Source organism: Hyperoodon ampullatus (assembly GCF_949752795.1).
Source record: "Hyperoodon ampullatus genome assembly, chromosome: 17".
Classification (NCBI taxonomy): Eukaryota; Metazoa; Chordata; class Mammalia; order Artiodactyla; family Ziphiidae; genus Hyperoodon; species Hyperoodon ampullatus.
Window position 1 is genome coordinate 56,909,470 of NC_136930.1, and position 72,089 is coordinate 56,981,558.

Below are 72,089 nucleotides of genomic sequence, written 5' to 3' on the forward strand. Positions count from 1 at the left end.
GAAATGATTATACTTGTTCCATATGATCACTGACAATTTTAAATGGTCATTCAACCTATTGGAATGAGCACTGTCCAGCCTGGATTCACTGTTGTAGTTCAGACCTGACTCAGTTTCACTTGCAATCCTAATACCAATTCCCCTGTATCTTTTAGATACACAGTACTATGATGCTCGCTAATGCGACGTTTAGAAACATGTCTCTACAGCAAGAACCCCATCACATCCCTTACGTGAGAGCAGAGATAACATTTATGAAGGGCCTACTCGGTTCAGGGCAGTCCTGTGTGCTTTAATCTACTCAGCAACTGAGTGATGAGGAAAAGATTATTTTCATTTTACTTGTGAACAAACTGACCCAGAGAGCTAACACAAAGTCAAATGGCCAGCAAGGAGTGAAGCTGGGATTTGAAACCAGCATTTTGACTCCAGAGTTCTGGCAAATTAAGCTAGAAAGACAATGACTGCATCTTGGACATTCCACAACCAAAAAGGACTTTTTGCCAACTATTAGCCAGAAAACAGAATGACCACGCTCCCCACAGACTCTCAAATGATTCAAATCACTAAGCTGTTCACTGAAAAAATTACAAATATTTATTTTAAGGTTTATAAGGAAAAATCTCCTTTCTCTGAAGCCTAGAGAAATATTTGTTTCTTTTTTGCACAGAACACTCGGGGACATTCCATGTGTTCCCACATGGAACCCATTGCTTAAAAGAATAATTGTTCAGAGTGGATGGTTGAAGAGGAAGCAAAGAAGTGGAATTAAAGCTAAGGTTCCCAAGGTACAGCTAAAGAACACATAAAAGAATTGGGATCCAGGTTTCCCAGGGAACAGTGAACAGGCAGGAAAAAAAAAAGTAGAAATGAGTTGCAACAAAGGTAGATATTAACTGATGAATTTATGTAAAGACATTTAGAGAGATTAGGATTCTGCGTGAGGAATTTCAGACTTTTGTTTTGCTGCTGTTCTGCATGAATTAGGAGTATGACATGTGCATTCAACCTCCTTCTGTTTTTCAAAAGGACTGAGAGAAGGTGTCCTTGCTAAACGTAAGGGTGGAAGCAGGATGACACTTAGGCTAGGGAAGAATTGGTTTAGGTAACTGGAATAAAAGAAATACAAAGTTTTAACCTTCTTTAGCTCATTTTTAATGATTCTGCAACTGTATACTGCCTGATACGGTATAAAGGAAAGAGCATAACCCTTGGAGACATATAGATCTGGAATCAACTCCTCTCTCAGCCATTTCCTTGTCTACTATATAACCTTAAGCAAGTCTCTTACTTTCTTTGAACTTCAGGTTCCCATATGAAAAACAGAACAAAACAAACTTAACACAGGAGTTTCGTGAAGATTAAGTAAATTGTATACAATTTATATCTGTATCTATATCTATACTTTTGTCTATATCTATATCTGCATCTATACTTGTGTCCATGTCTATATCTATAGCTATATAGTATTTAAGAGGTGTTCTATGAATGTTAATTGCCTTCTGCTTTGCTGTATTAATCAATTTATTAATGAATTTAACCAGTATTTGTTAAGTGTTTGTTTCATGCCAGCATGGAGGTGATGAAAAGGTGATGAAGACCCAGGTGCTGTCCTTAAGAAGGTAAAGAGAGAAACAGACATATAGACCACATGATTCCAGAAATCACATGGTTTCAGAAACTTAGCTGAGACTGCTGGGTTCAGGCACTGTCAGCTGGCTGGACTTGGGGTTGATGTCATGACCTGTCATTGCATCACGTGCACTTTGCACAAATGCATTGAAGAAATATGCTACAAAGACAGGAGTTATTTTTCTTTTCATTAGCAGATACTGTGCTCTTTTCAAGCAGGCCTGACTTATCATTTTGGAGTCACTCTGGAGAATTTCATAAACTGACATGATATTTCACGTTTGTTTCATCTGCCTGGCTGGTCTACTCAGCTCCTTCCTCCTTATCTCTCTCCCCTTCATCCTTCTCTTTGTCCTGATGCCTTCTGCTTCTTTCTCTCTCTTCTTTTCATTCATTTCACAAAGTTTTATGTACTGCCTACTGAATGCCAGATACCATTTTAGGCACTATTTTAGGGATATAGCAGTTAACAAAAGAAAGTACCTGTTCTCATGGAGATTATATTCTATTAGCAGACAACAGAAGATAGATGAGAAAACAAATAAATATACAGTATGACAGTTGGTGTAAGTATTAAGGAATAAAACGAAGGGCAAAAACACAGATGGGAGTGGAGGGGTGTATATATGCTAATTTAGATCTAGGGAGGTCTATCTGATGAAGTGACATTTGAGCAGAGACTTGAACACAGTAAGGGAACGAGCCACTCATGTATCTGGGAGAAGAGAGTCCTAGGAAAAAGGAATAACAAAGCAAAGGCCCTGAAATGAGAACAGTAAAGAGACCAGGGTGGCAAGATGGAGTAAGCAAAGGAGAGAGAGGAAGGAGATGAGATCAGAGAAATGGAGGGAATGCCATTTGGGATGAATTATAAAGGGCTTTGTAGGCTATGGTAGAACATTGGATTTTGTTCTACGTAAGGTGGGAACACACTGGAGGATCTTGAATGAAGAAATGACATGATCGGCCACAAGGAGAATAAAATAGGGAAGAAAAAGAGGGCAATTATAGAGTAGGGAGATGTGTTGGAGGCTATGACAATAGTCTAGGGGACAGGGAGTGGGAAGATTAGGATGATAGGAGTTAGATGCTCTTTGATTCTGGATATACTGCAAGGTAGAGCCTACAGGATATGCTGATGAATTGCATGTAGGGTGAAAGAGGGAGAAGAAAATTGTGGGTGATTCCAAGATTTATGGTTTGGGTAACTGACAGAATAGAATTTCCATTTACTGAATTGGGTGGGGGGTACTGAAAAAAGAATATATTAAGGGATGCAGGTAATCAGTGTTTAAGAATGAGATATATTAAGTTGAACATCCAAGTAGAGATAGAGTTAGAAGAGAGGTCTGACCTAAAGATAAGATTTTGAGATGTCAGCATTTCATATAGATCATAATAAAAACCATGGAAAAACAAGAATATAGATATATACATATATGTATAACCAAATCATTTTGCTGTATACTTGAAACTAACACAATATTGTAAATCAACTATACTTCAATAAAAAAGAAATAAAATACTTGAAAATCATAAACCTGATAAAGGGTTAATATTGAAAATATATAAAGAACTCAAACAACTCAGTAACCAAAAATAAAAAGCCATGGAACACGATGAAATCACTTTGCAATGAAGGGAGATAAAGTAGAGAAGTGGTCCAAGGACACAGCCTGAGACATTCTAAAGTCCTCAAGGATGAGAGGAATCAGTAAACACGACTGAGAAGGCTGTTTGACAAAAAGCTTTCAGGGGTCACTGTCTTTCATTGCCTGATGTCCAGTGTTTTGAAGTCAGTTCAATAATATATTTGGTGCTTCTTGGCTGTTTCAGATAGGAGGATAAATCCAGTTCATGTTACTCCATCTTTACAGGTCACAGAAGTCCTGTATTTGTATTTAAAGTATATCTCTTTTAGGAAGAATATATTTGGTTCTTGCTTTTGCTTAATCCAGTTCAACATCTCTGCCTTTTAATTGGAATATTTAGTACATTAAAGATTAATGTAATTTTTTTTTTTTTTTTTTTTTTGCGATACGCGGGCCTCTCACTGTTGTGGCCTCTCCTGTTGTGGAGCACAGGCTCCGGACACGCAGGCTCAGCGGCCATGGCTCACGGGCCCAGCTGCTGTGCAGCATGTGGGATCTTCCCGGACCGGGGCACGAACCCGTGTCCCCTGCATTGGCAGGCGGACTCTCAACCACTGCACCACCAGGGAAGCCCTTAATGTAATTTTTGATATGATCTAATTTAGGCCTACCATTTACCAAATGTTTTATATTCGCTCTCTCTGTGTTTTAATCTGTATCTCTTTTCCTGCTTCATTTTGGATTAATTTAATGTTTTTAGAGGCACATTTTAGTTTATCTACTGGCTTTAAAAGATAGACTTTATTTTTAGAGCAGTTTTAGGGTCACAGAAAAATTAAGCTGGAAGTACAGAGGGTTCCCATTACCCCCTGCCTCTCCCCAACCACATAACCTCTCCCACTATCAACATCTTACACCAGAGTGGTACATTTGTTATAATCGATGAACCTATATTGGCATATCATTATCACTCAAAGTCCATAGTTTACATTAGGGTTCATTTTTGGTGTTATACATTCCATGAGTTTTGACAAATGTATAATGACATGTTTCCACCATTTCAGTAACATACAGAATAGTTTTACTGCTCTAAAAATCCTGTGCTCTGGCTATTCATCCCTCCCCACCCCCCAATCCTGGTAACCACTGATCATTTTACTGTCACCATAGTTTTGCCTTTTCTAGAATGTCATATAATTGGAATTATACAGCATGAACCATTTTCAGATTGGCTTCTCTCAATTAGCAATATGCATTTAAGATTCCTCTATGTTTTTCCATGGCTTGATAGCACATTTATTTTTAGCTGAATAATATCCAACTGTCTGGATGTACCACAGTTTGTTTATGTATCCACCTACTAAAGGACATCTTGGCTGTTTCCAAGTTTTGGCAATTATGAAGAAATCTGCTATAAACATTTGTGTTCAGGTTTTCATGTCAACGTAAGTTTTCAACTCCTTTAGAGTTGAATACCAAGGACCGTGATTGTTGTGTCAGAAGGTAGGAGTATGTTTAGTTTTGTAAGAAACTGCCAAAGTGTCCTCCAAAGTAGCTATGCCATTTTACATTCCCACCAGCAAAGAATGAGAGTTCTTATTGCTCCACTTCCCTGTTAACATTTGGTGTTGTCAGTGTTTTAAATTTTGGCCACAGAATGCCCAAATACATTATTGTTTTAATTTGCATTTCCCTACTGACATGTGATGTTGAGCATCTTTTCATATGCTTATTTGTTTTTCATATATGTTGATGGTGTCTGGTGTCCAGGTCATTTGCTCACATTTTAATTGGGTTATTTTCTTATTGTTGAGTTTTAAGAGCAGTTTGTATATTTTGGATAACCGTCCTTTGTTAGATATGTCTTTGGCAAATATTTTCTCCTAGTCTGTGGCTTGTCTTCTCATTTACTTGACAGTGTATTTTGCAGAGCAGAAGTTTTCTATTTTAATGAAGTTCAAGTTATTATTTCTTTCATGGATCATGCCTTTGGTGTTGTATCTAAAATGTCATCAACATACCCAAAGTCATGTAAATTTTCTCTTACATTATCTTCCAGGAATTATAGTTATGCATTTTGGTCTATGATCTGTTTTGAATTAATTTTTGTGAAAGGTGTCTGTGTTTAGACTCATTTTTTATTTTGCATACAGATGTCCAGTCATTCCAACACCACTTGTCTGTATGTCTTTTCTCCATTGTGTTGCCTTTGCTCGTTTGTCAAAGATCAGTTATGTGGGTATATCTCTCGGCTATGGTCCATTGATCTACATGTCCATTCTTTGGCCAATACCACATTGCCTTGATTACTGTAGCTTTACAGTAAGCCTTGTAGTCAAGTACTGTCAGTCCTCAATGCTATTCTCCTTTAATATTATGTTGGCTATTCTGGGCATTTTGCCTCTCTACATAAACTTTAAAATCTCTTTGTGTATATCCACAAAAAACTTGCTGGGATTTTGATTGGCATTGCATTGAACCTATAGGTCAAGTTGGGAAGGACTGATATCTTGACAATACTGAGTCTTCCTATCTATGAACATGGAGTATCTCTCCATTTACTTAGTTAAGTTGTGAGTTCTTTCAGCAGAATTTTGTAGTTTTCCCCATATGGATATTTTGTTAGATTTATACCTAAGTGTTTTTCTTTTTTGGGTGCTAATGTAAAAGGTAATGTGTGTTTTAAATATCAAATTCCAGGGAATTCCCTGGCGGTCCAGTGGTTAGGACTCTGTGCTCTCACTGCTGAGGGCCTGGGTTCAAATCCTGGCCGGGGAACTAAGATCCCACAAGCCATGCAGTGTGGCCCCCCCCAAAAAAAATCAAATTCCACTTGCTTATTGCTGGCATATAGGAAAGTGATTAGCTTTTGTATATTCAGCTTGTATCCTGCAACTTTGATATAATTGTTTATTAGTACCAGAAGGGTGTTTTTTGTTAATTGTTTCAGATTTTCTACATAGACACTCATTCTAATGGCTTTTTAGCTATACCTCTTTGCACCATTGTTTTTAGTGATTGCTCTAGGCTTTAAAATATATATACCCTTAATCTTTTACAGTGTACTTAGGGTTAATACCTTACCACTTCATATAAAATGTATAATAGCTCCATTCATCCTCAAGATTACTTATTCTGTAGTTACTATATTATATTGATACATCTAAATTCATTATAAAGCACAGAAGACAATATTATAATTTTTTCATTTAACAGTCATATGTTTTTTTAAAAAAATTAAGAGGACTGTAAGTCATTTATATGTATATATCTAGGTATTTACAATTTCCCATACTCCTCATTCCTTCCTAAAGATTTGAGTTTCCCTCTATTACCATTTTACTTCAGCCTGAGGTGTTTCCTTTAGTATTTCTAACAGCATAGGTTGGCTGGTAACAAATTCTTCTAATTTTCTCTTATGTCATAACATGTTTATTTTGCCTTTGAAGGATATTTTTGCTGGATATAGAAATCTATGTTAATTATTTTCTTCCTGAATCTAAAAAAATACTGTTCTAATATCTTCTGGCCTTCATTTTTTTTTTTTTACTGACAGGAAGTCAGCAGTCATTTCATTGTTTCATGTATGTACCATATTTTTCCTGTGGCAGATTAAAAATCTGTCTGCAAATTTTTTGATACTCCTTACTTCAAAAGGCAGAGCCTAATTCCCCTCCACTTAAATGGGGTCCAGACTTAGATACTTGATTCTAATAAACAGAATGTGGTGATGCCATGTGACTTCCAAGACTAGATCATAAAAATATGGTTCAGAACACATATAAAGAGCTTCCATCTGGCTGTCTCTCTCTGTCTCTGTGTCTGTCTATGTCTTGTTCTGAGGTAGGCTGGCCACTACATCATGAGGGCACTCAAGCAGTCCTGGTGAACGGTCCACATGGAGAGAAACTAAGGCTTCCCACCAAACACCAGCACCAATTTGCCAGCTATGTGAATGGTCCACCTTGCAAGCAGACCCTCCAGCTCCAATCACATCCAGCTTCGGATAACATTTGACTACAACGTCATGAAAGTCCCAGATCATAATCTAAGCTGTTCCCAAACTCTTGTCCACAGAAACCATAAGAAATGATGTTTATTATTGTTCTAAGCCACTAAATTTGGGGATAATTTGTTATGCAGCAATGGATAACTAATACATATCCTAACACAAATGTCTCTGCATATTATATTCACTCTGATTCACCAATGCTTCCATTCATTTTACTTGTGTAAAAGAAAACAAAATTGTAAAATTCAAGATGCACCATGGCTGGAAAAATTGATCTATGGAAAAAAATTAATTTGTGATAAAACCAATCTATTCTAAAACACCATTTGTCTTACTGGTTTACTTTCACAGCCTGAGCACTCTGTATAATACCTGGTATATAAATAAGATATTAAATAACTACTGCTGAATGAATGAATTTGTTCTTTCAGGCTTTAAGCTTCTGGAGGACAAAAACTGTGCCTTATTCACCTTTTTATCTCCCTTACATGGGACAGTGGTTAAATGAACATGCACCGTTCACTGTTTGTTGAATTAAATCAAACTTAACTGAAATTCTTGTTGAAGAAAATGATCTGGAAACAGAAGTGAAAAATCACAGTATAAAACTAATTTTAAATATTTCTGGACTTCACTGGCGGTGCAGTGGTTAAGAATCTGCCTGCCAATGCAGGGGACATGGGTTCGAGCCCTGGTCCGGGAAGATCCCACATGCCGTGGAGCAACTAAGCCCGTGCACTACAACTGCTGAGCCTATGCTCTAGAGCCCGCGAGCCACAACTACTGAAGCCCGCACGCCTAGAGCCCATGCTCCGCAACAGAAGCCACCGCAATGAGAAGCCAACGCACCGCAACGAAGAGTAGCCCCCACTCGCCGCAACTAGAGAAAGCCTGTGCGCAGCAACAAAGACCCAATGCAGCCATAAATAAATAAATAAATAAATATAAAAATATTTCTACTGCACATTGATTGGTGCTGGTTTTCAAGCCCCACCACCTATCACATACAGGCATAAAACCCACAAATTTAAAAAACTTAAATATTTAAATTTATTTCAGTTAGTTCCTAGTAGACCATATGGATTTTCATAATTTCCACCAATAGAACACATCCTCAAATGTTTCTAGAGAATCTTTATGACAAATATACAATGATAGGTATATGACTGTGCTTAGGTTGTAAACTATTGTAAGGTGGCAGACTGAATTTGGCAGATTATCGGCAGAATTGGTAACCTGCACTGCTCCTTATCCAGTTGAGCCTTAAGCAATTTCTGTAGAGTTGAATTTTATGAGCACAGGGAATTTGAACATTCAGTCATACAACTGAGCAACTTCTTTTCCTCTTTGGGAGGTAGTGTGTATCCAAGGTGTGTCTCAGTGGTTCAGAGCACAAGCCAGACTTCCTAGGTGCAAATCCCAGGCCCACCATTTACCAGTTTTGTGATCTTTGCCTTACAGCTTAACATCTGCCTTAGTTTCCTCACCTGTAAAATACAGAAACTAATAGTACCGTCCTCACAGGGTTATTGTGAAGATAAAATGGGTTAATACAGTGCCCGACACACAGTAAACACTAATCACAATTAGCTCTTACTGCCCTCAATGCCAGTCACGGACTTGGAACATTGCAGGTGACTTGTAAATCTTTATTAGACGAATGATTAATTCTGGGAGTACTGTATGGACATCTCTGCCCCCTTTCTGGATGGGGGGGGGTAGGTATTTGCATTCTATGATCACACACAAATTTTGATTGTTTATTCCTTTTTAGAAATTCTCGATTAGATCCAAAAGAGGCAGCTGATTCTGTTCATTGATAAAGGATATACAAGTAATATTGGCACCTGATTACACTGAATTGGGAATTAGAAAGTAACACACTCTGGAGTAAGAGCAATTTTTATTTTTCATTTTAACCCCTTCACAATGTGAAAGTGGCAGAAAGGTGTCAACTTTGAAAAGAACACGGAGTTTCAGAATCGAAGTGTCTTCTGCATTGTTGGGCTTGTGGAAAGATCATTCTCTCTAAGTTTCAAACAGGGCCAAGCTTCTCCCACTTGACTGTGGGCAACGCCTGGGATTGGTACGAGGCCTAATCAGACTTTATATCCACAACACCTGTCACAGTGCCTCACAGTCGGTAGAAAGCCAGAGAAAAATATTTTACAGGGCTGAAATATTAATAGTCGAGGCAACCAGGGCCTCAAACTTTCCATCCGTACCTCAACTTCCACCTACCTGGATGGACCCAAGTCTTCCCTTAGAACGACATTCCAAGGAGCAAGAAAAAGGGAGCCAGTTGAAACCTCTTCTCGGAGTTATGGGAACCACTTCCTTGTCTGTTGCTAAGGAGGGAAGAAGGACAGAGATGAGGCTGGGGGAAACGAGCGCCTCTGCACGGCGGAGCAGTAGCCCCGTCCCACTTGGCAGTGGTCCCGCCGGTTCCATGAGTTACCCCGCCCCCAACCTCACCCGCCCTCATCTCGCACTTGGAAACAAACCCTTAGCAATACAAGCCTGGAAGCCTGGAACCCGGCGTCTCCGAGATGTCCCTGGGGGACTCCAGCCGCCGCAGAGAGGGAACTTCCCGGGGGCCCCACGGCATCCTAGTTGGCGCCGGGCTCAGGCCCTCAACCCTGCCTCCCTCACGAGGCTTCCCCGGAGGCGGCGAGAGCGTGGCCGGCCCGGAGGAGGCCCCAACCGCCAGCCCGCTGCTGGAAGACCTCAGGCGGCGGTTGGCGCGCGCCTTCCAGCGGGCAGAGCCGCCCGTCGTCTCGAGGCGCTCGCGGGAGGAGGAGGCGGCGGAGGCGGCGCGGAAGGAGCAGAGCCGGGCGCGCGTCGAGAGCGCCCTGGCCGGGCTGCGCGCCGAGCTGGTGAGCGCGCTGGCGGCCGGCTCTCGGGGCCGCCTCTCCTTCCTCCTCTCCCGGGGCCCCCGGCCGCGGGCCGCGCACGTGCCCCACCGAGGGCTATGGGGGGCCGAGCGCCGCTTTTCCCAGGGAGAGGGTGAGGCCGTGCCGCGCGGGCGAGCTGGGCACCGGCCGTCGATCTTCCCCGACCGTGCCGATGCTCCTGCCTCCCAGGCAGCATCCAGGAGGGAAGCGGGGGGAGGGGAGGGGTCCGGCAGGACCCGAGGTGCTGGCTGGCTGTCGAGGGCTGAGTCTACTAGTGACACACCCGAGACCTCCATCACCACCCCTCCCCAACTTGTTCTATATTTTCCTACCACATAGAAAGTTCCCTCTAGGGAACTCATAGTACGTGCACGTTATGGGGCTCGGAGGCGGAAGTTTCAATGAAATGAACTCACGGGATGGATGGAGCGAGTCCATCAGCAACTGTTTCTTTTATTCTGCAAGTTTTATCTTCCCCCTGGCTAAGAATTCAGAAAACAGGAAATGATAATAAGGTATTCTGTAAAATTGGAGCTTTTTAACAGTAGGCAGGGGGAACTGTAGGTAAATATTTTAGTTACTGTTTTGTGATTTAAACAATTTCCAAGTTAGGTACAATTTGAAAGGGACAAAATGAATAAGAGCAACTTAAGCTTTAAAACGGTGCTGCCTATGAATATGTGTAGTGGAGATTTGGAAAGTTCTAGTCTTTTGCATTGAATACTAATAAAATGTTAACCACTACTTTAGAACGGATTCAACCATCAGTCGTCTGATTTAAGAATCTTAACAGTTTATCTTGTTTCTGAGTTTAAGAAGGGCAAGAAGGTAGTCAATTTAATTTTACCTGTGTTAACAATTTGAATCTGACAAGGTATGTATTAATTCTGACCCAGCCATATCGGAGAAACACATGGTTTTCTTCAGATACCTGAGCAGTGGCTGGGCGAGAGCCCTCATTAGTAGAGATGGCCTGGAGGGGTGTGCTATGGATGAGGATGCCCACTGGAAGGCTGAGACCGGGCTTAGTCACCCTGTGCTGCTGACCTGGGTTGTCACCATCCCTCCTGTAACTCAACTGACTCTTTTTTTTTTTTTTTTTGCGGTACGCGGGCCACTGTTGTGGCCTCTCCCGTTGCGGAGCACAGGCTCCGGACGCGCAGGCTCAGCGGCCATGGCTCACGGGCCCAGCCACTCCGTGGCATGTGGGATCCCCCCGGACCGGGGCACGAACCCGTGTCCCCTGCATCGGCAGGCGGACTCTCAACCACTGAGCCACCAGGGCAGCCCTCAGCTGACTCATTTAAATCAAGTGAAGAAATTATATTCAGTAAGCTCCAAGGCACTTGAACCTTCACATTCTAACTAGTCGTTTTAAGTCGTAGGAGTTTTAAGCAAGTAATGTACTGGGGGTGGGGAGGAGGTGGAGAATAAAATTCCAAATAGATGAGGGTTCAAATCCCAGCATTAACATTTACAGGCTCTGCTCTCACTGTTCCTATTACTTTAGGAATGCTAATTAGCAAGTTTGGGTTTCATCTGTAAAATGGAAATAATAAGCTCATAGGATCACTGTAAGTATTGTATGAGATAACGTTATATAAAGTGCATAGAACATAGACACTACTCAGTGGCTCTTACTGTGTTTTGGTTGTGCCCCCAAAGTGACAGATACATAGGCATGGAAGATCAAGGGTTTTTCTGGTAAGGAGGCAAAGAATGTCACACATACACAGATGCTGTGTTGCTGAGATATAGATCACGGTCAACATCTTGGCCAACCATTTCACCATTGTGTGTGGCCAGTCATGAAGAAGCAAAAGAATGTGGATCCTCAACACCATCACCACTAGAAGAAGCCATTTTTGATAATGGGCCATTAGCCAGTTTTCTGTAGGAACTGGCACCCATCCATATGTGTATGTCCACACATCATCTGTTAGGGTGGTATTTGTGTAAGGAACAATGATGAACAGGTCCAGTTAATTTAGAGACATGTTGCTATTTATGAAGTGTTATTTATGCTATTATTTGTTGTTTGATTTGGTCTTCTTAGTGGCTTGCATTGAATTCCAGGGCCTGTGAGTGAATTCCAGGGGTTCTATATACCTAAAATTGTATGCCAAATTTTGTATGCACATAAAATGCACTTCTTTCCTCAGAGTGTGTTCATAGCTTTCATTAGATTCTCAGTGGTATCCATGAGGAAAGAAAATTAAGGAACCATTGGTGTTTGACTTTCCTAAACAGGTGTGAGTTACACATACTTTGTTTTTCTTAGATGGTGAGCCATTATCAATAATTTAACTGCTTGATTCTTGGCATGAAAGTATAGGATGGGTGTTCACCAGTTTCTCCATTTAGTCATTCCTTCACTCAGTCTTTTAACAAACACACAGAGAACCCACCATGTTGCGTGAGCAGGCAGTGCACCCCTAGTTGGGGATACAGTTATGAATAGGAACAAACTGTGCTCAAAATCATCAGTCTAGTGTAGGCTGTGTGCTAGGAGAGGCACATGTACAGAACGCTGTGGAAGCACAGATAAGGTGAGACAGAGAAGGCTTCTAAGAAGAGTTGGCATCTGGCTGAGCTCAACAGGAAGTGGGTGGCAAGGGGCAAAGCGGGCAGAAGATGTGGCTCAGTATGATGTGTTTATTCTGGGACAGGCAAAGTTTCTGACCAGCTGCAGTGGGAGCTGGTGTGGGAAGAGGGCCAGGAAATAAAGCTGGAAGAGTAGGGCAGGTTTATAGGGCGTCCGTGCCACACTGGAGAATGGAAGCTTCCTGTAGGCAAGGTGCCAGGGCTTCTTGTGCTAGTGGTTGTGTTGTTACTGTCTGTTGGCTGGATGCTCATTGACTTTATTCTTTGCAAATTCTTGCTATCAAAGAAATGGTTCCAGGTGCTGAAGAATGAAGAAAAATATGTCAGAGGAAAACTGAAAGAAATTTTATCCAGTGACTTTATTTTGCAAATTAGGAGGGGACCGCCCATATTTGCTTTTTACCAGCAGAATGTCCTGGTTCACCCTGGGGTGGTTTCTTTTGGTGAGTTGATGAGGGGTTTTCAGCAAAGAGAACAGGGTTCTCATGAACTGCATTAAACAAGACCCTAATTGAAGAAATATGCAAATAGTTGATTACTAGTTTTCAACTATAATGCAAAGATTATGTTGGACTAAGCTTTGTCAGACTGCCTCTTAGGTACATTGCCCGAGAGATCTATCTATTTCTTAATACATGAGGACCTTCACAAACTCCCACTGGAGGGAGGGTATAAATCAGCCTTGCTGTATAACAGATTTCACTCTACAGTGAAAATTGTTAGATTCTATAAGTACACATAAAGGGGTTATTAAATGTTTTGCTCAACAGGGTGACCATTTAAAATCCTAAAAACTTGAAATGACAAGTAATCAAGTAAATGGGCCCAGGTCCTGAAAGCTCAGGTGGCCCTGAGCAGTTATCCTGGAGCTCAGAAAGCTCATAAGGATAAATGATTTCCTCGCAGATCACATGCCATTGCTTGGAAACAGCCTTCTATGCACAGGAATTTTTCAAATGGACGGCTCTGTGCATGAGCTTTTTTTGTTTTCATTGCAAGGCCATTTCAAAAGCTATTTGTATATCTGGATTTTACCTTGTCGTATAGAAAGTCAGTTTTATAGTCAGGCCAAACAGTCAGAACTGGAGAATAAGATGAGAAATATATCTTTCTTGATATCTTATTTTCCTTTCCTACAAAGTCCTTATTTTTCCTGTGCAGAGAGCAGTTTCATTTGATCCATATCTCAGGCTAATGAAAATCCTTATTTTTTTCTAACTTTTAGCTGGAAATGCATTTCCAAAATTGCCAGCTGGCCAGAACTTTGCTGGATTTAAACATGAAAATGCAGCAACTGAAACAGTATGAACTGGAAATTGCATCAGAATTGCAAAGCTCGGAAGATAATGTCGTGAATTTGGAATGAGGAAACAGCACAGAAGAAGATCTGAACCCTAAAAATAACATAGACAGCTCCGAAACAATTCTGACAGTAACATCATGGATGCTTTGTGTAAGACTTTAGGGGCAATTTTTAGGCCAAAAACTTCTATGCCATGGGGAAGTGACAGAAAACATCTACAAGAGGGGAGAGAAAATGGTATGTTGTCAGGTTTTAAAGTTACGTATTCATTGTTTCGGCTGGGAAATAGAAGTAAAAAGAATGTACTGAAGAATGCCTTAATGCCGATTTCCAGCATTCTATATCTTGTGCCATCTTAACTTTCTGATGTTATCTGAACTTTCAGAATCTGTGTTTGTTCTTGTTCTACTTGATTATTCTTGGTTTGCCTGCCCAGTTAGCTGTTCAGTAGCCTTTCCTTCCCATCCTGTCCCCTTTTTGGAGAATTACTTCTTCCTAGATTCCAACCATACCCTTCAGGTGGAGTCTACCATTAAGGGTGTCTCACCTCATTGGATACAGTCATGCAGATGGAGGCAGTTTGATCAACTTGTCCTCAGGAGTTTTGAACTTGAACTAAGGGAGCGGATGAGTATTAGAAGCTGATGGTAGAAGCCGTGGAACGGAGGGGCTTGGAAGCTGCTGGTGGCCACCATGTGAGAGAATGGAATCTCTAATATAGGAGGTCGAAACAGCACCACTTAGAGCCCGAAAGGGGGGGAGAGAGCTGCTCTTCCTTGTCTCAAGGGTGCAGCTGCTTAAATCCCCAGCCCTTGCTGTCATTTGGATACATGAAAATCCTCTAACAGCCTCCTAATACCATCTCCTTTTGCCTAAGTCAATGGAGTTGGAGTTTTATGACTTGTACGCAAAAGGTTCCCAACTAACACAATTCCTTTGTTAAGCTTTTAGGAGTTAAAATGGTTCATGTTGAATTAGAATATCTATCTCTACCTTAAAAGTGGTTCCTTCTTAATGTAAAAAATAAAGTTCATAAAAAAATAGTTGCAGATCTCAGCGATATTCATAATGGTCATTGTCTGTAAAAATAAATATTGATTTATAAAATGTAAGTCATTTGCACATTTAATTAACAATAAAAATTAGTTCTGGAAGACAAAGGAGAACAGAATGGACATGGTCTTTCTCTCTCTCTTTTTTTTTTTGCGGTACGCGGGCCTCCCACTGCCGTGGCCTCTCCCGTCACGGAGCACAGGCTCCGGACGCACAGGCTCAGCGGCCATGGCTCACGGGCCCAGCCGCTCCGCAGCATGTGGGATCCTCCTGGACCGGGGCACGAACCTGTGTCCCCCGCATCAGAAGGTGGACTCCCAACCACTGTGCCACCAGGGAAGCCCTGGTCTTTCTCTTAAATACAAGTTGTTTTATGTGTGTGAGGGTTTGAGGATTATCTGAACCAAGTTTAGTTTGTCCTTAACTTTTTTTGATCACTCTAAGTGAATTATTTCAGCTCTTCAGTACTTAATTTCTTCCCTCTGTACAACTGAGGTATTACTATCTTCAACTTACAGGACACTGTCAATGAGCTATTGGCGATATCCTGATATCTAACCCCTGGATTTCTTGAGAAATTCTGCATATAAGCCCTTGGCTTATAAACATACAGACTGGTTTCTTAACTTATACTTGTAAAAGAGATTTCCTATAAGTCTCTTCCTCAGAGTTATAGAAATTCTGAGGAAAGAGGCAGTGGAATTTCTGTGATCTGTTCTTCGAAAAAGAGTCTACTCAAATGTTGGAGCAGTCATCCTAAAGTACATTTTACAATGTATTATTTACAAATTCTTGTGATTTTGTGTTTAGCAAATACTCAAGATGATTCATTTTATAAGCTCAATTCCTTACAGAATACAGAGTAGCTGACATTGGTTAGCATTCATGTGAATAATTCAATTCTACTAAAAATGTGCTCTCTTGGGAATCAAAAGAAAGAAACAAAAAGAGAACTTCTGAAAATGAATGCATTATTTTTCCCTGTTTTCAGACACAAAAAAAGTCCACCATTTATCGTAAAGTTTTTGTCACCAGTTTTTTGTCCTATCTTTCAGTGATAAACTTTGGATCACTGTAACTTTTAGGAGTGACAAATGGAGAAACACAATAAGAAAGTCTTTGTTTGGAAGCCCTCATCGGTGGAGGTGGCCTGTGATACTAGCTGTCGATAGAGAGATACAGTGAGAACTTGATACATGGGACACTATTGCTATTAAATGTTTTTGCCTTGTTTCCCCTCATAAAGTGAATTCTGCTCTCATACCATATCCCTCATCTTTTTTTTTTTTTTTTAAGTAGAAGCCAGACTGTGGGTTTTTTTTTTTTTTTTTTGCGACTGCAATCAGCTATTTTTGTTAGTTTGCTGGATCCTGGTCCTGTCTGCTGCACACGGAAAGACAACAGGGACTCCCTTCTGAGGGATGTGGGGATGCACTTCCAAAGGCTACACTTCTTCACTTTGCAGAGTGTTTAAATAAGCTAGAGCAACAGTGTGACATTTTAAAGAAATACGAGGTGGAAGGGACCGAACTACTGCCAGCTGGAGGGGAAAATGAGAAAACAATTATAACCTAAATTATGCAACAGGGAAGCAGTAACTGGATAAGTCGAAGAAAGTAAAATGTTCACCTCAGTAGTGGATAGGGAGGACCAAAGAAGAGAAAATGACAAAAACAGTTTAGCGAGGAAAATATGGCATTTAGGTTTTTCAAATGACGATTTCTCACAGCTTTAATTATGGGGGGTCTAACCATTTATCAGGGTATGGGCTTTCACTCTATGGTACTTGGGTAGCATCTACCACTGAAGAGGTGCCAAATTAATTATGACAGGAGCTTTGCACAGGTTGTTAGGCTTTACATCTCTTTACAGGTGGCCTGGATGAATCCACATCTAGTTTGGCTTGCCAAACTACTTCTGCTGTAACAGGTGATTCTGGAGCGCCCAGCCGGGGGACGGATCACAGTCTGATGTGGGTAAACCCGTGATGGCTGAGCCTACACCAGTGGGATGGGATGCACAAGAATCCCATCTCCCCTGGTCCCTTCCCAGGCAGGGTACGGGGTGCCCCACTCCAGCCATCAATTCTGTTTATTTACCACTGTCATCACTGCCGGAGTCCCTCCTGGCCGTGAGTCTGGCATGAGGCCCTCCGGTGCCAGCTGCTTCCTCTCTTTCATTTTTGCTGCTGCCATCACTGCTGCTGTCTCTCCTGCCTCTTTGGCTGTATTATTAATGAGGGTTATGGAAGGATTAGAAATATGGGGAGGTTTCGGGTTGAACCTATGCCACTCTGCCTACCTCTGGGTCTGGCAGCCTCTTGTTTCACCTGGACCGAGGGGGCCATGCACCATCAGTGCTTCTGGGTCCTGCCTCCAATAAATGCCGGGGCTTACGAGGCTCCACTTCTTCCTTAGGAATCACAGCGCCGCCATCCTTCTCTTCTGGGACCAGTGAAGGGGGGGACCCTTGGAATATAATGATAAACCAGCAATGACACGAGCCACCTCTCCTGTGCCCCGTGTTAGGCCAAGAATGCCACATGGATTAGCTTCTTTAATCCCATGATGATTTGTATGCATGTAGAACATGGTTTTGAAGTCATCTGGCCTTCGTATTTAGTCCTGGCTTGGCCACTTGCCAGCTTTATAACCTAAAGCAAACTGCTTCAGTCTCTTTAGATCTGTCTAAAGAAGCTAGTCAAAATGGTACCCGTCTTATTGAAATCTTGAGGAGCCCAAACTGAAGAACCTCGAAGCAGGTTTGGGAGACGGAGTTCGTGGTGAAGGCTCTTCTACTTTCTGTGTGTTTCTTTTACATCTTCAGTTCTATGTGGTCTCCCTAGCCTTTTGGACTCAGACCTTTCCTGTTTCTGCTTCTTTCTTCATCACGTCTTTATGTCTCTCTAACGTTCTGCCACCTGCTCTTTGTTGTGACGTTGACTCTTCTGCTGGTTGATAAACTGATTTACTAAACTTGAGAGGAGGCACCAGGGAGATATGAAATGGCCAATAACTGCTACTTACCAACCGCTGAATCTGCCTGGCACACAGTGCCATGTGCGTTTAAAACTCGATCATCCCAGCAACACCGTGAGGTTGGAACTATTGCTTTTTCCATTTTATCAAGGAGGAAATGATAATCAAAGGGGCCATGCAAGTGGAGCTGTCAATATTCTTGTCCAGAGCTGAGTGTAGTCTGGCTTTTGAGACCCTCCCAAGGTAATCAGGGAGACCCAGACATAAGTGAATAAATTTGATATTATAACAGAAAGTGTTAACAGAAGCCTGTATGAAGCACTAGGGATGCTTTCTACTAGGGTCAAACAAAGAGGGCTTCCTTGAGGACCTGACCCCAGGTTCTTTCTGTTTCACCTGGAAAAAAGCCCTCATTCTGTGCCTCACATACTACATAGACAAGTTGGGTGATTTGGAACACATTACTCCACTCTATTTGGGCCTCATTTCACTCATTTGAAAATGAGAGAGAGTGGAGCAGCCTCTAAAACACTCCTCTAACTTGGAAACTCTATTCTACTCCAATCCTGCCTGCTTGTAACTGGACTCTCCATCACTCACCTCTGACTTGCCCAGATGTCCTGACACCTGTGATGGCGAGTGGGCCGCTGACTGTTTATCACTGGCCCTTGGCCATGAGTTGTACTCTCCTGGTCCCAGCCCTGGCCCCGACCATGGCCCTGGCTGTTGCAGCCTTGATGATGATGAAAAGCAATTCTTGTCACTCTTGGATGCCTCTCTGCTCTTTCTCACCCACACCGTGACTGCAGCCAGGGGAAAATGTCACATTCGCACTTCACAGGGAGATAAGCATGGCTCAGACCTTTTATGTGTTAGACTTTTGGAAGCAGCCTGGCAGATTGCCTGCTGAGGTGGTCACTGCAGGCTGAGAGCAGTGTAATATGTAGTTAGCAGTGCAGCCTCTGGAGTCTGGCGATGGAGCTGGAATTGTGGCTCCTTCACTGCCTCACTATGTTATTATCGCTGAAGTTCAGTTTGCTTCTGTGTAAAGTAATATTATAATAATCACACCTACCCACCCCAGGGACTTGTTGTGAAGATCTAATGGATTAATGTTTGTTAAGTGTTGAGAATGCTCTCAAGTAGTGTTTAATATTATGACAGCCAGGGCTTCCCTGGTGGCGCAGTGGTTGAGAGTCCGCCTGCCGATGCAGGGGACGCGGGTTTGTGCCCCGATCCGGGAAGATCCCACATGCCGCAGAGCGGCTGGGCCTGTGAGCCATGGCCACTGAGCCTGTGTGTCTGGAGCCTGTGCTCCGCAACGGGAGAGGCCACAACAGTGAGAGGCCCGCGTACCACACACACACACACACACACACACACACAAAATTATGACAGCCCACCTAACAAACATTTTGTTCATCCTTCTTGTCTATTGGAAGCACCCGATTCCAGGAGAGATTGAGAATGACAGCTTCACTTTTCTCAGCCCTTCTGGGAGCTCAGAATGGCTACAGAATCCAGTTTTGTCCAATAAGACATAAGGGAAGTTTGCTGGGGGGTTTTCTGAGAAACATTTTCTTTTCCTACAAAAGGAGAAAGAGGAGGTAAGCTCTCTTCTTTCTTGCTTAGGAACACTGTCACATGAGGTTATAAAGCTTGCACCTGCTGCAGCCACCCTGTGACCAAGGTAGGAGATACACAGACACTTTGAGGATGGGAAGACAGAGAGATGAAGAGAAGTAATGTCGCTGATGGCAACACTGAGCTCCTGAGCCAACCCTGAGACTGCCTACCTATGGTTAGTCTTGTTCTCTAAGGAACAACAGTAATAAAACTCAATTGTTTAAGCCACTTTTATTTAAGTATTTAGTTCCATGCACCCAACGAAGCATCACTAACTGACACACTTGAACCCCGACAACCTCCTGGGATGAAGGCTCAGGATGATGCACTGTCTGATTGCGACTGTGGATATTAGAAACTATAGGCAAAGGACTCCAGAAACATCATTTGGTCACTTAGGACCCATCTAATGCAACAGGAGACCAATCAAAGCATATTGGAGGGAAATGTATCTGAGAGAAACCGTTTCCCTGTTGAACCCTGTGGAGACTCTGGAATTCCACAGTAAAGGTTCTGACTATTAAAAACATTTCCACACGCTCATACTTGTTAAGAGAAAGACAACACGTCCAAAATGGAGTCACTTACGCTAAGCCTCACGCCACCAAACTGAGATTTAACTTGATTACAGTTTTGGCTCTCCCAGAAATGGAATTTTAAACCAGTCAACCAGTAATCATGTGATCAGCACTCGTCAGGTAATCTGCCTGATAGACCCCCGCCATCCCCTAAAAGAAAGTGACCTTGCAATAACCAACCCATTTTTTTTTTTTTTTTTTGCGGTACGCTGGCCTCTCACTGTTGTGGCCTCTCCCGTTGTGGAGCACAGGCTCCGGACGCGCAGGCTCAGCGGCCATGGCTCACGGGCCCAGCCGCTCCGCGGCATGTGGGATCTTCCCGGACCGGGGCACGAACCCGTATCCCCCGCATCGGCAGGCAGACTCTTAACCACTGCGCCACCAGGGAAGCCCCGCTTTTAAATTTTTATATCAGGGAAGTTTAGGGAACTGTCAAAAAAACAGCCTAAAATCAAGTCTGTACAAAAATTGCTTCTGAATTAGTATGAAGGATGCTTGTTTCTCTAAACTTCCATAGGATTCAGTTAGGAATTGTCAAGCAAAGAAATTTCTCAAGATTTCTAGGTGAGATTGTCAGGTTACTGAGAGCACGACCAACGTCCTCTCAGTCTACTGTGACTTGATGGTTTACTGTTTACCCCCAACCCTACAGCTTACCCAGTGCTTTACAGTTTACAATATACCAGGTGCTGTCATAGCCAATAGCTCTTTAAACCCACAATAACCCTCTGGGGTAGGTGGTGCTTGTGGCTGTTGAAATTTTTTTTTTTTTATAAATTTATTTTATTTATTTATTTGGCTGCCTTGGGTCTTCGTTTCTGTGCGAGGGTTTTCTCTAGTTGCGGCGAGCGGGGGCCACTCTTCATCGCACTGCGCGGGCCTCTCACTGTCGCGGCCTCTCCTGTTGCGGAGCACAGGCTCCAGACGCACAGGCGCAGGCTCAGTAGTTGTGGCTCACGGGCCCAGTCACTCCGTGGCATGTGGGATCTTCCCAGACCAGGACTCGAACCCGTGTCCCCTGCATTGGCAGGCAGATTCTCAACCACTGCGCCACCAGGGAAGCCCCGGTGGCTGTTGAAATTTGAGGGGCAGCAAGAAAGCTTGCCTGCCTGACTTTGGGAACATCACCCTCATGCTGCTTCCCAGAACATCACTCTCCCTAAGTGGCTGGTGTTTCCTCCAGGAGGAAGTGCAGTTTAGGAAGTCCGAAGACCCAGCTGTGGGTGTCAGCTCTGAGCTGAACTTGCTGTGTGATATCTGGTGAGTCTCTGGGCTTCAATTTCCTCATTTATAAAGTGAGGGATTGAACTCAAAATGATCTTTAAGACTCCAACTAATGCTTTTGGAATCACCCTTTGAAACAATGCTGTCATCACTTCTTTAGTATGAATTATTTTAGGTTGTGATATGAAAACACGGACCTTTAGAGCAGTGGTCCCCAACCTTTTTGACAGCAGGGACTGATTTCGTGGAAGACAATTTTTCCACGGATGGGGGTGGGGGTGGGGTGATGGTTCAGGCAGTAACGCCAGCGATGGGGAGCGGTGGGGAGCGGCAGATGAAGCTTCGCTTGCTCCCCTGTCACTCACCTCCAGCTGTGTGGACCCGTACCGCTCTGCGGCCTGGAGGTTGGGGACCCCTGCTTTAGACTGTCTAGAGTGAATAATTAAACAATGGAAGGGAATAGAAAAAGAAAAAAAATACTAAATTTAAATACTTTGTACCTTATAATTTTGCCTTAAGTTCAATTAGCAGCATGAATCTAACAGTCCAAACATTCTTTGTCTCTCTCTTTCTCCCTCTCTCTGCCCCCTCTCCCCACACTTCCTCCTTCCCTTTTTTTCTTCCCTTTTTTATTCAGCTTTATTGTTGTGCCTCCTGGGTGTCAGGCACTATTCTAGGCATGTGTTGAGCATCAACTGTGAAATGAACATCTTGCAATGAATGTGAAAGATGGGGTTCTAGCTCTCATGGTGTTTATGCCCTGGATGGGAGGAGAGGCAGATAAGTCAATAAGATACTCTAGTATAATGTGATCAATGCTGCAGTGGGGGGAAATTCAGAGTGCTAAGGGGGCAAACGGGAGGCACATGAATGACAAAATCAACATCCATTCATGATAAAAACTCTCATCAAAGTGGGTATAGAGGGAACATATCTCAACATAATAAAGGCCATTTATGACAAACTCACAGCTTACATCATACTCAATGGTGAAAAGCTGAAAGCTTTTCCTCTAAAATCAGGAACAAGACAAGAATGCCCACTCTTGCCACTACTATTCAACATAGTATTGGAAGCCCTAGACACAGCAATCAGATAAGAGAAAGAAATGAAAGGCATCCAAGTTGGAAGGGAACAAGTAAAACTGTCACTATTTGCAGTGGACGTGATACTATATCAAGAAAACCCCCTAAACTCTCCACCAAAAAACTGTCAAAACTAATATATGAATTCAGTAAAGTTGCAGGATACAGGATTAATGTGCAGAAATCTGTTGCTTTTCTATGCACTAATAAATAAAGTAATAAATCCCATTTAATATCACATCAAAAAGAATAAAATATCTAGGAATAAAATTAACCAAGGAGGTGAAAGACCTCTACTCTGAAAACAATGAAACACTGATGAAGGAAACTGAAGATGATACAAAGAAATGGAAAGATATCTCATGTTCATGGATTGGAAGAATTAATATTGTTAAAATGTCCATACTACCCAAAGCAATCTACAGATTAAATGCAATCCTTATCAAAATACCTATGACATTTTCCACATAAATAGAACAAACAACCCTAAAATTTATATGGAACCACAAAAGACCCTGAATAGCCAAAGCAATCTTGAGAAAGAAAACAAAGCTGGAGGTATCATGCCCCCTGACTTCAGACTATACTACAAAGCTATAGTAATCAAATCAGTATGGCACTGGCAAAAAAAACAGACACATAGATCAATGGAACAGAAATAAACTCACACACTTATGGTCAATTAACCTATGACAAAGGAGGCAAGAATACACAATGGAGAAAAGATATTCTTCTCAATAAGTGGTGCTGGGAAAACTGGACAGTTATATGTAAAAGAATGAAATTTGAACATTTTCTCAAACTGAATACAAAAAGAAACTCAAATAAACAGCAGTATTTTTTTGGATCTGTCTCCCAAGGGAAAGGAAACAAAAGCAAAAATAAACAAATGCGGCTTAATTAAACTTAAAACTGTTTGCACTGTAAAGGAAACCATCAACAAAATGAAACGGCAGCCTATTGAATGAGAGAAAATATTTGCAATAATGGGTTAATATTCAAAATATATAATTAGCTATACAACTCAATATCAAAAAATAAACAACTTGATGAAGAAACGGGCAGAAGACCTAAAGAGACAGTTTTCCAAGAAGATACACAGATAACCAACAGGCACATGAAAAGATGCTCAACATTGCTAACCATCAGAGAAATGAAAATCAAAACCACAATGATATAACACCTCACACATGTCAGAATGGCTATCATCGAAAAGACCAGAAATAAGAAGTGTTGGTGAAGATGTGGAGAAAAAGGGACCCTCCTACGCTTTTGGTGGGAATATACATTGGTGTAGCCACTATGGAAAACAATATGGAGGCATACATAATGGCAGTCCCATCTTCCATTCCTACCAGCAATAGAGTAATTCAGTTTCATCATGCCCTCACCAACTCTGGTATTGTCACTATTTTTTATTTTAGCCATTCTGATAGGTATGTAGTGATATCTCACTGCAGTTCTAATTTGCATTTCCCTAATGGCTAGTGATGTTGAACATCTTCCATGCATTTATTTTCATGTGCATGTTCTTCAGAGAAATGTTCATATCTTTTGCCCATTTTCTAATTGGATTATTTGCTTTCTTCTTTAAAAAAAAAAGCTCTTGAGCTTGGAGGGCTGTTTATATGTTCTACATACAATCTTTGTCCTATATGTAATTTGCAAATGTTTTCTCCAAGTCTACTGCTAATCTTTTCATCTTCATTGGGTCTTTTACAGAGGATGTTTTTAATCTTGATATAAACCAATTTATCATTTTTTTCTTTTGTGAATCTTACTCTTGGTGTCATCTCTAAAAACTCTTCACCCAGACTTGGACAATACTTTTTAATTTTTTCTTCTTTGTATTAAAATTTAAAAATAAATGTAGGTGGTCAAATATGCTTATCTTTTCATTTATGGTTTGTGTGTTCCACTGGAAGGCCTCTCTACCCGAAAATTATAAAATTATTTGCATGTATTATTTTAGACACAAGTCTGTTTTTACTAACTTGTCTTTTTTTTTAACATCTTTATTGGAGTATAATTGCTTTACAATGGTGTGTTAGTTTCTGCTTTATAACAAAGTGAATCAGTTATACATATATATATGTTCCCATATCTCTCCCCTCTTGCATCTCCCTCCCTCCCACCCTCCCTATCCCACCCCTCTAGGTGGTCACAAAGCACCGAGCTGATCTCCCTGTGCTATGAGGCTGCTTCCCACTAGCTATCTATTTTATGTTTGGTAGTGTATATATGTCCATGCCACTCTCTCACTTTGTCACAGCTTACCCTTCCCCCTCCCCATATCCTCAAATGTATCTTTAGTAGGTCTGTGTCTTTATTCCGGTCTTGCCCCTAGGTTCTTCATGACCTTTTTTTTTTTTCTTAGATTCCATATATATGTGTTAGCATATGGTATTCATTTTTCTCTTTCTGACTTACTTACTCTGTATGACAGACTCTAGGTCCATCCACCTCACTACAAATAACTCAATTTCGTTTCTTTTTATGGCTGAGTAATATTCCATTGTATATATGTGCCACATCTTCTTTATCCATTCATCTGTCAATGGACACTTAGGTTGCTTCCATGTCCTGGCTATTGTAAATAGTGCTGCAATGAACATTTTGGTACATGACTCTTTTTGAATTATGGTTTTCTCAGGGTATATGCCCAGTAGTGGGATTGCTGGGTTGTATGGTAGTTCTATTTTTAGTTTTTTAAGGAGCATCCATACTGTTCTCCATAGTGGCTGTATCAATTTACATTCCCACCAACAGTGCAAGAGGGTTCCCTTTTCTCCACACCCTCTCCAGCATTATTGTTTGTAGATTTTTTGATGATGGCCATTCTGACCAGTGTGAGATGATATCTCATTGTAGTTTTGATTTGCATTTCTCTAATGATTAATGATGTTGAGCATCCTTTCATGTGTTTGTTGGCAATCTGTATATCTTCTTTGGAGAAATGTCTATTTAGGTCTTCTGCCCATTTTTGGATTGGGTTATTTGCTTTTTGATATTGAGCTACATGAGCTGCTTGTAAATTTGGCATAGAGGGAACTTTCCTCAACATAATAAAGGCCATATATGACAAACCCACAGCTACCATCATCCTCAATGGTGAAAAACTGAAACCATTTCTACTAAGATGAGGAACAAGACAAGATTGCCCACTCTCACCACTATTATTCAACATAGTTTTGGAAGTTTTACCACAGCAATCAGAGAAGAAAAAGAAATAAAAGGAATCCAAATTGGAAAAGAAGAAGTAAAGCTGTCACTGTTTGCAGATGACATGATACTATACATAGAGAATCTTAAAGATGCTACCAGAAAACTACTAGAGCTAATCAATGAATTTGGTAAAGTAGCAGGATACAAAATTAATGCACAGGGCTTCCCTGGTTGCGCAGTGGTTGAGAGTCCGTCTGTCAATGCAGGGGACATGGGTTTGTGCCCCGGTCTGGGAAGATCCCACATGCTGCGGAGCGGCTAGGCCCGTGAGCCATGGCCGCTGAGCCTGCGCGTCCGGAGCTTGTGCTCCGCAGCGGGAGAGGCCACGGCAGTTAGAGGCCCACGTAATGCAAAAAAAAAAAAAAAAAAAGGATTAGAGACCTAAATGTAAGACCACACAATGTAAGACCGGACACCATAAAACTCTTAGAGGAAAGCATAGGAAGAACACTCTTTGACATAAATCACAGCAAGATCTTTTTTGATCCACCTCCTAGAGTAATGGAAATAAAAACAAAAATAAACAAATGGGACCTAATGAAACTTAAAAGCTTTTGCACAGCAAAGGAAACTTCAAACAAGACGAAAAGACAGCCCTCAGAATGGGAGAATATATTTGCAAAAATGAATCAACGGACAAAGGATTAATCTCCAAAATACATAAACAGCTCATGCAGCTCAATATTAAAAAAACAAACAACCCAATCCAAAAATGGCCAGAAGACCTAAATAGACATTTCTCCAAAGAAGACATACAGATGGCCAAGAAGCACATGAAAAGCTGCTCAACATCACTAGTTATTAGAGAAATGCAAATCAAAACTACAATGAGGTATCTCCTCACACCAGTTAGAATGCGCATCATCAGAAAATCTACAAACAACAAATGCTGGAGAGGGTGTGGAGAAAAGGGAACCCTCTTGCACTGTTGGTGGGAACGTAAATTGATACAGCCACTATGGAGAACAGTATGGAGGTTCCTCAAAAAACTAAAAATAGAATTACCATATGACCCAGCAATCCCACTACTGGGCATATACCCAGAGAAATCCACAATTTAAAAAGACACATGCACCCTAATGTTCATTGCAGCACTATTTACAATAGCCAGGACATGGAAGCAACTTAAATGCACATTGACAGATGAATGGATAAAGAAGATGTGGTACATATATACAATGAAGTATTACTCAGCCATATAAAGGAACAAAATTGGGTCATTTTTAGAGACATGGATGGATCTAGAGACTGTCATACAGAGTGAAGTAAGTCAGAAAGAGAAAAACAAATATCGTATATTAATGCATATATGTGGAACCTAGAAAAATGGTACAGATGAACTGGTTTGCAGGGCAGAAATTGAGACATATAAGTAGAGAAGAAACGTATGGATACCAAGGGGGGAAGTGGCGGGAGGTGGTAGTGGTGGTGGTGGTGGGATGAACTGGGAGATTGGGATAGATATATATACACTCATATGTATAAAATGGGTAACTAATGAGAAACTGCTGTATAAAAAAATAAATAAAATTCAAAAACAAATTCTCCTTTTTGGATGTTTACCAGCATTTTTATATGTTTTTCTGAACTGCTTTAGTTTCTATTTTCTTCCAATTTACTTGCAAAACTCAGACACACTTTTATCACTCATGGCATCAGATGTGAATCTTAATCTTTAAACAAAATAAAAGATTTGGTGGGACAACAGATATGTAAATTCAGCCCTTTTATCCTTTATTTTCCTCCTGATATTAGTTGGTACAGATTCATAATATTGGAATTTAAATTACTTTCCCTGACTAGAAAATATATTCCCTCTGACTTGTAGTCTGAGAAATCATGCAAGGGTCTGCTGCTGATGTGGAAAAAGAAGAACACAAGGGCCACATTTGATGATGCTTATCAAAGTCTATTTAATTCCACAGTAAGTGTCCTGTGGCCCTTAAGACTGGCAGTGCAGGTCTACAGCCTAGAATAACATCCTGCTCTTCAACAGCTATAAAATTAATTCAAAATTTATGGTTCTGGCAAGTACTTCTGGCTTTTAATATGTTAGTTATTAGCTAAGAATATTTCACTGGGGAGATTTATTTGACTAAAATGCATTGAAATTACTTGCGTCAATGAACTATATTATAGGTAAAACTTGGTATAAATTATGTAGGAGGGGATTCAAAAATAACAAGACGACAAAGATTAGAAAAACCAGTCATGCCATCTCTTCCCTTGATTTGATTTTAGTTTATTTTAACTTCCAGGCCAGAACTAGAAAATGGTTCTGGTAGACAGTCAAAATGCAAATGGAAGTGAGGGATTTTTGCATTGACAGTAACTTGTATCAGACTAACTCCTCTGCTGAGAATAACTATGTAAGTTGAGCTAAAGCACAAAACAAAGGAAAAAGCAGATGTTTGAAAGTATTAGAAATCAACTAAGTTGACGAGAAGAAATATGGGGCCATGATTCAATAGGGAATGAACATACATTATACGCCCTAAGTTTATCATGGTCTTATCCTCTCATAAGAGCTTTTGCTTATATGTAATATGAGCTTTAGAAGCTAAGAAAAGTGGTGTCCTAGAACTTGTGGCAGTCTCATGGGTAGGGAAGACAAAAATTGGAGAACAAGCCTACCAAGGCAGTCACAAAAATGTGAGCCCCAAAATATGTATGCAGTCTCCTCATGAGGCATCTACTAGTTATAAAAGGATGCATGCATGGGGCAAGATGCTCAGAAACTAAAAGAGAGGCAGCTAAGAGGCTAATACCTAAGGAGAAGAGACATCTCTTATCTGGTATTGGACTCACCCTATTGTTATAAATGCATATGAGGTGGATAAAATATGTAAAATAACTATTTGCAGCCATTGGAGAGCAACCAACATAGGGCCTTAATCCTTGAGAGAAGGAAAGCATAAGAGGTAATCCCCATATTCCTGATGTTTTCTCCCTGACAGTAGTTTCCAATTTACAGAGCAAGAACATGGAGCCTGAATAGAGAATTGTGGTCTTGCTAAGTAAAAAAAGACAGAGATTGAAATTTTAGACTGCCAAGGTGACTGCGATTTGGGAACATGGTTCCAGAGTAAAGGCAGCCAAGTTGTTAGGGGGAAAGCACCCCAAATCTGAGTAAATAAACCTCTTGTATCTTTGGGTTGATGCTAAACTACAGGCACAGGGTACAACTCTGAGATGCTTAGCCAAGAATACTTGTTGTGAGGCTGACAGCCAAGCAAAGACTTTCAGAAGCTGTACAGTGCTATGGAGACAGAGTTTGGAGTCAAAACCGAGATAGAGTGGAGAGACCTTAGGAGCACCTTGGAACTTCAGTTTAGATAGCAGGAAGGTCAAATTTTAGAGTAAGGACAATGCCCTAAGAGTATGGGCAAAACTAAAACCTAAGGCCCACACTGATGAAGCCTAAAACTAAGCTTGATAAGATCTAGATGATTTGCTTGTCATTTAACTGTCTACCCCGAAAAAACTTAATACTCTTGAGAGGAAGAGAACATAATTCAAAGTATCTACAATGTCTAAAAAATTACTGACATGCAAAAAAAGCATGAAAAGTGATCAATAATCAAGAGAAAAGACAGAACTAGAACCAGAAATAATCCAGATGTTGTAGTTAGCATTTGAACATATCAAATGACTATAAATATTATGTTAAAAATAGAAGAAAAGATGGAAAATGCATGACAATATGGAGACTATAAACAAATAATCAGAATCTATAAAAAAGGAATCAAACTGACATTCTAGAACTGCAAAACATGATATCTGAAATTGAGAACTCATTGAATGAATTTAAAAGCAGAATGTGCAGCAACATGGATGGACCTAGGGATTATCATATTAAGTGAAGCAAGTCACAAAGAGAAAGACAAAATACCATATGATATCACTTATATGTGGAATCTAAAATATGCACAAATGAACTTATCTACAAAACAGAAGCAGACTCACAGACATAGAGAAGAGACTTGTGGTTGCCAAGGCAGAGGGGGGATGGGGGAGGGATGGATTGGGAGTTTGGGATTAGCAGATGCAAACTATTATATAGAGAATGGATAAACAACAAGGTCCCACTGTATAGCACAAGGAACTAAATTCAACATCTTGTGATAAACCATAATGGAAAAGAATATGAAAGATAATGTATATATATGTATAACTGAATCACTTTGCTGTACAGCAGAAGTTAACACAACATCGTAAATCAACTATACTTCAACAAAATAAAATTTTTAAAAAAGCAGAATGGACAAAACTCAAAGACATGTCAACAGATAATGCCCAATTTAAAAGATAGTATGTAAAAAAAGAATAACACATAAAATTAATGAGAATATAATCAAAAAGTTTACATAACTGTACTAATAGTCCCCAAAAGAGGAGAGAGAGAAAATAGAACAGAAACAATACTTGAAGAAATAATGACTAAGAATTTCCCAAATCTGATAAAAAGACTATCCCATTAATTTAAGAAGTGGAGTGAATACCAAGCAGAACAAATACAAAAAAACCCACACCTGGCAAACTATAGTCAAGATGTTAAAATCCAAAAACAAAAAGAAGATATTAAAAGCAGCCAGAGAGAAAAAATAGATTACAATTAATAGCTAAATTCCTAATGAAAATAACAGAAGACAGAAAACAATCAAATAACATTTGTAAAGTACTGGAAAAATCACCTACAATGCCATATGTGGGAAAATATTTCTGAAAAAATGAAAGCAAAATAAACATATTTTTAGGCAAAGTGAAACTGAAAACCTCATTAGCAGCAGATTCACACTGCAAGAAGCATTATGAGAATTCTTCTTGCTGAAGGAAAATGATCCCAGATGAAAGCACAAAAGTGCAGAAAGGAATAAAGTATATCATAAAAGGTAAAATGTGAGTATAAATGAATGTGTTTAAAACAATAAACTCTTCTGCAACTCATAACATCAATAAAAGTAAAATATGTGACAATAGCACAAAGGACATGAGAACAGAAAAATGGAGATAGTCTCTTTACATTTCTTGTGTTGTTTGGGCAGTGGTAAAGGTAACAATTTAAAGTATATTATAATAGAATAAGAAAGTATACTGTAATTTTAGTGTTACAACTATAATAATGCTACTAGAAGGTATAATAAAATAGCTAATAGATGAGACAATAGAATACGTAAAAGACTTGATTAATACTCAGAATGCAGAAAGGAGAACTAAAGGAACAAAGAACAGATGGAACAGAGAAAAAATAACAATATGATAGACATAAATTCAACTATATCAGTAACTACATTAAATGTATATGGACTAAGACACACCAATTAAAAGACAAAAATTGTCAGATTTGAGTAACAAAAAGAAAGAAAAAGACAAACTACATGTAGTTTACAAGAACCACATGTAAAATCAAGTCATAGATTGTGTTTAAAAGCATGGAAAAACATATACTACACTAAGCAGAAGAAAGGTAATATGTCTACATTTATATCACTCAAAGTAGACTTTAAGGCAGAGAAATGTAAGAAATAATAAAAGATATTTGATAATAATAGAGGGTTGACTCAATAGGAAGATGTAATAATGTTAAATGTGAATGCATCTAATGACACAGCTTCAAAATATATGAAGTTAAAAATTAACCAAATGAAAAAGTTTTAACTAAATGATGATGCAAACTCAATATATAAAAACTAGTAGTATGTAGCTAAAGCAGTGATGAAGAGAAATGAATAGCTTTAAATGTACATAGTATAAAAGAAGAAACATAAAACCAATAATCTATTATCCAACTTGAGAAATTAGAAAAAAATAAATTAAATGCAAATAAGTATAGACTATAATAAAAATAAGAGCAGAAATCAACGTACTAGAAAAAAGGCACACAACTGAGAATATCAATAAAGTAAAAATTTAATCAGAAAATCTTATTAAATTAATAATTGAGACTGATAAGAAAAAACTAATTAGAATAGCAGAAATAAGAAGGGACATTAGTAGAGAGCCTACAGATAATACCAAGATAATAAGAGGATATTGTGTAAAATGTAATACCAATACATTTAAAATTTAGAGTTAATGGAAAAACCTCTTGAAAACACAATGTGCCAAAACTGATAGAAGAAATAGAAAATCTTAACAGTCCCACATCTGTTAAATAAATTGAATCTGTAATTAAAAATCTTCCTCAAACAAAAAAGGAAAAATCCTCCAGGCCCAGATAGCTTCACTAGTGAATTCTTCAGAACTTTTAAAGAAGAAATAAAACTAACCTTACAGAAATTATTCAAGAGAACATAAAATAGAGGGAATATAGAGCAGCTAGACCTCTCATATACTGCTTGTGGTAATGTAAATTGATGCAATTGCTTTGGAAAACTATTTTGCACTATCTACCAAGTCAGAACTATGCAGCCCCCATTACCATTTTATAGGGACACTTGACCTAAATAAGCAAATGTTGCAAAGTGACAGATGCTTACTTTGTTTGACTTACACAGTATGCATTAAAAAAAAAATGGAAGTGGAAACCCATCAAGATGATGTAGTCAACTGATGCTCTGATGTACCCAAACATATAGCAATGAGAGATAAAATGTAAAAATAGAAAGCTTAGCAGGCATAACTGGGTTCAAAAACAATGCAAACATCTTTAAGAACTAGAAATGGAACAGACACATGAACAGGTGGTAGGGCTAGAGTGAAGATGCACTGTGCCCTCAACTGGCAGTGATGGCCAGGAATTTTGTTTCTTCAGGGGACTGAGGGTCTTCTACATGAGAGAAGACGTCCCTCCAACACCATTTTTATAATGCGGGAAAAAATACTGTAGATTACCGTCTGAGTCAAGGTACTTAGAAACAGCCTTGTGACTGGGAGCTGAATGAAACCATCCAATGGCTTGGTAACTGTGTCTTTGTTCTCTTCCATATAATCATAGGGTCTGTGACTTGCAGTGGGTTGAACAGACACCCCCCAACCCTGCAAAAATCCATGGCCATCCACAACCTCAGAATGTGACCTTATTTGGAAATAAGGTCTTTGCAGATGTAATTAGTTAAGAATCTGGACACTAAATCATCCTGCATTTAGGGTGGTCCCTAAACCCAATGACCGAGATGCCCTTATGAAATGAGCAGGACACATAGAGACAAACTGGGGAGAAGGCCACTTGAAGACAGAGGCAGAGATTGGAGTGATGCAGCTACTGCAAGCCAAGGAATGCCAGTAGCCACCAGAAGCTGGGAAGAGGCAAGGAAGGATTCTTTCCTATACTCTTCAGAAGGAGCATGGACTTGCTGACACCATGATTTCAGGCTTTTGGCCTCCAGAACTATGAGAGTGTAAATTTCTGTTGTTTGAGGGCATCAAGCTTGTGGTAATTTATTATGGCAGGCTTAGGAAACGAATATATACCCCAAACCTCCAAACCTTAAAAGACCTGGTTCTGGACTGTGGGCTGGGTGTTGGGGGCATATTGAGGCAACTGTAGAGGGAGGCACGTGGGGGGCATGTGGAGACATGCGCAAAGGAAGCAAGAGCAGGGGGTACAAACGGAAGGGGAGTGAGAGTGTGTTCACAGGCAGATGTCAGAGAATCGAAGCCCAAACCCAAACCCAAACCCAAACCCAAACCCAAAAGGCTTCCATTCAGAACGCGCCTGCAAGCCCAAATTCATACACACATGAAGAAAACTAGCTTTAAGGAAAACAGCAGCAGGGCTTCCCTGGTGGTGCAGTGGTTGGGAGTCTGCCTGCCGATGCAGGGGACACGGGTTCGTGCCCCGGTCCGGGAAGATCCCACATGCCGCGGAGTGGCTGGGCCCGTGAGCCATGGCCGCTGAGCCTGCGCGTCCGGAGCCTGTGCTCCGCAAGGGGAGAGGCCACAACAGTGAGAGGCCCGCGTACCACAAAAAAAAAAAAAAAAAGAAAGAAAAGAAAAACAGCAACAGAATCAACTATGGAGACATCAATGTACTCCAGATGCAATGAATTCTAGAGCTGTGTCTGACAAAGACATTACTTATTTATCTTGTTAACATACGAGGTTTTCTACATTTACACCATAAATTCTGGGATAGTTTATATTGATCTAGACTTTAAAATAATTATGTTTAGGATGCTTAAAGAGACAAACTAAGGTTTCATAGCCACGCAAAGGAGAAGAAATGATGAAACAAGCTTCCATTTAAAGCTTCTTGAACATGTTGCTGTATTTTAAGTGTCTGCCTCAGACCCAAGGAATGTTAGCTTTACTCTTGTGTTACAGATATCACTTGGCATTTCTTGAACTTAGCACTAGCCTTAGAGACAGGAGTGGGGCCGATGAGGTGGGGTGGGTAGCGTGAGGGAAACTGGCACAAATTAATTACCCTGATCCAGGGGTCTGGTCCTGGGTTCCAGCACCTATTCATATTTTGTGTAAAGATTTCTAGCCAGCCCATGCTTACAGTGGGCCCTGACCCCTGACAGTCCAGGTCAGGCTTATAGAAATTCTGACCAGGTTTGTTAGAAGGACAAAAGGAGCTAATGCAGGCCCTACGCCTTTGTCAACCCTGAAGAACTACGGAAGTATATACATTGTAAACTTAAAGTGAAGAGCAAGTATTTTATCTCCTTCAATGCACTTGGCTTTGTGCCTGGATCTAGGCATTTGGTGACCTGAAAAATGAAACTGATTGTGATGTAGTATATTAATCCAAATTCTTTGGCTGTATCTATATGACACTCTCATGTTAAAATAGAAAATGGAAAAATGGAATAAAAAGTCACCATATTTTAGAAAGTAAAAAAGCCTAGTGGTTATTATGAAAAGTGGATGTTGGTTGGGTAGTCTATGCCAGGAATTGTTCTAAATGGTTTAAAAAGTAGAATGGACTTTGGGGTCTGATGGCCTGGATTCAAATATTGACTCCTCACACAGTGTCTGTCTGAACTTTGGATAAGTTATTTAACCTCTCTAGGCCTCATTTATTTCATATAAAATGGAGATGATAATGGATACATTGTAAGAATTATATGTGATAATATGTAGTGTTTAGTCTCTACCTTTCAATTATATGAGCTAATAAATTTCCTTTACCGTTTGTTCTGAGTGGAGTTTTTCTCTTAATTGCAATTGAAAGCATCCTGATCCAAGTATTATTATTGCAACATGACATACAACTGACTCATTCTAAAATGATGATAATTATTGGCAAAATATTATTTCAGATTAGTATTGTTGGAAAAATATTCAGGTGACTAATTTTTCCTTTTTCATGTGAGCACTTAAATTTAATAATAAGGTCATATTTCTGAAATAATAAAACTGAGCTTTAGCCACATTGATTGGGAGTTGAAGAAGAATGAAAATCAAACTGTAAAGGTCAGATTTATCCAGACAAACTCCATTGCCATAGAAACAATAATATTATATCAGCCACTATTTATCAGTCACCTACTGTATTTCAGGAACCCTGCTAAGTACTTTGCTTATATTTTCTTTCATTCTTTCTTAGATTTAACATGAGAAAACAGAAGCTTAGAGAGTGGTTTCAGGGCCTAATACCTAAAATAGTACCCAGCACAAGCCAAGCTCTCAATAAATCACTGTGGCATGCTAATTAACTGTCCAAGTACACGTAAAGCCAGGGTGCAGACCCCTGTCTTCTTTCTTTCAAAGTCTTTGCTCCTGTCACTGTACCACGTTGCTTCCATGCATCAACAGTTCTGTCCTGTTATTAGTAAAAGTGTGTCCACTGGTCTAATTTACTGGATTGGTATCTAAGGCAAGTGTCTGTCAATCGAGAAAGTTCAGCTTCCTCAGGGTCAATTCCTAATTTGAACACATTTACCTCCTTTTCAGAAGCTAGACCCTTAGATCGTCACCAAGAGCAAGATAAGATATATAAACTCCAGGTTGCTAAGCTCAAGTAGTTTGTAGTCCTCAAAGGAATACTTTGTTACCAATTACATGTCTTAAATTGACATTCACACCTTGCCCCAAGGACTTTAACATCTTTATCGGAGTATAATTGCTTTACATTGTCGTGTTAGTTTCTGCTGTATAACAAAGTGAATCAGCTATACGTATACATATATACCCATATCTCTTCCCTCTTGCGTCTCCCTCCCACCCTCCCTATCCCACCCCTCTAGGTGGTCACAAAGCACTGAGCTGATCTCCCTGTGCTATACAGCAGCTTCCCACTAGCTAGCTATTTTACATTTGGTAGTGTATATATGTCAACGCTACTCTCTCACTTCGTCTCAGCTTACCCTTCCCCCTCCCCGTTTCCTCAAAAGAGCTGAAAACTTGTATTCCAGACCGAAGAGTGGTTATTCCAAATAAAGTTTTGGAATTCTTACCCAACTTTGCAATGACTATACAAATATAATTCTTCTTTCAATTTTTCTTAAAATAAAAAAAAATTATCTAGAATAAAAATGTTCAATTTATAATGTTTTAGTAAATGTTGGTGTTGATATATTCTATTTTTTAGCATCCATTAATTGTGAGATTGCAATATTTTGAAATATATTATCATGCTCAGATTAATCTACTTGGAACTCATACAGTAAATTATGGTCAAAAGTGTTCTGTGTCTACAGAGAGTGACCTTATTTTTGTCAAGAAAAAAAAAAAGAAATGGCATATATCAAATCTTGTTGAATTTTATAGCCTTTGATACTTTATGCTGTAGCTTTTGCTGCTCAGTGTAAAATTCAAGGTCCAGGTTGTCTACAGTAAATGAAAAACCCAGGCCCTCTGAGGCCACAGGGGTTAATGTGGTCTTTAAAACTTCCCATTAGGGCCTATATGGTCAATCAATAAACTGGTATTGTCAGCATGTATGTAATAAGAACTACTATTTGTTAAGTGCTTCCTAAGTAGTAGATGAAGTGAGAAAGGTAGGATAATGAAATGGAATATGCATATTTGTTGAAGCTTGAAGACTGGCTTATTAAATGTGCTGTGTCTTAAGTTATTTAACTATTCAGTTTCCTCAGCTTTACAGTGGAGAACAATCATAACCACATTGTAAGTTGTGGTGAGGATTAGAAATACTGTATTGCATACATTGTGCATGGTAAGGTTTCAATAAGTGTCATCATTGTTGTCATTATTAGATTTGAAAGGCAAACTTATTTGCCTCAAGTCACTTAGCTAGGAGTGGCAGAGCCAGGACTCAAACTCTGATGTAAAGTCTACTAAGATATCCTTTGTATTCAGCCAATTTTCTTATGTATGACAGAGAAAATTGGCACGGTGGATCTGGGGCAGGGGAAACCCATTCCTGGGCATGGACATTCAGGGCTTCATGGAAGGGATGATGTTTGATCTGGGTCTTAAAGGATGAGTAGGATTTTCATAAATGAAATCAATCAGCACTTTATCCTCCAGGCTCTTTAGAATTTCACTAGCATACAAAGTGATGACAAATGGGTTTCCCTATTAATTTATTTACAGTAATTCACTGGCAGAGTGCTGGTATCGATTAGTGGACCAGAAGGAAAATTTATGGCATCTCTGCCTTTGCTTACTCTTCTCTACAATTCTTTTTCCCCTCTTGTTAATCTTTGAGCCTTAGAAGAATGCCTCCATTAAAGCCAAAATTTCAGTTGTTGTATGTTAAAATACCCACTTTATCCAATATGACTTTACACAGATGTGTTTGAAGATACAACTATATATTTTGTTTAGGTCAAAGACCTAAACAAAACTGACATGTGTGATCTGAGCTCTAGCCAAACTCAGCAGCATAGCATTGTCAAATCCCTGTCTACATACCTCCCACCCTGGGTTTACACAGCTGTATCCAGTTCAGTGGGATATTCATGGTCACAAGGGCCCTTTAAATTGCTTTTTCAATCGTCACACATACTCATTTCTTTGTTCTTCAAGAGATTTCCTCATGACATTCCCATCACAGCTAAAGGATATGCGATTTAAAATGTCAAAAAGGTATTGTAGGATAAACCTAACTAGACAAGGAACTAGGAGATACATTTTGAATGGATCTTTTTCAGTCCTCTTCAAAATAGTTCCGTTGTAATGCCCAGTCTTTGAAGAAAGTCCTGGAAAATATATACTAAGCTGAGCACATATGACGCTTGGTAGAAAGTAATTCCTCTCGGGATCCTTGATTTCTCTGACATGAGACATCAAATGTAAAAGAGCTTTTGACAGCATCCACAAATATGACTCCATCTCAGTGGACAGAAACTCCTCCTTTCCCGAGGAAAACTGGTGCCAGAAAAGGAGCTCTAAAAGCAAATCTATTTCACAAGGTACCAATATTTGATGGTGAATAATCAATCATCAATCATCAAAAGGTTTGACTGAAATGTTATTTTTAAACAGAGATCAAAAATTATGTGAATAAAGGAGTGTTCTCTTACATCTAATACAGTGAAGGTTATGAATCTCTGTACTAATTCAAATAAGCATGTTGACTGCTTTTCATTTTCTTTTTGCTGTAATTTTTCCAGGTAAACTATATAATAATAAATAATAATAATAAATAAATAAATAAATAAAACTATATATAATAGCGCCAAATACCATCTTTCTCTGAACATTTGTCTTCAATAAGTTGTTGATTTTAGTGTTTTTTTTCAGCCAAACTAATGTATTTTCCTTCTAAACAGCCATGTGTTCACCTGGCAGATGGGCAAAATCTCATGGTAAGTCATTTTTAATGGCTTCCTTCAAATACAGGGTCATAATGTGAGAATTAAAGAGATAACAATAAGGGTTTTACATACCTTATCTCATTTGACCCTCACAGCAGCCTTACTGGATAGATCTCCATTTTACCCTTACTAAAACTGAGATGCAGAGAGATTAAGTAACTTGTGCAAGGCCATGCACTAGAAAATACTAGAACTGGGACTTGAATCAAAGACTATCTGGTTCCAAAACCCATGTTCTTAACCTTATGCTGTTTTCCCAGTACATCATAATACTTTCAAGCTCCATGTCTATCATTCCAAGATGAGAAAAGGTTAGTACTAGAATTGTGGCTAATGAATAGATAACTTAGTATAAATCTGGGGGGACTTGGATCAACTTTGTCTAAGCCCAGTGATACAAATGCAGCCCTGTTATACTTGGAGAACTAAAATTGTTGTACCTGGGAGTACATTTCCTACTTCAAACCCCTAAGAGTTGTTGGTATTGCAGGGAGAAGCACTGTGGACAATCTATAGCAGTAGATAATCCCAAAGAGAAGGCTGTTTTATTTGGGAATCAATCTGTAGCCTCACACAGAGAACTACATATATGGTACGTTCAGGTGACTCCCCTCTCTGCTTGTCTCCAAAAGGCCTGTCCAGAGCCACCTCACTCTATCTGAGCGTGGGCTGAGGAAACCGTTGGTCAGACTGATGTACCAAACAGCTAAGAAACTACAGTCCAGAGTGGACGTTCTCTGGCACCAAAGGTTTTAATGAGTTTACAAGATGCTCTTGGCCTTGTTTGCAGAGGAGGTGGCCCTTCTACTTCATGGGGACTATTCATCTATTTGTTGTGAAGGAGCCCTTTATCCCAGGGCCCCTGCAGGTTCATGTATTGCTTTGTGTAGCACCGTGTTACCTTAGGTCCCATGGCCTAGTGCGGTGATGATCGTGAGGCTGAGCACTTGTGTTTTAGTTCCTTTTTCCTCTTCATTCTTCACTTTTCTACCCTAATGACATGATCTTTTCCCCTGATGAGTCCAGTGTTTTTATTTATTTATTTATTCATTTATTTTTTTTGCGGTACACGGGCCTCTCACTGTTGCGGCCTCTCCCGTTGCGGAGTACAGGCTCCAGACGTGCAGGCTCAGCGGCCATGGCTCACGGGCCCAGCCGCTCCGCGGCATGTGGGATCTTCCTGGACCAGGGCACGAACCCGTGTCCTCTGCATCGGCAGGCGGACTCTCAACCACTGTGCCACCAAGGAAGCCCGAGTCCAGTGTTTTTAGAGGATAGTGCTGTTCCGTTGGGCAGGCCTACACATGGAGCCCATGTCTGGTACCATCTAGGTACATGATATTGGACAATCTACTTTTCTAAAACTCAGTTTCCTTACCAATAAAGGAGGAATAATACAGGGCTAATATAGGGTTAAATGAGCATCGAATGAGGTTGTACCTGTAAAGTGTCTTGAACAAATAATTGTTCTACCAGTGCTGGTTTCCTACCCCATCTAGCCACCCAACAACTTAGTCATCAGAACCACCTGCTTTCAAATGTTGTTGGCAAACTCAGTCATACTTATACTGAACTGCAGTGGACTGAAAAGGTTTAAGGCTTGCTATTGCCTTGGCCACCTTTGACTGATACTAGAGAAAGAATTTCTAATGGTGGAATTGCAAATATCCTCAAGTCAATGAGGGGGTGTATTTGGGAGAGCATGGGGGCCTCTCTGGAATTCCAGAAACTGTAACATGGGTGCCAGTCTTTCCTACTGAAAAACATTGAGAGAGAAGGAAAAAATATTACCATTTTCTAGAAGGACTAGATGAAGGTAAGGCATCCTTCAAGGATGGACAAAGTGGTCTTTGTTTCTTGTCTTTCTTACTGTGGTTTCTGTTGTAACTCAGATTGAAGTTGAGGATTGGTAACTTTGTGTCTATTTGATGCACCACAGGACTCAATGAATGTTAACAAATTCCCAGTGACCTAGGAGTGAAGGACTCCATGGTTGCTCCTCAAGGAAACAATTTGTATCTAAACCGTGTCTGACGTGCAAGCAAGCTCCACAGCTTTGTGGAGTTCTAAAACTCCACAAAGGAGAAACTGCTAAATGCAGGCTGTTCATCAAACAGTTTAATTTGCCAGGAAGACAGGAAAGAGTAAACCAATATGACGAAGGCCTTCTGCTCAGCTTTGTAATAGAGAACATGAAAAATTGTTGACTAGGTCCACAATTCACATAAAATTATGCTACCTTTGAGTATGTCATGGGAATATTTTTTGTTCCCTGTTTGGAAATTGCTCATCTTCAAAACTTCATGATTCATTTCACAATCTCTCTTTGGAGTTAAGCAGGCAAAGCCAACAAACTTGATATGAAGAGGTAGTTTATGATAAAGGTAAACAGCTCAGGCTTTGATCTTGTTTGAAACAGAACCTGAAATGGAGTTTTGTGCATGTGAGTTTTGCCATGGGTACACTTGGGAACAACACATGTAAGGAAGTGGGGGAAGTAAAATTGGGCAGAAGCTAAAGTTTAACTGTGACACAGTTGTAACAGAGGCATCTAACGATCCCGTGGGAAGTTCTTTGCAGTCTCCCAAATTGAGGCAAGGTGATTGTGTCTTGGTACCTTTTATCAAGGGGGCACAACCTTGGATGAAGCACCTCCCTTTCTTGAGGGAGCTCCCTTTCTGAAGGGAGATTTTGGGAGAGGACAGTTATGAGTCCCCAGCAGCCAACACTTTGGTTAATGTTCAGAGTGTCCTGCACAGGAGTCATATGTACTGACCTGGGTTTTCAAATATGGCAGCGCCATGGTTTAGTAGTTATGTGAATTTGGGCCAGTCCTTTAGATCTCTGAGACTCTCTCACAGAATTTTGAAGGTTCAATGAGGTTTATTGCTTAGTAAACTGCCTGGCATACAGGTGATGCTCATAAATGTTGCTACCATTAGTTCAGCTTTATGAAAATTATTAATTGAGCCCTTTGTCTTGAGCTCTGTACTCATATATCTGATCACTGACTGACTTCTTATATCTGGTTGTGCCACAGTTTCTTCAAACTCCACTCTCGTATACTCAACTCTTTGTCTACTCCATCCTCAGGCTACGGTCTAAGAGAATGTGGGTAATTCATATGGAGAAATAGCTATGAGAACAGGAGCAAGAAAGAGAGCCAGAGAGAGTGAGAGCCCAAAGTTTTGATGATCTGGAGACCCTGAAGCCAGATTCTCTCCTGGTCTTTTCAGTGACATGAACCAGTTCTCTTTCTGATTCAACAAGTTTCTTTCTTTTTTTTTTTTTTTCCTTACTCGCAATGTTTTTATTTTTTATACAAATAATTAAATATTTTTTCTGCAAGATTAAAAAGAAATAAAAGTTTTATGAAGGCTTGCTGTTTTATTTCCTTCTGTGATTAAACGAGTTTTAATTGGGTTTCTGTCACTTGAGATCAAGAGTCTTGACCAGTGTCTCATGTTTCAGATGCTGTCCCCCTGCCTGAATGAAACTAATCTTTTAAGTCTGCCCTCTTATTGGGAAGTTCCTTCAAGTGCCAAGCAGCTCAATATTTCTGAGACCCCCGAGGTAAACTTCCTAAGAAGTAGATAGCTTCCAAATTAAACACTTCCACCCTGCTCTACATTCCAAGCCTGGGACAGAGAAAAGCCTCAAGAGCTGACGGCAGAAGTCACTCCTTGCCAGCCTCAGGGCTTCAGACTTGTTGATTCAGAGTCTGGGGTGGACTCTGTGTAGCTTTGGGATGGACTGTGGATAACTTTGCACTATCCTTGGGCACTGGCAAAAAACAGTACGTAATTTTATTGAGGGGGAAGAAACTAGGGATGATGTTGATATTGGACTTCTTTGGGAGAAATAAAATACCCAATCCTCTAAAGCTTCTTAAAGAAGTTTTATGGCATTTTGTTGCATATTAATAATCATCTAATGGCAAATGATTTTTGAATATTCAATAAAACATAAACAGGATACTATTTGTAAATATATTTAAAGCTTCTAGCTTATGTACATTTATGGAAGTATTAAGATTGAATAATTTCAAAAGATTATGTACAATGTAGATTTCAATAAATCAGAAGGTTTTCTGGTTCCATAGTGGCTAAGTATGGAGTAAACAGTTTCATTCTCTGTAAAACATACAGAAATTGTATGTACTTAGCTTACTTTGGAGAGAATCCAGAATAATTCCCAGGCTGCTTTCTCTTCTGAACTTTTGTACTAGTTGCCTGTACACGTATCACTCATTTTACATTTAGCATATGCTTCTTACATTTTTAACTTATTTTTAAAAATCTGAAGGGTATATAGCAAAGAAAAATGGATATAAAATTAAAGGCAGTCAGAAAACACATAGAGTTCCTTTCCTATAAGTTCCTTTACTTCTTATTTTTAATTTGTACAGACTGTTTTGTTCTGTACTTTCTGTTAATATTATTTTTTAAATGATAGCCTATTGTAATATTTTACTAGTTAATCTTCCCAATCTAATTTTCTAATTCCAAATTTAATTTTCCCAATTATCATCATGTATACACACAATATATATCCCAATTATATAATTATATAATTAAATATAATATATAATCCCAAATTATATACATATATATGCTTATGTATACACACATATACACAAGATCCTCAAATAGACTGTAAACCTTTGATGGCAGAAATCACAGATTTCATGTAACCGTTTGACTCTCCAGTGCCAAAAAATGTACTTTGCACTTTGTAGGAACTCAGTAAGCAGTGTCTACACTGCATGATGCCTTCTCATTTCCACACCTGAAATCATTTTTGCAAACCACAAAGTATTTAGTAACAAAAACTGGGACACAAGGACTGAGCAGCAGAGGCATTAAGTAGGAAATATGACCAAATCATTTAGGTATCCCTTTTTGAACAGCCCCTAGTCTTGCTCTAGGTAGGATAAAAGAAGAAAATACACAAGTAAAGAAGGAAAATAATAATACTATTCACCCATCTTTTTCATTACATAAATATTTATCTGTTGCCCATAATGTGGTAGGCGTATTATATAGCACTTTACAGCTTGAAAATTACAACCATAAATATACCTAGAGTTGGAGCCAGACTTTTTGGTAAAACTGGAAATCCTTCTTAGGGGAGATTAAAAAGACATAAGAATTGTCTTAGGAGGGATAGAGGTGAGGAGACGAGAAGCGCTGCCTTTCAAACCAAGCTGAATCTTTTTTAAATTTTTCTTTCCTAATCTAGTTTCATTTAAAAAAGATTTTAGTTTTATATAGATGTGTAAAAAGAACAAATCCTCACTGTAGTTCACGTGAGAATTAGCTCATCATTATCCACCATTTTTCAATGACAGTAGATTGAAGCATAAATTGTTAGCAATTAAGTTAATGAAACCCTTGAGGCCTTCATAGCTACAGAACCTCTAGCTTAGAGTATTTTGGAAAAAAAGGATGGTACAGACTAGTGATATGTTTTCATTTGCCTCCTGGGGAACTCATGCACTGCTATTGTACCTGAGCTTGTGAGAGTGGAACATGCAGGGGCCAGGAATGATTCTGAAGAGGTGGTCAGACCGCTAGAATAAATTGATATCTACATTGATAACTTGGTGGGGTTCTTTTTGGAAGTGAATGTGTGTGATCATATTGACCTTTTGCTCCTGGCCAGTCCTTCTTAGCTCCCGGAGTGTGGGTGAGAGTAATGAGGGTGTGACAAATGAAGTCTTTAAACAGAATCGGCCTATCAGCTTTGAGGACATCCTCAGTGGGCTGGCCAAGGAAGGACAATGTTGGCCTCGCTCTACGGCTGGGAGCCCCTATGCCTTCACCCGACCCCCTCACCTGCCGTGATTTAGCTGTTTAAACATGACCACGTCACATAAATACGATGAGCCTATAAAATATGAGGATGGGAGGGTCTTTTAGGCCCTTTCAGACTTAGAGTAAAACACATGTCTATGAGAGGATGGGTTACAAAATAAATATTCAGTATCACAACCATACAGATACTGACGTGGAGCCAGACTTTGGGATGAAGCTACAAATTCTTGGGAGCAATTAAAGGGATCAGAAGTTAGCGAGGGGAGCTTAGGGGAGCTGCGAGCTGCATAAACAGGAGAAGTAAGGATCTCTCTATCACACATAAAACTTCTAAAACATTGCTCTGCATCTGACTTTCTTTATATGTCCTAGGCTGGATATGGATTCAGGACATATTACATCATTAATCCAATGAAAGGCCAATCACCTTACCATGAAACTAAGCAATCAGCTCATACTTATTTTTTACCTTCTACTCATAAACACAAACACACACATGTGTGCTTTGTTTACCTCTGTTTTGTGCTGTGCATCTTTCTCTCTGCACCATTCCAAGGTAAAGTTCCTTTGAAGGTGGAAAATATTTCTGGTTCATCTTTGTCTCCTTTTAGGAAAGCTGCATTTCCTAAAGTGGATTCAATGGGGACCTTATGGATGTTATTTTTAAAAATGGGTTTCCTGTGTCAAACCAGTAGTTGTGGCATGTGGGCTCAGTAGTTGTGGCTCACAGGCTCTAGAGCACAGTCTCAGTAGTTGTGGCGCATGGGCTTAGTTGCTCCGCGGCATGTGGGATCTTCTCGGACCAGGGCTCGAACCCGCGTCCCCTGCATTGGCAGGTGGATTCTCAACCACTGCGCCAGTAGGGTTCTGAAGGAGACTAGTCAGCATTGCCAAATTTATTTTTGAAATGACAATAATAGATTTCTCAATGAATTTCTTGAATGACTAATGTTCTTTGTGATACCCTTGCACGGTTAGGCATGTAATAAAATGTACTTTGAGTGAATGAATGAATGAATTGATAGTGAGTTAGGGACAATGGCATCACTATTCTCCCTCCAGAGGGTCAAAGGGAATAAGCAGCAGAAACTCAAATACCTACTTCCAGTTCCATTCACATTTTCTTGGCCCATATTTTTCTTCGATGCAGGGCTGATTGACCCTCTCTCTCTATGGCAGAAAATTTAGTTACCTTTTCACAAGAACCGCAGCCTTTGAAATCTGACTAGCTTTCCTAATAAGGCTTTAATAGCAAACCTGAACTTCTGGTGGCCTTACAGCCAATCATATTTCAGGGAAAGATGCTACTATGCTGAATGCCTGATGGATACCCTTCTTGGGAGAAGAAAGTGTCAGTGAATGGCCTCAAGCTTAAGGTTACAGAGATAGCACCAGGCTCTCTGCAGTCCCCGGGCTTTCCAAATGTCCCCTGGGCACGAGCCACTGAGAAGGTTTCCTTTCCTTCTCAGGCTTACAGCACATTTGTCCCCAGCATGGAGTTGCACTTTAGGAGTTATGTAGGCAAGGCAGAAGGGAGATGCAGAAAGGGAATGAGGAGAGAGATGTGCATTATCTCCTCCACAGCAAAGAACTAAGTGTTCATTCAGTGAATCTTGGTGACTGCAATCTTCTGGCTGACTTGTGTGTGCTTCAGTTATAATTAACTTCCATACATTTTGTTGGGATTAGTGTCTTGTCAGCATTTCTGGAACTTAGTACTGAGCACTGGATGTAATAACACTATTTATCTTCCATGTGGGCACATTTTACGGTGATGGATAAAGATAAGTCAAGAGTACCCACATGATTTCATCAAACTTCCATTTGTTTTTTCCTTTTAAGGAAGCACAGGGCAGGACGGTTTGTTTTTTTCCTTCTTCTTTTGCTTAGCAGAAATAGCAAAGAGAAACGTTTAATAGAAGTATGCCCTTAAGAAATTCTTGTGTGAGAGTTTTTAGATCAATGCTCAAACTAATCCCATGCTTCCAGAAATTGACCTTCCTCTCGCTGTACATGACACCCTCTCCCATAGGGTGGAAAAAGGTTTATTAACCTCCTTTCACTTTGCAGGGATTCACGGCAGTAGAGAGAAAAAAGCACTTAGATGAAGTATCCAGAGTTTTGGTTCTAGCATCTCCTAAATGTGCAAGCTTAGACAAGTCACCATCTGCAGATGGGGTGGGATGGAGTGGAAATATGTACAAGTATTGTGCACTGACTACCTGCCAGGCCCTATGCTATGCAATCTAGATACTTTATCTTGCTTATTCCTCACAGAATGAATGGTGCAAGATAGTTGTTTCCTTTTTGAAATGAGGAACCTGGGATCTAGAAAGGTGAGGTGACCTGTCTGAAGTCACACAGCTAGGAGGTAGCAGAACTTTGCTTTGTGCCCAGGTGTGACAGCCAGGCATGTGGCTACTACACTACACTAATATTCTGGTTGTCATGAGAAAGAAAAAAGGATGCCAGGAAGTTCACTGTAATTTACAAATCCCACAAAATGTGAGGCATTATCACTGAGTAGCATTCATAGTGGCTACTGGGGGCTTGATCCTACAGGAGGTATTAAGAATGAGAGTACACTGTGCTTCCTGACTGGGGGCATTGCACAAAATAGAGAGTTTTGTGCTTGGCTGTTGACAAAAGGGAGAAAGTAGAATATAGGGAGAGGAACAACACCCTTATCTTAGCCTGTAGGCCCTGCCTAGTCAGCACCCATCTTTCACTCCAGCACCATCTTGTATCACCCACCCTGGTGCTCACAAGGCTACATCAGTAGCCTGCTTTTCAGTTTCTTCTAAGTCAAGCTCTTTCCTGCCCCAGGGCTTTTGCATTTGCTCTTCTTTCTGCCTAGGAAATTCTACCTACAGCTGTTCCTTCCCAGTCTTCGGATCTCAAACCAAACGTCAACTTCATAGAGAAACCCAGATAACCCAATTATTTTGTTCATGGTTTTGTCTACCTGTTAATTGTTTGGGTATTCTGAACAGAGACTCTTGTTCACTGTGCTACACTGGTGACCTGCACAGTGTTAGGCTTTTATTAGGCACCCAATACACTAGTGTTGAGTGAAGAAATTAATGACTGCTTTAGAGGAGACCAGTGAAACCTGGGTCCTGGGGCACACTAGCCTATACTCTTCAGTCTCACTGGGATTCCTACTGATCATTTCTATTTGAAGAACAAGATAACGAATTCTCATTTCTTCACTTCTGAATAGATTTTCCTTCCATTCTAATGTTCACGTGCCACCCTGCTTCCTGCCACTGTCCTTGGAGAAGGTGTAAGTTATAGGAGAGAGTAGAAGGGTCTTTGAAGTTACATGGAACTGGGGTTAAATCCTAATTCTATCATTTACCGTGTGTGAACTTGAGTATGTCACTCAAGTTCTTTGAGCCTAAGTTTCTTCATGTATAAAATACTTCATAGGATTATTTTTGCTTAAATAAGATGTCTGCAAAGCATTCATAACGGTGTCTGGCAAACTGTTTTTTTTTCTTTTTCCCAAGGAATTTAACTTGCTTGAAAATAAATTTTGATCTTGAAGGATGCTGCCTGTTAGTTGGCTATTGCTTAGTTTGTTAATGTTGGAGGGGAACAAAAAGCAGAGGAAGAGCAGATGAATAATTTCAGATGATATCATGGTCTTCTGGATGGCAAGGTTTTTTGTCTGTCCTCATATTGACATCACCGATACCAGTTAGGCTATTAGTAGTCATGCAAAAATAGACAGTGAGAGATTTAGATAGTGATTTTTTAAAAAAAACCTTAAAATTTCAAATATTTTGTGTAAGGGACCACTTAAACTGCTGCCCTAAAATATGAATACAACAAAGATTTTACGAAATGGTTTCCAAAAAAAGCTTAAGAAGTACAAACACAGCATTACTGTTCCCAGTTTTTGGGGACAGTCTTTAGAGCCCAAAGGGTTGCTGTATAGTACTGGAAACCTTGGAATTAGGTATCACAGGTATATGCATATGTCCAAACTCATCAAGATACGTACATTACATGCATACAGTACTTTTTGTATATCAATTATACCTTGATAAAACTTAAACAAACAAAAAACTTGAGCCAGTTTTAATGCTTTCCTGGAGTTTTCTGACACGTATGGATCTCTGCATCTTCCTAACACACTCAGTTTGTTTTTCCTGTACATAGTACTAGATTAGGAAGACTATTAAAGAGAGAGATGTTCTTTTTGTTGAAGTAGAAAAATGATAATTCTTCCAACATTGAACCTATAAAAACCTCAAGTCTTTGAGCGTCTGAATCCTTTTCTCTTAGCTTAAATCAACAGGTGAAAGAATTATACATGATAGACATGTCTTTATATAGACATATATAAAGAAAAATGCATATGATATATGTGTTTATAAATAATAAAGAACAAATATAATTAATAGATAAAGGTTATAAATTACTGGTAACTTTGTCTAAGGTAACAGTAGAGGACATTGTTAAGGACAAGCTGACATAGTATCAACTTAGAAGCTAATCAGAGCTAGTTTTCATTTGCCACATTACTTCCTCTTGAGCAAATAATGTCAGTATTGTTTTATTTTATCCCCTATAACCTACTGGAAAAGAAATCAATGTTGATGGAAAAAGCACATTCATTTCAAGGAATACCAGATAGCAAGGCCAAGTAAGGGCAAAACTGCTATTTCCAACATTTTTAAATGGGGTGGGTGTCCTTTGCCCATGGTGTTGAGCTTATTCATTTTTCTAAGGTAAATTGCATTGGCTCTGCCAGAATTACTCACTGTTTTCTCCATTTATTTACAGGTAGCAACATCCAATGATTTAATTATCTTAATTATAAGATGTGAACCTTTATAAGATAGATAAGAATTATAGATAAGACATGAATGTTTTTATCAGCTAAAATGTGGACATATTACTGATTTTTGATACTCAGGCCCTTGCAATTATCATAGGAAATTTAACACTGTATTCTGGTAATCTATTCACCTTTCAGTTGTGAGATTTCAGTGCGTCTAGCGCATAGACTATTTTAGTTTTTTTAAAAGAGGATTAGAGTATGATCAGAAATTTAGTGTCAGAGATAAATATTCAAGGTTAGGACATCAGAGCAAAGCTCACTCTTGCACTGCTGGTGGGAATGTGAATTGGTACAGCCACTATGGAGAACAGTATGGAGGTTCCTTAAAAAACTAAAAATAGAACTACCATATGACCCAGCAATCCCACTACTAGGCATATACCCTGAGAAAACCATAATTCAAAAAGAGACATGTACCAAAATGTTCATTGCAGCTCTATTCACAATAGCCCGGAGCTGGAAACAACCTAAGTGTCCATCATCAGATGAATGGATAAAGAAGATGTGGCACATATATACAATGGAATATTACTCAGCCATAAAAAGAAACGAAACTGAGCTATTTGTAATGAGGTGGATAGACCTAGAGTCTGTCATACAGAGTGAAGTAAGGCAGAAGGAGAAAGACAAATACCGTATGCTGGCACATATATATGGAATTTAAAAAAAAATGTCATGAAGAGCCTAGGGGTAGAACGGGAATAGAGACACAGACCTACTTGAGAATGGACTTGAGGATATGGGGAGGGGGAAGGGTAAGTTGTGACAAAGCGAGAGAGAGGCATGGACATATATACACTACCAAACGTAAGGTAGATAGATAGTGGGAAGCAGCTGCAGAGCACAGGGAGATCAGCTCGGTGCTTTGTGACCGCCTGGAGGGGTGGGATGGGGAGGGTGGGAGGGAGGGAGATGCATGAGGGAAGGGATGTGGGAACAGATGTATATGTATGACTGATTCACTTTGTTATAAAGCAGAAACTAATAAAAAAAAAAGAAAAAAAAAGAGGATTAGAGTATGATCAGAAATTTAGTGTCAGAGATAAATATTCAAGGTTAGGACATCAGAGCAAAGCTCAAAAAAAAGACAACCACAGAAACTATTGTGTTTAACAATTTTTGACTTGCTTTGAAAACTAAAGTGAAAGTTTTAAAATTCATCAACCCACAGTCATAACACCCCCCTCAGCACTCCCATGCTTTGCTGGTGGATCAATAGTTCTACATTTTCTTTACTCACTGCGATAGCTAATGAATTTCAGTGTCTCTCACATAAAGACAAAGAGCCAATGTAATGGAACGATAATTATAAAGAAGTAAATTATTGGAATGGAATGGAAAACAAACTTTAGGACACAGTTTTTCTTCTGTACAAAGCTCTTTTTTGTTTGTTTGGAGTCATCTAACACCACAAACAGATTCAAAATGACCCAGTCCAATGTCAAGAGTATTTGACATTGAAGGAAAAAAATCACTCTTTGAGCAGTCATTTGGAAACCAATCATTAAACAAGACGACGGTGATGATTTTCCAAATACAATGGCAAGATTTAAAGTAGGGAAGTTCCAGAAGGTTGCAACGTTTGTTTGATTTCTAAACTGAAGTCCATATGCCTAATTTTTTTAAGTTTGATGAAAATGCAGCATCTAATAAGGGCAGATCTTAGACATTTTCAGAGCACAGGAAGTTCCCTACAGATTACAGAGCTAAGAATAGCCTAGAAACAGCAGTAGAGCACATGAAGAAGTGATCCTGAGTCACTCATTGGTTTATCAGAGGAAATGTAGTTAAATGGCAAATAATTGCTAATGACTATATAAATTGTCAGATTTTAAGCAAATCAGTCATACATTGCCATTATGGTGGGCATTTCTTGCTTTTGTTAAAAACAAAACAAAGACCAAAAAAAAAAAAAAGAAAAGAAAAACCTTTCCTTAGGAAAAGATGCTCTGCATGTAAAAATACAGTGTTTTCTGCTCTCTCAAACTTATTGTGAATTCTTGACCAGGCATGTTTCCAAATTCCCAGGTATGGTTTCCCTGATCTGTTTATGCTGCCTCCCACATTTCTGTTAATGTAAATTTCATAGTATTTCCAGTGTTCTTACCAGTTCTTTTTTTTTTTTTTTTTTGCGGTACGCGGGCCTCTCACTGTTGTGGCCTCTCCCGTTGCGGAGCACAGGCTCCGGACGCGCAGGCTCAGCGGCCATGGCTCACGGGCCCAGCCGCCCCGTGGCATGTGGGATCCTCCCGGACTGGGGCACAAACCCGCGTCCCCTGCATCGGCAGGCGGACTTTCAACCACTGCGCCATCAGGGAAGCCCTTACCAGTTCTTTTTTGAGTGAAGCCAAGGCATGCTCAATGTCTGATCTTGATCACTTTGGTCTGTCTTCCTCTTTGTCATGCTGAAAAGTGTAAACATCTGCCTGGACACAGTTGTTAAATGTGACAGATTTCGAAGAAAAGTCTTTAAGCTGTGTCAGAATAATCTCCATTTCTCTAAATGTAATTTCACCTCAGGACAGAGCATCGTCAAGGTAGGTTCAGCTTTTGCTGAGTTATTTAGACTGTCCGGAATGTAAAACTTGGAGAAGTTGCAAAGTTTTGAATAGCAAGCACTCATGTAATATACATGAAATTCTGTCAGCCAGTAGGAGACTACTGTTGTTAAAACCTTGAGTTCTCTCCCTTAGTCACTCTTGACCTTTCTTTCCAGGGACATGTTCAAGAAGTATAGGGAAATATCATCACAGAGGTGTGTGCTGTCTCTGCTGAGATCACTTACACTTTTTTCCTTTCCAAGCCAACTAACAAAAAAGTCCAGATCTTTTCAGGATTTTGGTGATAAAGATTTTGTTGCTTTAACTGACCCCTTGACCCAAATGTTTCATAAGAGGAAGCTGAAGTATACAGTTTTCCCTAGATACCAAGTCAGCTTGAATCCCTACAGCTTCCCATTAAGAATAATCTTAAGTCACATTTATAAATGCTTACTATGTGCTTAGTACTATATTAAGAACTGTATGCACATTTTGGTCATTTAATTCTCTCAAAACTTCACAAGGCAGATATTTTCATGAGGCCCATTTTATAGGTAAGAAAACTGATACTTAGAGGGAAAAAACAGTCACCCGAGGCTATCTTATTGCAAAGCTTATATGCTTATATACTATACAATAGAGCTTTCTAGGATTTTGACAAATACATTTAGAAATTCAGAGAAATGCCCTTCTGAGGTCTTGAAATCTTCTAAATGGTACCCCCAGAAGTAAGGCATACATTGCTGCATGTGCTTGATGCCAACGCTTAGCCAGTGTGGGTAAGTGATACCCCAGAGGACTCTCAGTAATGTCAGCAGTGGGCTGATTTCTAAGGGGTCAGTCTCATGCTGGCAGGGTCACTTCATTTTGGCTGGGAATAAGACAAATTTACTTCCCAGTTTCACCCTCTCATACCCACCTTCACACGCCCTATTATTTTTAGATATACTTGATTGTTTAAAGATTCCCTTAACTGTGTCCTGCAGTTGTGTACTCCCAAGCCTTTGATCATAGCAGCCTAGGCCTCAGCCCATCTCTGAGGACCCCCTTCCTACTCATGCTTGACGGCTGAGCTGAAAATTTTTCCTGTCAAGCCTTTTTCAGCTTCTTAGGTATGATTAACGCTTCCATCTCCTGCACCCCTACAACACTCTGCCCAGCCCTGTTCTTAGCACTTGTCAGGCTCTAACACGATTATTTGTTTACCATCGGTTTTCCTAGCCAGCTCACGGGCTCTCTGATAACAGGGATCATGTTATTTTTAAATTAAATTTTTTTTTTTTTTTGGTACGCGGGCCTCTCACTGTTGTGGCCTCTCCCGTTGCGGAGCACAGTCTCTGGACGCGCAGGCTCAGCGGCCATGGCTCACGGGCCCAGCCGCTCCGCGGCATGTGGGATCTTCCCAGACCGGGGCACGAACCCGTGTCCCCTGCATCGGCAGGCGTACTCTCAACCACTGCACCTCCAGGGAAGCCCAGGGATCATGTTATTTAATCAGGGCATGATGCTAGGCACATAGCAGGAAGTTAACATGCTTTTCTCAAATGAATAAAAGGTTCGATATAAAGAAATACTTTATGAAGACAGTGGAATTGCAACTGCTTTTCTTTTCAACTTCTAAAAGCCAGCTGGCTCATTTGACCTTACGCTACTTCTCACATTTACAAAACATCTACCATATTTTGAGCCTGTGTCTGTGACAGCATAGGGCAGTTTCATCAAAGTTTCCAAAGGCCTACAGCTCTTTAGAAAGCCTTGCCAGTCTCCTGGGAGTTTCTGGCAGTTTTTAACATGCAGAACGTTCTTTAGGTGGCTTCCTGCTTTAGTAAATGTCAGAGGAACCCCTGCAATCCTGGGAGGTGTTAGCTGAAGGGGGTCCCATGAAAGGGAGGGAGTGTAGTTCTCTGGAGATGTATTAAAATTAAGGGTAACTTGGTTCAGCTGTTGTGCAAAACAGTTTGGTGGTTCTTTAAAAAGTTAAACATATAATTACCATGGGACCCAACAATTCTACTCCTTGGTAGCTATCCAAAAGAATTGAAGACAGGTACTCAAACACATGCACAAGTATTTTCATAGCAGCATTATTCACAATAGCTAAAAGGTGGAAACGGTCCAAATGTCCATCAATTGAAAAATGGGTAAACAAATTGTAGTAAATTCATGCAATGAAATATTATTCAACCATGAAAAGGAATTAATGCTTGTACATGGTAATACAGGATGAAGCTCAAAAATATTAAGTGAAAGAAGCCAGACACAAAAGGTCAAATATTATATGATTCCATCTATGTGAAGTATCAGTATACGTAAATCCACAGAGATAGAAACCAGACTGATGGTTGCAAAGGGTACAGAGAGCAGAAAATGGGGAGCGACCACTCAATAAGCATGGGATTTCCTTTTGGGGGATGAAATGTTTTGGAACTAGATAGAAGTGGTGATTGCAAAACATTGTGAATGCATGAAATGCCACTGAATTGTTTACATTAAAATGGTTGGGGCTTCCCTGGTGGCGCAGTGGTTGAGAGTCCGCCTGCCGATGCAGGGGACACGGGTTCGTGCCCCGGTCTGGGAGGATCCCACATGCCGCGGAGCGGTTGGGCCCGTGAGCCATGGCCGCTGAGCCTGCGCGTCCGGAGCCTGTGCTCCGCAACGGGAGAGGCCGCAACAGTGAGAGGCGCGCGTACAGCAAAAAAAAAAAAAAAAAAAAAAGTTAATTTTAGTGGTTGCCAAGATGGGGGGGTAGGCAAGGGGAGGACTGGGAGTTTGGGATTAGCAGAGGTAAACTATTATATATAGGATGGATAAACAACAAGGTCCTACTGTAGAGCACAGGGAACTATATTAAATATTCTATGACAAACCATAATGGAAAAGAATATGAAAAAGAATATATATGTATATATGTATATATGTATAACCGAGTCACTTTGCAGTACAGAAGAAATTAACACAACATTGTAAATCAACTATACTTCAATAAAATTAAAAAAAAAAAACCCTGGGGTGGGGAGGATAAATTAGGAATTTGGGGTTAACAGATACACACTACTATATATAAAATAGATAAACAACAAGGACCCATTGTATAGCACAGGGAACTATATTTAATATCTTATAATCACCTATAATGGAAAAGAATCTGAAAAAGAATATATCTATATCTATATCTAAATTACTCTGCTGTACACCTGAAACATTGTAAATCAACTACACTTCAACTAAAAAAAACCCCAAATGGTTAATTTTACATGACATGAATTTGACCTCAATTAAAAGAAATAAAGTGGGAGGGAGTTAAAGGAAAAAAAAAAAAACGGTAGAAAAAGAGGTCAGAGTGTTATGCTGTGAGAAGGGCTGGACCAGATAATACTGGTTTTGAAGATGTAGGAAGATCAGAAGCAAGGAATGAGAGCGGCCTCTAGAAGCTGGCAAAGGCAAGTAACAATTTCCCCCCTAGAGCCTCCAGGAAGGAATGCAGACCTGTCATCACCTTGATTTTAGCCCAGTGAGACCAGTGTTGGACTTCTAATCTACAGAACTGTAAAATAATACATTTGTATTTTTCAAAGCTAAAAAAGGTAACAAAATATCATGCCTCGGCTTCACAGCTGAAAAGAACTTCTGAGATCTTCTAGTGCAATCATGATGAAAATAGGGTGAGGAAGATTGCACGCCTTTCCAAGGTCACATAGCTAGTTGTCCTATTTACTTCAAAAACAGTGTTTCCTTCCCAAAGTAGATAGGAAGGGAACAAACACTGAATGGGGTTATTGTCCTAATTTTATGAGAAGAAACAGACTCAGTAAAATTAAGTAACTTGACCAATATTTCATATCTAATACTGTGAGTTTTATTTTCTTAAGTATTTAAAAAATATCAAAGTAATGAAGGCACATGAACAATAATAAAAAATCACATCATAAAGGATAGAAGGACTTAGGATGAAAACCATCCACTTCTAATATATGTCAAACCCAGTCCTGATCCACTGCACTTATTAGTTCCTCTTCCCTTTCTGGTATACCTCAAATATTACTGTATAATGTTACTATGCATTGATATTTAACAAATACTTATATGGTACTTCTCAAGTGCTTTACAAAAATAACCCATTGACTCTTTATAACAACCCCATGAGGTAGGTACTAGTATTTCCTCTACTTCACGGGTAGGGAAACTGAGGCGTGGAGTGGTTAAGACTTGCCCAACATAACACACCTAGAAGGTGCTGGAACTGGGATTTAGGACCACGTGGCTCAGACTCTATGCTGTTAACTACGACACCACACTGCTTACAAGCACTAGCTCTGTTGTATGAGGCTCATTGTGGCCAAGCAGCACGCCCACGTTCATGGCCAAGCTGGGATCTGAGCCAAGGCCCTGGTGCTTTCTGCTAAATCTTTTGCCTCAGAAGGGGGCTGTCCATTGAAGGAATATAGGACCCATGGCTGTCTTAACCCTGCCTTGGACTAGTGAGGGAGAGTTGGTTGAAAGTAAGGGAGCTTTCTAGAAAAAACAAAAACAAAAAACAGAGCTTTCTAGCAAATCATTTTTTTTAAATGTGTTTTTAAAAAAATCAGAAAATAGGTCTAATTTTTTTTTTTGATAATGTATTTTCTTGGAGTCATAAAAAATTAAAATCCTTTTTATTTTCTCTTTAAAAATATAGGTTTTTGGAAAGCAGAAATCTGTTCAGCTGCCCTTTAACTGTTTGTGTTGTGGTTGTCCTGGAAGGCTGGTGCACAGTGTTTTTAAGGCATTTTCTGTAGCTCAGACTAGAAGACCTGGGTCCTAGAGCTACTGCTTCTCCAGCCACACCAGAGTAACTTTGCCTTCTTTCTGACAATATTGACTTGAGCTTAAGTTTCCCTTACTGCTGGCTTTCCTTGTTCTACAGAGAGGTTTTCAAACTCTGCTGGGCAACCTTAGGTACCCTTGGTGACACTTCAAAATTGTCTGAAGGGTTTGGGGTGAGGAGAGTGGATAGTCAGGGAGAAATGGACAAGGAGAAGAAAAGACATGCAGGTGGGTCAGCGTCCCCATCTCTCCTTAACCCAGAGAAGCCCACGTTGACCCTACAGATTTTCCCCCAGTATTTTGTAGGAAGAAAATATTTTATTGAGAAAAAAATACCACAGTGGGTAAAGAAGAATACATAGAACCAGAGAAACTGGGGTTAGAAGGGAATAAAATAAAAACGTCACTTAGAATAATAAGAAAACAAACCACCTAAGGTGGGCGTCTAAACGTTATTCCTTAGCTACGGCAAGATTCTGGAAGCTGACCACCTATCAAGCTGGTAAGGGGAAAACTCCACTGTGCATTCTGTGGTGGGGGGAGGCCAGACTGTGTTGTTAGAATTTAAAAGAGCAAGAAAGTTAGACAAGAAAAAGATCAGGTGAATTAAATATAATAAAACCAAAGTCTTTTTTTCTGGGGAAGGAGCTCCTTAATAATTCAATTCACTGTGGACTCCGAAGTTGCAGGCGAAGCCAGAGAACACTCAGAGGAAACCAAATTAAATTTTTGCTGGAGAAAGAAAAAAATGGAAGAACTAGACTGCCATCCTGAGGCAGAATGCTAGGAAACGGTGATTGGAGTATTGCCGGAGTGTTTGTAGCCCGATTTGGCACCTACTGTAGTATCGGAATACCCTTAAGCTGTTCTGTTTTCCTAAGCAGTAGTTTTATAAAATTTACCTTAAAAACCAATGTGGTTCCATGGTAAAAACTATACAAATGATACAGAAAAGTCTACATGATAATTTAAGGGTCTCTATTACTCCAAGTTTCCCTTACAAGAGGCAACTATTGTTTCCAGTTTATTGTACATCTTTTAAAACAGATTCTATGCACCTATAATTAGTTAAGTATTGCAAATATTCCTTTGAAACCATCAATGATGCCTACTGCTCTGTACTCTGACTTCTTTTCATTTAACAGTGTGTCTTGGAGCTCATTTTCTTCCTTTTCTTGATTGCATCATCTTTTACTAGATGAATATACCAGACCTCATTGAATCATTCCTATACTAATGCACATTTAGTTTACTTTCAGTATTTTGCTACCACAAGCAATGCTGCAATAGATATCTTTGTCCATACATCACTGCACACATGGGCATAACTGTAGGAAAAATTCCTAGACGTGGAAATATTAAAAGGCAAATGAATTTAAATTTGTAGTAGTTGTAGTAAGACTGCACGACAGGGTGATGAAGCTATTCTATCAATCATGTTTGAGAATAATGGTCTACACCTTTGTCAGCCTTAAATTACTTTGTCCCAATTGACCAGAATTATTTTCTTTCTGCATCTTCTGTATTTTTCAAGACAATTTCCCTGTACAGTGAATCAAATGATCTTAAACTAAAAGACAGCAGGTTATTCGGTCACTGCAATCACTCCACCAGCATTTCACTCTTGTGGTTGAAGGGATCTCTGAGGAAGCATTAGAAATCATTCTTGGCTTTCAGGACTTTCAAGCATGGTTGTAGAGTATTTGAAACTGCCATTGATGAAGACAAGGCAGTGGCAGCTAAAATAGCAGACAGATAAGCTAGAAGTGCACAGGTTGGGGAGACTTGGGGGAGTGATTCCAGAAATACTCATGGAGCATCTCACCTCTGACCTGAACTCAATGAATAAATGAAGATTTATATGTTAATCATTCAGACAATCTTGTGCACTCATCGTGAACCAGACCCTGTGCTGGATGCTGGGGCTAGAAGAGTGAACAAGATATATTTCCTGCCATCAGTTTACTTGCTCATCCTTTCAGCTTCTCTTAGGAGAGAGCATACTTGTTTTCTGATGTAACAGTGCTTAGTTTTATCAATACATACTTTACATGTGTGTGTTGTTTATTTATACATACATATTATGTTATTTATTTAGACATATATGTTTTGTAGTATGCATTTTGATTTTTGTCTTTCTTAATAGATAAAACTATCCCAAATGGGCAAATATTTCTTAACACTTTTGCTACTTCTTTACTTCTACTCTACACATTTTATGGAGTTCATGAACCTCTTTTAAAATGTGCAACCACATTACAGTGTGTCCCAAACCTTATGTCTTGAACACGTGCCTCCCCTGAGCTTTAATTTCAGAGGACAGGAGAAGATATTGTTGAGGTCTTAAACAATACTCTCTACCCAAGAGGTCCCTTGATAGCAATGGTTGTATTCCTAGTGGAAGACAGGCATCAGTAGTATTAGCTGAATGAATACATTGACCCTACTCTGCTTTTGGCTCTTCTAATGACTTCTGAATGACTAGTAATGTATATGACAGGTACTTAGTAAATATTTACACTTTTTAAGTGTTGCCCGGAATATGGGGCAAAATGGTCTCCCATACCATTTTTTTAATGGATTTTGGATTTCTTCTGACCTTTTCTGGACCTTACTAGATCTTTTGATAAACTACTTTTTTTTGTTTTTTGTTTCCCCCCACCACCACCCAGGGAAGATGCTCCCTTTAGGTTGTGATGCTGATATTTTTGCACCAACATCTGAAATTCAGGCTTTACAGTTTTTTTTCCTATCACATGTAGCCTGGTATGCGCATTCACCCACGGACAGTAGACACACACACACACACACACACAAATCCCTTTGTGATCACTGCTGCGTGCCAAGCTCATGCCTTCTGAGGTCATTTTCCTGAGAGCTTGTAACTAATTCAAAACACAGAGGAGCTCTTAGATATCTTTTCATACAAGAGAAGGAAGCAATTTGTGACCTAACAAGAAGGTTAATACCAGCTGGTCATAGTTTAGTGAGTTTAATTAGTGGAATTTCTTTATAATATCACCCCAAATGACATCTGGCTTGGAACTGAACATGAGACTCCTTTTGGGTGAGCAAAATAAAACAGGCCATGCAAAGCTTTGCTCTGTCTAATCCTTGTGCCTGATGCACATGGGCTACAGTGACATTTCTGAGACTGATTTGTACTTAGCTAAGATGAGCTTTTTAATAAAACTGCAAGATAAAATTGGCCTTAGCTACTTTTAACAAGGAAGCAAGATAAACAGTTGCAAAGTGAGAATGAAAAATGCCTAAGTAAAAGATCAAAGAATTCTTCCTTTTACACCTACCTCATTCCCTGGGCTAATTGAAATCTGTTTTAATTGCCTAGTAAGTACTGGCCCCAAATGGAAATGACATGGATATTTTCACAAACGTTATGAATTGGACTAATTTCAAATTTGTTTTAAGTCAAGTGCAAGCATTGACTTAATTGCCGGAAGCCCAGTCTGGTACAGGGTGAGTTAACCCTATGTTGAGCTAACCCGTTTCATTTCAAAGTGTGGTCCATGAACCTGCATCATCAGCATCATCTGGGAGCTTGTTAGGAATGCAGAGTCTTAGGCCCTACACACAGACCTAATGAATCAGAATATGCATTTAGCAAGACTCCCAAGCGATATCTATGCACATGAAAATTGAGAATCACCAGCCCATAATGTTGCCTTTCTTTTAAAGGGCTTTCTCCCATACAGTAACTGAAAGACCATTTGCATGAATAACATAAACCGAGGACCAGATTTGAGAAGTTTACAGCCTTCCAGCCGCACAGAGAGGAATGCACAGATGCATGCTCCATTCCATGGTGCCAAGCTGAAAGGTTTGCCATTTGTTCTGCTGTTTTATTGCCCTCAAACCCTGCACTCAGCTTCTTGTGAGGCTTCCAAAACACAATGAATCCATGGAAAAATTAATAATGTAAAGGTTTTCTAAGGCTCTTGGCAGCAGAAGGAATTTCCTTCTGCTCATATTGAGGTGGGAGTGGAGGAGGAAGGAACTTTGACATATGACATAATAGCAAGGAATTCCTAAATATTTATCCAGGCTTCCTCATTTCAGCCTGTTGAAAAGAAATTTGTGTGTGATGGTTCTAGGATTTGTCCTTAAGAATTTCTGACAGCTTAGTAGACAAGAGGCTCAATATTTTGAGCAAAGGACTTTTACATATCGTTTGCTTTATATCTTCAGTTTTCTGTGATTTAGTGAGAAGTGAGTTGCTTCTGCCATCTCCAATAAGATATATTTCAGTTAGTATCTTCATCTCCTCCCGCTTTTAGTATTTTCATTTGGGAAGCAGACAGCTGAAATATTGGCCAATGAAGGAAAACAGATTTCCCAATGAATAGTTCTACACCATGAGAAAATGAGATTAGAGGGATGCCTAAACTAATTCCAAGTTATTACAATCTTCATCTCAAGCCTAATTCTCTGTAGTTTCACTCCTGGTTTACAGAGAGACATTTAAAGCCAGGACATTTTATCATCTGTATCGTTTAGTCTCCTTTTGACTGAAGCTTTGCAATGTTCTCTTCCATTTCCATGAGAATGAATTTCACCTTTTATGACAGTCAAAGACAATTATGGTGTCTTTATGAAAAATGATGTCACTCTGGTACCAGCAATAAAATAACAATGTCCTAGTGCTGAGAAATGTATTAATCATACCAGTCATCTTTCAGCTTTTCTGGTTTTGCTTCAGGAACTGCAGAAAACCTTAAGGCTTTTAGTTTGTGAGCTATCTAGAAACATGGTGAGAACACTTTACATCTTCCTTTGATTGAGTGCTCAGGAAATGGAGTACAATTAAGTGACCATCCCACTAACGGGCAGGATTATTAGGCCAATGCATAAATCAGAAAGGATTTTGCAGACTCTCACACATATGTATCTATGAGGTGGGGTAGTGATGGGGAAAGGTATTCTCAGGTGCCCTCTGGTCTGTCTCCATGGAATCCAGTGCTGTTTCACTCCTTGCTTTTGAAGTCCTTCGAATGTTGCCCTCTGGGAAGCACTGAATTCCTGTTAAAGTGCTAGCCGAAGTCCTCCTGGGATCAGGAAGGACTCTCACGTTCTTAGGTGCAAATCTGTTCTTGTGATAAGGCTTCTGAGACTTGGAATAGGTTAAATAATTATAGATTTTTTTTTCAGATTAATCAGTCAATTTACAGAGTGGCCTACTCTACACAAATCAACATATGGAGTACTTACTTTATGCCTAGACTCAAATAAGGAGCTTCCTGGATATCAAAAACACATAACACAAAGCTTTCATTGAGTAGCTTACTTCTTAGTTGGGGAGAATATGCTTATGACAGGAAATAATTGGAGAATAAGCAGAATGTGTACTTTATACTTTCAGTTAGCATACAGCATTTTCTGGTATCCTAGCATAATCCGTTTTAATCTAGTTGTGATTTTGGTTTCAGAAGTCATGGTCTCTGGGTACAGACCCTTGGGGGTTGGTTTTCAGAGATGGAGAATCACTGTGGACTTCAATAGTGGGGAGAAACTTCTGGGCAAAGAGAGGACCTAAGCGCATTTGTGAGGCTGAGTGGGAATTGCATGAATAAAGAGACACCAGGGAAGTCATCCAAAATCAGGTAGTCAGAACAGTCACAAAAGTGAGAGGAGGATGGCATATGTCTGGAAAAGTGAGACACGTACCTGATAGGGAAGAAAAGTACCAACTGGGCAATAAAGGTGGAGGTAAAAATAGGGCTAGATTTTAGAACAAATCAACTGCCAAGCAGGGATATTTATTTGATCCTGTGAGCTATGATACTCAGACATTTTTTACCCTATAGAAAAATATAATACAGGTGACATTGTGACCCATTACCATGAGTTACTCAGAGATTTTCACAATTCTGTACACATTCTAATTATAATCCCCCCACTCAGCTGAAACAATATATTGAAATTCAAGTGAAAGAGAGGTCTCAAAACCAACAATGGATCCATAGTTATGTTATATGAAAAAGTAAGTTCTTCACCATCCACTTATGATAAAAACTTGCAAAAAAAGTAGATATAGTGGGAACATACCTCAGCATAATGAAGGCCATATATAGCAATCCCACAGCTAACATCATAATCAACAGTAAAAAAAACTTCAAGCTTTTCCTCTCAGGAACAAGATAAGGATGCTCACTCTTGCCACATTATTCAACATAGTATTGGAAATACTAGCTGGAGCAATTAGGCAAGAAAAAGAAATAAAAGGCATCAAAATTAGGAAGAGGTAAAAATGTCACTATTCACAGATGACATGATGTTACAGAATACCCTAAAGAATCCATCAAAAAACCATTAAAACTAAAACATGAATTCAGTAAAGTTGCAGAATACAAAATTAATATATATAAATCAGCTGCATTTCTCTACACTAATAATGAACTATCAGAAAGAGGAATTAAGAGAACAATTCAATCTACAATTGCATCACAAAGAATAAAATACCTAGGAATAAATTTAACCAAGGAGGTAAAAGACCCACACACTGAAAAGTAAAAGACATTAATGAAAGAAATTGAAGAATACCTACATAAATGGAAAGATATTCTGTGCTCATGGACTGAAAGAATTAATATTGTTAAAATGTCATACTATCCAAAGCAATCTACTGATTCAATGCAATCCTTATCAAAATTCCAATGGCATTTTTCACAGAAATAGATTGAACAATCCTAAAATGTGTATGGAACCATGAAAGACCCCAAATGGCCAAAGCAAGCTCGAGAAAGAAGAACAAAGCTGGAGGCATTATGCCCCCTGATTTCAAACTATATTATGAAGCGATAGTAATAAAAACAGTATAGTATTGGCATAAAAACAGACACATAGATAAATGGAACAGAATAGACAGTCCAGAAATAAGCCCACACATATATGGTCAGTTAATTTATGATAAAGAAGCCAAGGATATACAATGGGAAAGGACAGTCTCTTCAATAAATGGTGTTGAGAAAACTGAAGAGCTACATGCAAAAGAATGAAACTGGACCACTATCTTACACCACACACAAAAATTAACTCAAAATGGACTAAAGACATGAACATAAGACCTGAAACCATAAAACCCCTAGTAGAAAACATAGGCAGTAATCTCCTTGACATAGGTCTTGGTGGTGATTTTCTTGAAGCTGACACCAAAAGCAAAATCTAGAAAAGCACAAATAAACAAGTGGGACTATATCAAATTAAAAGCATCTGCAAAGTAAAGAAAACCATCAACAAAATGAAAAGACAACCTACTGAATGGGAGAAAATATGGCAAATCATATATCTGATACACTGAAAATATGTAAAGAACTCATACAATTCAATAGAAAAAAACCCCAATCTAATTTAAAAAGATCAAGTAGACATATTTCCAAAGAAGGCATATAGATGGCCAAGAGACACATGAAAAGATGATCAACATCACTAGTCATCAGGGAAATGCAAATCAAAACCACAATGAGATATCACCTCACACCTGTCAGAATGGCTATTATCAAAAAGACAACAAATAAAAAGTGTTGGTGAGGATGTGGAGAAAAGGGAGCTCTCGTGTTGATGGGAATGTAAATTGGTGCATCCACTATAGAAAACAGTACATAGGCTCCTAAGAAAAATAAAAAAATAAAACTACCATTTGACCCATCAATGTCACTTCTGAGATTTATCCAAAGAAAACAAAACACTAATTTGAGAACATACACACACCACCATGTTCATTGCAGCACTATTTACAATAGCCAAGATATGGAAACAACCTAAGGGTTCGCTGATGGATGAATCTATCTATCTATCTATCTATCTATCTATCTAATCTATCTACCTATACAATGAAATAGTACTCAGCCATAAAAAAAGAATAAAATATTGACGTTTCTGAAAACATGAATGGACCTTGGGGGCATTATGCTAAGTGAAATAAGTCAGACAGAGAAAGACAAATACTGTATTATCTTACTTATATGTGGAATTTAAACACACACACACACCCCCCCCATAAGAAACAAAGAAAAAACAAGCTCATAGATACAAAGAACAGATTGGTGGTTGTCAGAGGTGGGGGTGGGTGAAATGGGTAAAGGGTTCAAAAGGTAAACACTTTCAGTTATAAAATAAATAAGTCATGGGCACAGGGAGATCAGCTCGGTGCTTTGTGACCAACTAGAGGGGTGGGATAGGGAGGCTGGGAGGGAGACGCAAGAGGGAAGAGATATGGGGATATATGTATGCATATAGCTGATTCACTTTGTTATACAGCAGAAACTAACACACCATTGTAAAGCAATTATACTCCAATAAAGATGTTAAAAAAATAAGTAATGGGGATGTAATGTACAGCATGGTGACTATAGTTAATAATACTGTATTGCATATTTGAAACTTTTAAGAGAGTAAAAAAAAGTTTTGTAACTACATAAGGTAATGGATGTTAACTAGACTTGTGGTGATCATTTTGTAATGTATACAAACATTAAATCATTATGTTGTACACCTGAAACTAATATAATATATACTCTGTTAATTACCCCTCAATAGAAAATAAGAAAAAAATGGAAAAAGAGGAATTAAAGACATTTATGAACACCTACTATGTGCCACATACAAATACTTGACTTACATTGCAGAGAGTTTTTGAAACAACAGTTTTACTAAAATATAATTCACATACCACAGTATTCACTTTTTAAAAGTGTACTATTGAGTGATTTTTAGTATATTCACAGAGTTGTGCAACTTTTATCACTATCTAATTTTAGAACATTTTCATTACCTTAAAAAGAAACCTCATACTCTTTAGCAGTCACTTTCCACTTTCCCCAACATCTCAGCCCCTGGCAACCACTAATTTACTTTCTGTCTCTATGATTTGCAGATTCTGGATATACCATATAAAAGAAATCAAGCAAAATGTGACCTTTTGTTGACTGACTTCTTGAACTTAATATGGTGTTTTCAAGGTTCATCCATTTGTAGCATAGATACACATTATTTTTTAAACCCTACTACAATCTTATAAACTAGGCATACTTCACTGTTTTACTGATAAGGAAATTGAAAGCATAAATGCTTTGCCCAAGGACTCACAAAGTTAGCAGAGAAATATTCATACCTAGGCCTCTGTCTCATGGTTCAACCATTTCCACCATGCCACATTGATTCTCAAATGCCTCAAAGTGCTCCATATTTTTAAACTGAAAAATACGACACCTTGTAATACACCAGAACTAGCAAAATGATCTTTTTTCTTCCTGTCTCTGTGCTCACTCAAGACGCACCTGCATCCAAGGTCAAGGGGACTGGTATCCTATTCCCATGGCCGCCGTGACAACCCCACTACTTTTGAAATTGTGAGACAACTCAAACCCAGTAAAAGACTGCAGTGAACAGGCAGCACCACGCTGTATTCTTTCAGACAAGAGGGTATCCTCTACTCAGACCAGCAGGTAGTTTAGAATAAAGCTCCAATAAGAAAACAACAAACAATGAACAGAACGAGCCTTTAGTTCATCACTCACTCACCAGGCAGCTGAAGTGTGAAGCCCACAAACACCATAAGTCTAAGCCACAAACAATCAAGACTCCCCCATCCCACATCAGGACGCTCTATGCTAAAGGCGAGTTCCCAAATCTCATAGCCAGTACCTATATCCTTCGTTCTCACAGCCCACTTACCTTCTTGTCTCCCATGTATCCTTCAGAAGCACCAAAGCCCTTGGTGGGTTTCCAACATAGCGTCCACATTCTCAGGATCCAGGCCAATGTAATCCACCATACTTCGACCTGTAGAGCCCGGAGCCCCAATGCTGTGAGCTTCATCTAGTTACACGTATGCCTTGCATTTCTTCTTAAGGACAATCATTTCAGGAAGGCGAACAGTAGATCCCTCCATGCTGGCAAAACAGGGTAAAAAAAAATACATACACTGAGACTTCTTAACTCTCAAAATTGGGAGTTGGCCCCTTATTATTACGCATTTTAACAGTTTATTGCTTTTCAAATGGTCTGACAACTCTGCCTGAGGTTTGAAACCAGCAAAGTTGGCCGATGCTACGGCTGCGCAGACGTCAAGGGGAAAGGAGATTGGATCCTTCAAAACAAGCAGCAGAACACAAGTGATCTTAATTCACCACAGAAGGATAAACGTCACAGCAGATTCTCCTAGAGCTTGTAATCAGAGGCAACATTAGGCTTTACATCACATTACGTATGTTATTAAAATTACACAAAAGAATAAAACAATTAGGAGGTAAGAGAATAAGCAAGAGGGCTGCAAATAGGTTACCAAAATAAAATATTTCTTAAAATTAAGAAAGTAAGTTCACGAATTTTAGTATGCTTTTAATTCTACAGTTATTTAATTCAATAAATATTGATGAAGCACCTTCATGCTAAGGGCTGTAGGGTAAACTAAGCCAGATGGAGATGCGGCTCTTGAGCAGCTTATAGTCTTTGGTAGGGGAGGGAGTAGAATACTGATTCATCAACCTGAGGTTGTTCCGTAATGCTAGAAGGACTGTAATGATGCAAGTTTAGGCTGTCACGGGAACCATGTGAAGGCCATCTCATCTGGACTTGGCCTTGACAACTGACATACTTACCAAAGGAAGTGACACTTAGATTGAGAACTAGAGAAGGTAGTGACATTAGCCAAGTAAAGAGAGGGGGCAGGAGTGCTTTCAGCAGAGTGTAACTGCACACACAAAGTTCTGGAAGCTAGAGAGCCATGGCCAAGGATTCTTCATTGTTTTGGGGGCTGCTGTCATAAACACAGGGAGTCAGCATGGAAGGAAGACCATGAGAACAGTGTATTGTTTATTTATTGAACAAATAACCAAATACACATTTGAGGCTGTGTATCTTCATTAAGTGACGCTATTACTTGAAAAAAGGCAATGAAAAGTCTAGCAATAGGACCTTGAAGCCAAAGGGCAAATGTATCACCTTTTAAAAGATGCCAACTAGGGGCTTCCCTGGTGGCGCAGTGGTTGAGAGTCGGCCTGCCGATGCAGGGGACGCGGGTTCATGCCCCGGTCTGGGAAGATCCCACATGCCACGGAGCGTCTGGGCCCGTGAGCCATGGCCACTGAGCCTGCGCGTCCGGAGCCCGTGCTCCGCAATGGGAGAGGCTACAACAGTGAGAGGCCCACGTACCGCAAACAAACAAACAAACAAACAAAAAACAAAACAAAACTATAAAATATGCCAACTAGTCCTGCGAGGAAGGTAACAGCAGGTGACTCAAACAAACGATTAGGTTTGGACTAGAAAGCTAAAACCTCCCTGGGGGAAGAGGACTGCTCCCTGGAGGCCTGTCAGAGGGTTAACGTAGCACAAGCATTGGTCCTGACAATACTGAGAGTGGTTTTCAGAGAACAGGTTTGCCTTTGGGGTATAATTATTTGGCCTACTTAATAGAAGTCTCAAGCAGGTCAACCCTTGAAATAGTGCTCTCTCCTCTTTTTAGCAGAGCTTGAACAAAAGGAAACTTAAAATCAGTTAGAGGGAAGGAGGAAACATATTTCTGTCCTTCTGGAGACAAAAGATGTAATACAATTGGTTAAAATTAAAGGGGAATAAAAACCTCTTGGGGTGGAGGGGTTTTGCTGCCCTCAAGCAGAGCCTTTGTTTCAAATGCAGGCTTGTGCTGCCATCTCGTGTTGGAAAGGCTCACTCCACCTCAGCAGCAGCTCGTAATTGCCTGGTTTCTGATTGCGCTCCTTACGGCTCCATCAGCAAGATGCTTTAAACAAGTACGAGGCACAGAATCCAACAGGGGATTTAACACTTCATGGCCTGCCAGGAATTAAATTCCCTACTGACAATATTCCCTTCTTCATCCTCTTTCTTCTTGAAAAAGCAGAATTTCATTCTTTTAGCAGCCTGATTGGAAGCCAGCCCAGCCGTGATGAAGCCACAGTTTGACCTTTTAAAGCATGCTGGAGGGTGGTAGTTTGGACCATTAACTTCCCCCTTCCCCCTTAGGAAGGCCCTAGTGTTTCGCCTGCAGGGACCTCTTGAGGGTGTTTTTTACAGCCTGAATACAGGAAAGCTGAAATGCTCTATCAATAAAGTCCTGCAAGAATATTTCCATTTGTCTCCCCACCAAGCTCACCTTTTATTTTCCCCATTTTATCTTTGAAAGATTTTCACCTGTCCACCAAATTACCTTTATTTAATCGAACGATTCATTGATTGCCTGTTTGGTATTAATCAAAGATGCCCCTGTTGCCAAGTCAGGTTTCTAGTTACTTGGAAATGACAAACACAGCCAGCCTGGGTTAATATCTATTTCAGGCCAAAGCGAAGAGGTTTGATGTTCTGGCAGTCTGTGCAGTCTTACTGTGGATAAACAGGCAGGATCTGTTAGGCTGTGGAAATACTGGGAACAGGGCATCCTCTCCCACTGGCATCTTTGAAGAACCAGGTTGGAGTGCCTGACTAGGTGAGTGGACTCCAGGCCTCTGCCGGGTAGGAACATGACATCTACTCTGCTGTTAGCGGCAGTTCTTTGAAAACATGCCCAATGCAGAGCGTGAAACTAATCAACATTCACGAGACAAGCCATCGGTTTAACATTTGGACATAAATGTGATCCTGAGCTTGCAGACCTCTTCAGACCAGCCAGTTGCCCCAAGATCTCTGACACTGTCTCTTTGTGCATCTCGGTCTTTACCCTTCTTTAAGAGAGACTGAGCAGACTTTCCCCCACTTTTCTCCTTTTGTTTTTTAAGCTGAAAGAGGAAAATAACCCACAGATTTAAAGTTGGTTTACTCTGAGCTGTCAACATCCCTGTGCCAGATGATGGTGTATGAGCAAGTCTAAGGAATGCGCAGGAGAAAAGAAATACATTTCATGAGCCACGGAGGGCAGATCAGCGGAAGATGTTGTGAAGGTCCCTCTCCAAGTCTGAGCATGTTGGACAACATAAAAGAAAGAGCGATTTCAGACCTGAAAATCTGGTAGTTTACTCTGGGCTCTGGGGCTGATGCTGGAGCTCACTGGGCTCAGCTGCTCAGAATTAAGAGAGGACAGCCCCTTCCAGGAACATCTGATGAGCCATGCACTAATTCCCTAAATATCTCCCTCACCATGACAGTCACTCCTGTGTCTTGTCTTTCTCTCCCATGCCTAGATAAATGCAAAAATAGTATTTGGGAAGGATACACGTTCAGGCCTCAGTATAAATATGGCAGATATGATGTACCTGGAACATAGTAGGTGGTCAAGAATTATTTAACTTAATACATAAATTAATGAAGGGATGCATGAATAAATGACGAGACAAATAACCAGATAAGTAAATAAGTCAAGGGAACTAACACGTATTGAGTGCCAATCAGACCTTGTTTGTTCCACCCAAGTTATCTCACCAAAAAGGAGGCTGTTCTAAGGACTCCCATGGACTGGGAATGGAATCAGAACAGAAAGCTCAGGAACGGAGAGAAAATTGTACCTTTTTCTCATTCTCTTCTTCTGCATGTCTACTTTGTTCTCCTTTTTATATAGAGGTCTTAGTCTCCACTCTTACATTTTCTACTTGCGCATAAAGTATGCCTACCCATGATTTTGGCATGTCATACCCCCAAAACGGCCATCTTGCTCTTTTTTTATCTTCTCCTTCGTTGTTAACTATTTCAGCCTCCTCTTTTTCTATCTAAAATCCAGAAAGAAGAATTATATCAGCCCAACTTGCTAATTTGTTTGTTTGTTTTTGAGCCAGGCCAATTGGCTATGGCTGCTGACTAATCCGTGCATTGTCTGCTCTGGGGTCAGGTGGCTACCTTGGTCCAATCACTGTGGATGAGTAGAAGGTGGGATCCCAGAGCACCAACATGAACATTACACAGCAGAAACTACAGGGACCCAATTTCCCTTTGGTGGGGCTGTGGGAGGATAGGTACTTTAAGCATGTCTGGAAAACTCCTAGATGCCAAGTTCTGGTGAAATTACTCTCCTAAGTATTAACATATTTAATCTTCACAATGATCTTATGAGTGTAGCTGAGTTTGCTCTGCTTTATAGATGAGGAAAGCAAGGCTCAGCTAAGTGAAGTAACCTGCCTGAGACCAGAAGGCTATTAAGTGACAGCTCCTGGATTTGATCTAAAGCTCAAACTCTATTCCCTAATTACTCCCTAAACAGAGGGAATGGTACGAAAATAATATTTATTTATTTATTATTATTTTTTGCGGTACGCGGGCCTCTCACTGCCGCAGCCTCTCTCGCTGCGGAGACGCGCAGGCCCAGCGGCCATGGCTCACGGGCCCAGCCGCTCCGCGGCATGTGGGATCTTCCTGGACCGGGGCATGAACCTGCGTCCCCTGCATCGGCAGGCCGACTCCCAACCACTGTGCCACCAGGGAAGCCCATCAAGTCCCCTACTATTATTGTGTCACTGTTGATTTCCTCTTTTATGGCTCTTAGCATTTGCCTTATGTATTGAGGTGCTCTTATGTCGGGTGCATAAATATTTATAATTGTTATATCTTCTTGTTGGATTTTCCCTGGATCATTATGTAGTGTCCTTTGTCTCTTGTAATAGTCTTTATTTTAAAGTCTATTTTGTCTGATATGAGAATTATGACTCCAGCTTTCTTTTGATTTCCATTGGTTTGGAATATCTTTTTCCATCGCCTCACTTTCAGTCTGCATGTGTCCCTAGGTCTGAAGTGGGTTTCTTATAGACAGCATATATACGGGTCTTGTTTTTGTATCCATTCACCCAGTCTGTGTCTTTTGCTTGGAGCACCTAATCCATTTAAATTTAAGTTAATTATCGATATATATGTTCCTATTACCATTTTCTCAATTGTTTTGCATTTGTTTTTGTAGGTCTTTTCCTTCTTTTGTGTTTCCTGCCTAGAGAAGTTCCTTTAGCATTTGTTGTAAAGCTGGCTTGGTGGTGGTGAATTCTCTTAGCTTTTGCTTGTCTGTAAAGGTTTTAATTTCTCCATTGAATCTGAATGAGATCCTTGCTTGGTAGAGTCATCTTGATTGTAGGTTTTCCCCTTTCATCACTTTATTTTTTTTATTTTTATTTTTTTGCGGTACGCGGGCCTCTCACTGTTGTGGCCTCTCCCGTTGCGGAGCACAGGCTCTGGACGCACAGGCTCAGCGGCCATGGCTCACGGGCCTAGCCGCTCTGCGGCATGTGGGATCTTCCCAGACCGGGGCACGAACCTGTGTCCCCTGCATCGGCAGGCGGATTCTCAACCACTGCGCCACCAGGGAAGCCCCCCTTTCATCACTTTAAATGTATCCTGCCACTCTCTTCTGGCTTGCAGAGTTTCTGCTGAAAGATCAGCTTTTAACCTTATGGGGATTCTCTTGTATGTTATTTGTTGCTTTTCCCTTGCTGCTTTTAATACTTTTTGTTTGTATTATTTTTTGATAGTTTGTTAATATGTGTCACGGCATGTTTCTCCTTGGATTTAATCTGTATGGGACTCTCTGCACTTCCTGGACATGACTATTTCCTTTCCCATATCAGGAAAGTTTTCAATATAATCTCTTCAAATATTTTCTCAGTCCCTTTCTTTTTCTCTTCTTCTTCTGGAACCCCTATAAGTTGAATGTTGG

At 39.9% G+C, this 72,089-nt stretch overlaps 1 protein-coding gene across 1 annotated transcript; it reads left to right on the forward strand.

Annotated features, from left to right (window-relative positions):
• Window positions 1-9,785: 9,785 nt before the first annotated feature.
• On the forward strand, window positions 9,786-14,100 carry AARD (alanine and arginine rich domain containing protein; the record flags this gene model as incomplete). The annotated part of the gene is made up of 2 exons (XM_079722159.1): window positions 9,786-10,112; window positions 13,960-14,100. The coding sequence occupies 2 exons, from the start codon at window positions 9,786-9,788 to the stop codon at window positions 14,098-14,100; spliced, it is 468 nt and encodes a 155-aa protein (XP_079578285.1).
• Window positions 14,101-72,089: the final 57,989 nt, after the last annotated feature.